Source organism: Saccostrea cucullata, unplaced genomic scaffold (genome assembly GCF_032062105.1).
Source record: "Saccostrea cucullata isolate Sc308-1 unplaced genomic scaffold, CSIRO_AGI_Scuc_v1 ctg2338, whole genome shotgun sequence".
NCBI lineage: Eukaryota > Metazoa > Mollusca > Bivalvia > Ostreida > Ostreidae > Saccostrea > Saccostrea cuccullata.
The window spans coordinates 164486-215630 of NW_026923342.1; the positions used below are offsets into that span (position 1 = coordinate 164486).

Here is a 51145-nt window from a genome sequence, read left to right on the forward strand (position 1 = left end):
TAATACAAAATACTGTAACAATCGATTAAGGAATACAAATACTTGACGAATATAAACATTACAAAATATACATAAACGAAAAGAAGGAATTATAAGTGAATATATATATTAGTATATTTAGCTCAGTTATGTAGTACGTACATTTACTAGTACTAAGTATTTGATTTGGTTAACCAGTACAATAGGCTGTCAGTTCACTCACAATATACCATCATCACCAGAAGTCTTTCATTAACAAGAGGCCAATGGGCCACATCGCTCACCTGAGCACAGTGGCTATGTAAAAGTAGAAATTGGTTTATTATTGAAAAGTTTAAATCCAAAAGTAGTCCCATGACCAATCATGGTTTTGCTATTCTTGAGAAGATGATTTTTAAAGAATACTTTACATATTTCTATGTGAAAATTTGATTGACCATTGTGGTTCAGCCCTACCCCCGGGGGCCATGATTTGAACAAATATGAATCTACACAACCTGAGGATGCTTCCATATAAATCTGATCAATTATGGTTTTGCAATTCTTGAGAAAAAAAATATTTTTAAAAAAAATTCCTATATAGTTCTATGTAAAAATTTGATCGGTAATTTTGGCCCCCGCCATACCCCGGGGGTCAACGATTTAAACAAATTTGAATTTACACAATATGAGGATGCTTCAATATAAATATGGTCAATTATGGCTTTGCTTTTCGTAAGAAGAACATTTTTAAAGAATTTTCCTATATTGTGACAACGCCCTACCCCCGGGTTCATGATTTGAACAATCTTGAATATACAATACCTGAGGATGCTTCCATATAAATATGATCAATGATGGCTTTGCATGCTATTCTTGAGAAGAAGATTTTTAAAGAATTTTCCTATATATTTCTATGTAAAAATTTGGCGGCCATTGTGGCAACGCCCTACCCCCGGGGGTCATGATTTGAACTAACTTTAATATACACTACCTGAGGGTGCTTCCATATGAATATGATCAATTATGGCTTTGCTATTCTTGAGAAGAAGATTTTTAAAGAATTTTTCTATATATATCTCTATGTAAAAAATCTACCGGGGGTCATGATTTGAACAAACTTTAATATACACTACCTGAGGGTGCTTCCATATAAATATGATCAATTATGGCTTTGCTATTCTTGAGAAGAAGATTTTTAAAGAAAACATGTATCTCTCTCAACAATTACAAACTTGAATGTACACTGCCTGAGGATGTTTCCCCATAAGTTTCATTTTTCCTGGCACAGTGGTTCTTGAGAAGAAGATTTTAAAGCATACCACTAAATTTTCATTAATTCCCAATTATCTCCCCTTGAATGAGGATGTGGCCCTTCATTTGAACAAACTTGAATCCCCTTCACCCAAGAATGCTTTGTGGAAATTTAGTTTAGTTGAAATTTGCCCAGCGGTACTTGAGAAGAAGTCGAAAATGTGAAAAGTTTACGACAACGACAACAACGACGACAACAACAACGACAGACGACGGACAAATTTTAATCAGAAAAGCTCACTTGAGCCTTCGGCTCAAGTGAGCTAAAAAGGTCCAATTAAAGATGTTGTTAAAAAAGTTAACACATTCAACAATTAAAAAATACATTATAACACATAATAAATATAATATTCATGAGCAGTCTACTACTTCATATAAGTCGTATAGTACCGTAAAGAGAACTTTAAGGTATCTTTTAAGTTTTGAACCATTTCTAAGATTTCATAAAATAACTTCATTAGTTGTATTCAAAAAGGGTTTATCTTCAAACTAGGTAAACAAAAATACTTTTAAAACTTGCTGTATTTACTAAATTCGTTCGAAATATCGTTATGGTCATGATCGACTGCCACAGACAGACGTCTGCTTTTCCACAATCCAGTACGCTTGTTTTCGACTTTTCCGATGCAGATGACAGCGATTACAAGCAGTATACAGAAGAGCAAGAGAACCAGAGTAAATATGGCCACCATTGACTGTTTTTCTTCAAAACTCTTCGTAGGTTCCAAGTTTGGATTTGGAGTTCCAGGCTGAGCATGCGTAGTTGGAACTTCTGACGAGCTTCGGGTACTTTCTGGTTTTTGTGTGGATTGTCCTGTCAAGGAATTGGATACCGAGACACTTGGAGATAATGAACTTGATTCTGGCACAACTACCGATAAATTGATAACCAGAAAAACTACTAAAATCATGATGAATGTGTTGCTATGATTAAATTCCATTTTGCAAAGAAAACACTTCAAGTTCGCTACAATTATTGTAAAATCATATCTGTATCACATAGACTTCACTCAAAAGAATATCACAGTGACTCTTTTAACCCGGGGAAATAAACATGTACAGTTAATATAAGGGACAAGACAGTTTATGATCTTATTTACTGAAGAGGTAAAGGTATCATATTTAACCAGGCGCAATAATTCATCATCTTAAGCGAGGCCATGTTAAAGGGTATAAATTGTAAAAAAAATAATCAGCATAATCTTTTATACCGAAACTTCAGATAACTGTCTTCTAGCTTTGCTCATTTTTAGGTTTTCAAGGTAAAATTTGTCCAAATCGAAAAAATGATTAAATTTTATATGGTAGTAAAGAAATGTTCTGTAATATTGGCCTTCCCTCAATACCAGTATACTTTAATCTGGGGGGTTTATGACCCTCTAAATCGTCTCGCCCTTTCACACTAGGGGTTCTGTTTAATAAAGATATGTCTACAAACCAAACATACGTTTTCGACCATCTCCCAATAAAGGATAATACTAAGTCGCAGAGGTTAGTAAATACATTCTTATCAGTATGTAGCTGACCATCAGCAAACACCAGACCGACTACGCAGGCCATAAACTTATTTGTCTCGTATGGCATGTATAGAGAGTTAACAATCTTCATAAAGGTTTTGTAGGAATCTATAAAAATATAAATAACCTAATAAAAAATTTAATCCAAAAAAAATAAAATTTCAACATTGAAACGAATGTAAAATGTTTTCATTAAATGGATATACAATCATGTATTGTTTAAGTGAGTCGAAAATGCTTTTACATCAAAGAATGCAAGAAACCATTCACTCCTGTAACTATGATTTGTTCAAAACAACAATTCTATCAGTTTGTGCAACAGATTACTCAGTTTCTACAAAACAACTCTCAGTTCCCACGACACAACTCTCAGGCCTACAGCATACATCATAATACCTAGAAAAATCCTATCAGATTGCAACCTATCACTCAGTTCCTACCACACAATACTCAGTTCCTACCATTTAACACTTAGTCTCTAAATCACAACATTCAGGCCTATAGCACATCTCAAAGTTCTATTAACAATCCTATCATTTTGTGCAAAACACTCAGTACCTGCAACACACCACTTACTTCCTACAACACACAATTACGTTTCTACGACACATCACTTAGTCCCTACAGCATACTTCATACAACAATTCTATCATTTTATGCAATGCAAACCTTAGTTCCTACCACACACAACTCAGTTCCTACCACACATCACTCAGTTCCTACAACACACATCTTGATTCCTACAATAATCCTTTAAGTTTGTAAAAAAAACCCACTCAGTTTCTACCAAACACCACTCAGTTTCAACCACACACCACTCAGATTCTACCACACACCACTCAGTTCCTACTAAACACCACTCAGTTTCTATCACACACCACTCAGATGCTTCCACACACCACTCATACCCTGCCACACACAACTCAGATCCTACCACACACCACTCAGGTTCTACCACACACCACTCAGGTTCTACCACACACCACTCAGGTTCTACCAAACACCACTCAGTTCCTACCACACACCACTGAATTCCTACCACACACAACTCAGATCCTACCACACATCACGCAGATCCTACAAACCACAGCTCAGTTCCTTCCACACACCACTAAGTTTCTACCACATACCACTCAGTTTCTACCACACACCACTCCGATCCTACCAAATACCACTTAGATCCTATACAAAACACCACTTAGATCATACCAAACACCACTCAATTCTTCTACACACCACTCAGTTTCTACCAAATACCACTCAGTTTCTATCCCACACTACTAAGAATTTACCACACATCACTCAGATCTTACCTCACACAACTCCGTTTCTACCACATGCCACTCAGATCCTACCACACACCACTCAGGTCCTAACACATACCACTCAGTTTCTACCACACTGTAATAACAAACTGAAATTCTTCATTACATTGTAAATCTATTTCTTGAGTTCACCCTTCCGGTAATTTGAATAATAATCCTGTTGGGAGCCCCTTGGTACCTGTGGTTCTCATAGTAACGTAGCAGCCCTGTGTTCCTATCACACACCACTCAGTTCCTACCACACGCCACTCAGAACCTACCACACACAACTCAGAACCTACCACACACAACTCAGAACCTACCACACACAACTCAGTTCTTACCACACACAACTCAGTTCCTACCACACACCACTCAGATCCTACCATATATCATGCACTCAGATCTTACCCCCACACCACTCAGTTCCTACCACACACCACTGAATTCCTACTACACACAACTCAGATCCTACTACACATCATGCAGATCCTACAACATACCACTCAGTTCCTACCACACACACTCAGTTTCTACCACACACGGTGACACACCACTCAGACCCTACCAAATACCACTTAGATCCTACAACACACCACTTAGATCCTACCAAATACCACTCAATTCTTCCACACACCACTCAGTTTCTACCAAATGCCACTCAGTTTCTATCCTACACTACTAAAAATTTACCACACATCACTCAGTTCCTACCACACACCACTCAATTCCTACCACACACACCACTCAGTTCCTACCACATTTATAAAATACCTCACATTTCTAAGTTCTAACATTAAATTTGAATCCTACCACACACCACTATATTCAATAACACACACCACTCAGTTTCTACCACACTGTAATAACAAACTGAAATTCTTCATTAGATTGTAAATCTATTTCCTTGGGTTCACCCTTCCAGTAATTTTAATAATAATCCTGTTAATTTTGGATTCCTTTTTTTATGCTGGTTGCACACAAAGCTGTTTTTGCAGTGAAATGCATCATGCTGGTTCTGAAATATCTATCAGATTTTTTTCATATAAATTCTATCAACAAAGTATGACAAATATAGTGAATATACCACTCATTCCTACCACACAAATTGAGCCAATTTACCACACACAACACACTTTTTTACCACACACAAATTTACATCACAACCACACACTTTTGATGTTCAGAGAATACCACAAATAACTTTCTATTTGCTTAAAACACAAAACTAAGACTTCCACACAGTAAGTTCCTTACCACACATTTTCAGATCCTAGAAAAATCACATTTTATTACCCCCACACCAGGTCAAATTATTGACCACACAGCAATTTGAAACACAACATCAAATTTTAAAGTGTCTTTTTTACAACACACCACTCAGTTACTACCACACATCACTCAGTTCCTACAACAATCCTTTCCACAACTCAATTTTTTTACTAAGACACAAATTTCAGTGCAAAAACATATTAAATGTACTATAGCGCCTACACTAGCATTTTTTGATTTGAATTTTAATTAAGCTATGTATGTAGAAACTAAAAATATACTTGGCAAAAAAAATTTAAGACTTTAAATATCAGGATCGAACGTCGTTAAAGGCCATATACTTTTAAAGTTTTACAATAAAAATACAGAATATTTTTTATCCTTACTTAATTTTACAGCAATGCTAACCTATTTTTTAATCTTACAATGTTGGTTAGCAAACATACATGTCTCAAAGAAAAACATACTATCTTCTATAAAATCTTTATTCTAAATTTTTAAACTTAGAACCTTTGACAAATTGTATGAAAGTTTTTAATGAATTTCCCTACAGTGAAATTGTTTTGCAAATACACAAGTATATCACTCAATTTTTCCACATTTACAAGTTGCACATGTACTAATACATGCTTGGCTATGATGACAGCCAGCAGTTCACTGACTTCCACACTTAGGTGCATATTCATGTACATACTATTTAGTAAAATGATAGGATTGGTGCACTGGACATGTTTAAAACATGGATACACATACACATTACATACAATCAGCAGAATTGATAACAAAGATTGGTTATAAAAATGTCTTTGATTATGCATTTTACAGAATATGATCAAGTCTTCTCATCTGTCAGTTTCTCTTAGAAAGAGCAAATTATTATACTTATCAAGTAAGATTCTTACAGAGAGAATAAAAATTGTTCTTTGCAATCTTGAAATTCTTTTTCATTACAGCACAATATAATTTATAGTAATAAATTCTTTGTTTCACAAAAAAAAAGCAATTTTTAATACTTAGTTAATTTTACACTTTCTATGTATGAAAAACTGTTCTGAATTCATTGCAAGATATTACAAGTTACATTTTTTCACATTTTTTTTTTTACATCACATGACTTTGATATTTACTCTTCTTTCAATATATCTGGAGAAAGAAGGTCAAAAGTTGCTTTGAATTCCTTAAATTCATGCAGTTCAGTAGCAATCACTTCCACTTCTGTGTCTTTTATGAAGATTTCCTCCTCAATATCGATGGAGGTGCCTTTGTCCACTTTGGGTAGTTTAATCTGCAGGGATCCAACCTGAGACACCCCTTTTTCATCAATGAATTTCGGATCTGGTTTATGTGACAGATAAATGCTGCATTGAAGGATATCCTCGTCAGGCTTGATGACCTCTAAGATGTAACATTTGCGATGCCCTGGTTTGATTTTGTCTCCTCTTGTGACGAACTTCATGAAAACATCACGACATCTGTCTTGGTTTCCAACTCTTATTTTTTTCTCCTCTGGATGCTTTGAAGGATCAAAGTCTGGCCAGTTTTGGACCCCATAGGAATAATTTGAAATATGAGTGGTTACTGCATCTGGTACATGACCCATGTAAACAGCACCTTTCAGTACTGCTAGACTGGGCTCTTCTGGTAAAATTAGATGTTTGTCTTTCATCTCTTTCTTGATCATTTCCTGAATGATGTAGCATTCGGAGAAGCCACCAACCAACAGAACTGTTTCAACGTCAGCCAACTCAGGTTTTTTCAACAATCCATCAAGATGACTTTTAATATTATCACAGGTTTCCTTGAACAGATTTTCAAACTCTGAATATGGAACCTTGCATTTCAAAGTTTTCTTGTCAAAAGAAATAATGTCTTTGTATTTTGATGATTCAATAGCTTTGGCCATTCCATCTTTCTCATCAAGAATTTCAGAGAGTGAAAGTGGAATTCTGATGTAAATACTGTCAGATGTTGCCGTAGGTCCAGATCTTTTCTGAACTTCAAATTTTCTGAATAAATCTAAGTAATCCTCCATGCATTCTTCTTTGAATGTGTCCATGCTTTCTTTTCCAAAGAGATCACAGAAGAATTGAAGGTATGCGTCATCCACCTTGGTTCCACCCCAGCTTATTCCACTCGGCACAATGACCTGCTTCAATCCTCCGTCTGGTGCTCTCTCATGAACAGAGATATCGGCAGTGCCACCTTAAAATTAAAAAAATAAAATTTAAAATAAATCAAAGAATATAATATTATGTAGTTATCCCATATTTATTTATTTTACTCAAATGCATGTGTAAAGCACATTTTATTTGTTAAAATGTATATTTGGGCTTGAAACCCTTTTTTCATTTCAAATGACTATAGTTTTAAAAATAGAAGTTTGGGGGAAATACTTGGCAACTGTGAATCATTTTTGAAGGTTAGGGATTTTCTTTTTCCTTGCATCTACATCTACTAGATTTCTATACACAAAATATTGGTTTTTTTTTTTTGCTATTCTAATGATTTATGAAATCAAATCTGTATACAGGCAGGGCTAGACAAATAGCACTGCCCGACGCCCGAGACAACCAGTTTTGGTTGGTGGGCAAGTAATTTGATAACAGGTGCCTGCCCGCGGACAAGTTGTTTTCCAATTAACAAAAAAAAAAATTATGTTCAATACTCAAATATCTTTTTTATGTTATCGCTTTTAAAGTATCATGAATCACAGCAAATTCTGAAAAACATCTGTTTTCACTGCTGTTGACGTAAAACATGGAGTTATTTATGTCGTCAAAAACGGGTATGGGAATTTAGACATTTATTGTCAAAATATTAAATTCATACTGTGTATACAGAGGTGAGGCTAGTGGTATTAAAATTGTTGATTGCTGTTCTCTGGCAATCACACAGTATGCAGTAGTGTTCTGTTCACCATGTTCCCAGACTCTTTTTGTTTTTAGGTGTTATGAGATTGATCAGTGTCCGATATCTTCACTTTTTTCTATTAAATAAATACAACATTGTTTTTTTTTTTAAAGTGTATTTTATTGCAGAATTTTGAGGAAGAATACTCCTTAAAATTAAACATTTTCCTCTACATGTAAATTTATCTGTGGAAGAATTTCATAATTTTAGATCTATGATGGTCTTCGTGTATTGTTTAGGTGTCTCACTCAAGAAATAATCATGATAATTTAATATCAATGCTTCAATTCTGTGTAATTTAAGAAAGAAAGTGGGACAAGAGAGAGGACAAGTAGTTTAACGACACACAAGGGCAAGTACTGAAAAATTCTATTTGTCTACCCCTGATACAGGCTTATAATGAGGAATGGTGAGACGGGGACATTCAACTGGGCTGAGGTACATACAGATCATATTATATAACAAATAAAATGAAAAAATAGAATGTTAAACATTTACCTCCAAGATCTATCAGCATGTACTTAAAGCCCGCTGTCAGTTTATCCTTAAACCCAGCCTTCTCTGGAGCTTTGTCCCCTTCCAGGTGCATGTACTGACAATAAATGGAGGCAGCCTCTGACTCCAGGGCAATTTTCAGCTGTTCCTTTTCTATACCTGTCTGTTATGAAATACACATAATACATTTCAAATATATTAATATTCCAATTGAGAACCAAGAAATTTATCAATTTGAAAACACAATATACATGTAGCAATTTTATATCAATAAACAGAATCTTCTGTGCATAAAAACTTCAGTATCAATATATCTATTAACTTATATCAAGGTATTTTATTTTATTTTTTTTTTTTGTTTTTTCCCACTTTCTGAGATCATACACAGAATTATGTATCTTAGCATGTTAGTGTAGTCTACTTGTGTGCCAAGTTATTTTGAAATCAGACTAACATTTTGAAAGTATTTCAAAGAAATTTCTATTTTTAGTAATACTGTAACCAGGGCAATAGATCAAAAAAAAAATTAATATCATAAAAACATGTATCTTTAGTCATTTTGAAAAATGTTTTGGGCAGCTGCTATCATGAACATCTTTGCAGTTGCCAACCTATAATTTTTGGCACAGTAGGATGACAAAAAAAATTGTTTTCATTTTTGATTTCACATATTAAAATTTTTTCATAGGTTTATACTCTCCAGAATAAGGTCTCTTGGTATAAACTACTAAATTGATAAAGACAAAAATTGACAATGAAACACTTTCAATACTGTATCCTGACAATATTGGAAAAAAAAATACAAAATGGCTAAAATAAAAAGTTTTTCATTTTCATGTACTCTCTGCAAACAAATAATATATATAGGCCTCACTAAAAGCTTTTCTGGTTTTTGACCAATAGAGCTAAAGACCTACCGTTTGGGCAGCGGCTATCATAAACATCTTGGCTGTGTCGTCCCATATTGCTGGCACGGTGATGACAAAATCAATGTCACTCACTTTAATTTGGCCAGTGATTTTTTTGTTTATATTTTCCAGCATGTGGTCTTTCAGATACTGGATGCAATAAGTGAAAATCTGCAGACACAAAATTTGTCTCAACACAAACTGTTGCATGTACTCTCTAGAAAAAGGTTTAACATTATATATATATACATTCAATGATATAGAAATGTCTTTGTATATGTCGCCTATAAGTCGGTTTTTTGGCAAGAGTTAATATTTCTCAAAATGCATGTGTTAACTTATAGGTCTAAGATTGAAGGGTATTATAAGGAATATTCATCTGAAATATAAGCTTATTACAGCAAAAGTTAACATGGTAACAGTTTTTTAGAAGTGGGCCAAACCCAAATGTCAAATATTTTTACGAGTATATACGGTATTTAAAAATTTTATTCGAAAATTATTCTTAAAAAATTACCACTGAATTAACAAGAAAAGGGCCAGGTCACAAGACCAAATTTCTGGTACAAAAGAAAGTTCATTGATACTCTGACAGAGAGATAACTGTGAAAATGACATAAATGTCTATTACTCAAAGGTTAATAATTGGTTAATTTTTTTTCCACAGTGTCTTTTTCAAATTCCAATTTTCCCCCAAAAAATATACCAAAATAATTGAAGAAAAATTTTACTTATAAAAAAATCTTGAAAAGGAACAAACAAATGAACATTTTATAGGAGTGATTCTGAATTTGTTTTGTTTTAAAGTTCAGTTTGAGAGAAACACATCTTGAATCTTCTCTTACCTCTGTTAACTTTGACTTTAAAATCAGCTTAAATCTACGGAAGAAATAATGGTCCTTATGGTTATCATCTTCAGACAGTCTAGCATATTCATTTTCTGCTTCAAACCCAAACTTAAAGAATGAACCGTCGGGCTTCAGAAGAAGTGAAGTTGGTGCCTTGTGTGTTAAATACTCCCCACCATGCCAGTGTTGTGTAATAATTTTAGTCCAATCATGCTTGAACGAATATGCGTAGCCTGAGTAAGCTGTGCCAAAATCGATGGCGGCCACAATCTGTCGTTTACATACTGACGTCTTCTTGTCGACTTCTTCTACCTCCTCAGCTTCACTATCTGTGTCAGAGAGGTCAAACGGGTCTCCCTGCTCCGCCATTGTTCAAAAAACTATCATTAAAAAAAGGATTGTTATTTAATTAACTTCAAACTACAGTCTTTTATCAACAAATGTCTCTCTCCACCATATCCTTAACATCAGATGGCTTTATACCATATCAAACAACAGTCTATGGGAGAGAACCAACCAAAATCCCATATATGTTGACGTAAAGAAGGGAAAATAGGGCTGGATAGGGGATACCTAGTGCAAATCCTCAATCAACATCACAAAACAACAAGGCCCTGGATTGGAATCCACAATGAAAGGTGGAAGGGGGGGGGCTGAAAGACCCCCTGGGTCATAAGAAACGGATGCAATAGAAACAGGTTTTACCTGGGTCAACCCAATTAAAAAGCATAGCCCAAAATAGAGTTTGCTTTGGCAGTGTGGTTGCGACCGTATGCTTCCCAAGGATTGTACAGGAGTAAGTAAAGAATATCAATTAAATCTTTAATTATTACATTTAACATGTTTAAATTGGTTTCAATAAGAAAAAAAGGTATGTTTTTTGTTGACTTTGAATTAAATTCAGTTTAAGATGCCAAAAATTTTATCAAAATAAAAATTTATCTTCTACAGTGTTCTTTATGTGTTTAATTCACAAACACTTTTGAAGTTTGTATACAGTACACTTGTTTTCTACGTGTAAACAAAATGTTAAAAATTGTTATTATATTACATTTTATTGAAAATTGATTACATACTGTAATCTGTATGAACTTTTTATTATTGAATTTTATGAAAGAAACAAGCACCAGTGGTACCAGGCCCTAAATCATGTAAATTGTTTTTTTTTTTTACCTTCAGTGATAATTTTTTTTTTTCAAAAACAAGTTGGTGTATTTGACAAAACCAGTGTACGTTTCGTGTTTTTACAGAGTCAACAATTTAAGAGAGTGTGTATATATACAAATGTATTTCTACTTATTACAAATACCATACTTCCCCCCCCCCGCATTACAAACGACATGACGTCTACACATCTGGTCAACCGTCAAACAATTTTTTCAAACTAAAAACTCTGATCTGATAACCAATATTTTTCTAAGAAGTTTTAAACTCTGATAATTTATAAAGTAATCGGTTTTAACATGTTTTAAAAAATCTACTTTCGGTTTGAAAATTGGAGGACTTTCTAATTTTAACGCCTCTGATGGCTGACTTTTACGTCTTTTAACAACTTGTAAAAAGATAATCATTGTTAGCATAAAAGGTCTCTCTAGAAATATGTTTTGACAAAAATTAATTTTATGGATAATGGAATTAACAATTTTGTCTTTTTTGAAAACAAACTTGTTCTGTCAGGTTTGTGTTATGCAATCAGCAGAACATTGGACTGGGATTTAATCACAGGGTGGGTGTAAAAGTAGTACGCTGCATGATATCTATGAATCCACTGCATTACTTTTATTATCTGTAAAACAAAACATTACACCCATGCTCAGAGAAATTCTTACAGAAACTGGTTAGTAAAAAATATATTCCATTTACAAGATATATGGGGTAAAAATTTCAATAATAAAATAACCTTGACAAGTGTATATCAAAAAGAAAGCATTTAAGCTGCATATAAGGAAATCACATTCATTTCGGCTGAGCAAGATTTTTTTTAAAGTCGATCTTTTTACAAATATAAAGCTGGAGTAGATGTACGTTGAGCACTGTCATTGGGTAAAAATACTAATATTTTTGTGTCTGGGGAGGGGGGTGCTTCGATTGACATGCAATTCTATGTAAAAGTTAAATTAATTTATGCTTAGATTTTTTTTAATAATTATATTCTTGCTGAAATATCACCTTATATCTATGCTTTATTTGATAATTATAAGAGATACCTCTTTTTATATAAATAAACACAATTAATTCAATGACTGTATGTACACCCAAAAATGCTGTCCTCTCCTCTTATTAAATCTGAAAAAGAAAAAGAAAATATTCATAACTTTAATAAAAATAAATGGCTACAAAAATCTAAAATATTTGTCCATTTTGTCATATCTTATAAAATATCTGTAGTAATTCCCTTTTTCCAAAAAAAAAAAGTTCAAAAAAAGACAGATCCCCCTCCACCTCCGCGTCTATTGTGAGTCTTTTGAGTCTCCTCAGATTCTATATTTCTTTCGGCTTTTTTTTTCTTTTTCTGTCTGAATAAAGTTTTTTTGGGTAAATCATAGGCGTATAGGGTGGGGGTCGGGTGTGTGTGATAGTGTGTGCACTACTTCACCCCTCCCCCCCCCCCCCCAAACATTTTTTTCCAAACACAGGCACGTAGCATCGTTTTTGAAAGTGGGGGGGCCAACCTGAGAAATTTTTTTTTTACTTACCTGAAAAAGTTGACAAGCTAAAAAAAAAAAAAAAAAAAAAAGGAAAAATTAAAAGTTGCCCAAAGTCGAAAATCCCATTTCGTGGGGGGGTGGGGGGTGGGGGGGTAGTGCCCAACTTTTTTCAAGACCAACTACCTTTCAATTCAAACTTTTTGGAGGTAAATTTTCTTTATAACACTACACTGTGCTGAAATGTGGGGGGGCCAACCTTCCTTTCAGTAAACATTTTCTATAGTAAAGGTAATGTCGGGAGAAAAAGTGGGGGGGCCAGGCCCCCCCCTGGCCCCCCCTGGCCCCCCCTGATACTACGTGCCTGAAACATAGATTTGGTATAGGCGTTAAACATTGCAGTGTATGTTTAGAAATAAATCTTTATTTACATATTTCCCTCCCCCCCCCACTTTCCACAGACAGGTTGCAGTATACAGGTAAAAAATAAGGGAGGTGGTGGTGTTTGGAAAAAAATTGGTACTGAAGGAAGTCCGAACACCCCCTCCCACCTCCATGAAATAGGATTTTCGTGTGTGGGCAATGGACATATTTTCATTTTTGCTTCTCATGTATTTTTGAAGGTCTAAAAAAATTCTTACATTTAATTATCCCCTCCCCTTTCAATTTGCTTCCTACGCTAATGTAAATTCGACGCACCATACATTGGCAAGTGGTACAACTCGCAATAATTACTCCCGATTTTTTTTTTATATATATTCTCAGCATCTTTAAACATATTTTATTCATATTTTTCAAACAATAAAAAATATATCTGACAATGAAGCGTGAAGCTCTTCTAGGTTCAGTTGTATAAGAAATGGGAGAATTAGGAATCCAGAGTACTAGATTTACCGCCGCCCGTCCCGTAGTATCGAGTACTTTATATTTACAGACGTTGATTGGCTAATTTTGAAAAGGCTCGAGATTCAAAGTCATGACATAAACACACCGATAAATACTAGGCGTAAGCTAAATATTTCGACGCAAGATGCTGCAAACATGACAGAAGATAGCTTTGGATGGACAAATTCTAAATATGAATGACAGTCTTGACTTTGATCCAGCGTCTTTGAGCTCGCTGGCCACATCGACACCGAAACCATCAAGTTTATCGAGTGACAGAAAATCGGGTCGACGATCATGGTTTGAAAAACCCTCGGGAATTACATACAGCATTGCTGTTGAAAGTAAGGAAAAACATGATTCCAGAAGAAAAAGTGATGTTGAAGTTGAAACACTGGTTCTGACTCATTTCACAACTTCTCCAAAAATTGGATTCGGAACATGCAAACTTGGAATTCCAAAACAGAGGACATTGATTGTTAAAAATCCTCATGATTATCCACAGAGCGTGAAAATAGAACGTGTTCCACACAAGAACATTTTTTCCTTTGATTCTACAGAATTTACTGTCGATGGAGAAAGCATACATCATCTCGAAATTTCATTCAATCCAGAAAATGAAGGCAACTTCAGGGAAATGATACAGTTCTCTATAGATAATGCTTACAGACTTCAAGCATTTGTTTTTGGAACCTGTCAAAAACCCCAAAAGAAAAAGATTGTGGTAATAATATATTCTTAATGTATAGTTAATTATAAGCTGCAGAATGTAGCTCTCTAGTGTTGGAATAATCTGTGTCTCGGGACAGGCCCTTACCACAGTTATTGTCAAACAGGGCTGTAGGACATTTATCATTTTAACGATAGAACTACATGTATCTACTAGCTTTCCGAAAAAAACATTGATAGACCAGAGAGCTACAGTGCCACTCATTAAAAAAAGTGTACATATTGCGCACAAAAAGTTAGAATGTTCTATCTACGGACCCGGTTTAATTAACGATGACTGGGGTGGGGGCTTGACCCGAGACAAAGTAAGATTATTCTTACTAACAAAAAAGTGTGCTGTTTCTTGATTTATTTTTCCAAGTTTTGAAAACTGCAATCTCAACATACTACTAACTATTTGTGTTCCTTACTTCCTTAAGAGATATTTTTTCACCATTTACACAACAAAACATTCCTTATAACTGTTGTTAATAGCCCTTCTTGTCCTGAAATTGAGTCCATCAAAAAAGTGCAAGCAGAACTTTTAGCAAGGAATTAATTTTGGCATTATTAGCGAGGGTGCTGAGATTGCTAAAGTTTAATATCGCTAAAAATTATTTATTTGTGGTTTATTTGTAATAACTTCTAAAAGTGTATATTTTAAGATAATTAAAAAATAAAATACTATTTTTTTAATTGCTAAATTTGCATCTGGCTAAAATTTCCATTTATACGGCATTAACACTGCCATTTTGGTTTGCAAAATAATTTGGCCAACGCACTTCTTGCAGATGTCAACCACAAGAGTACTAGTAGTTGATAGAGGAGTAATTTTTTTTTTATTTATCTTTTTTGCAATTGAGGTAAGAATTTGGAGAAATTAATCCAGATCCCAACACAATTTTTTGTGTGCAATAAATATACAGTATGACCTTTTGCTGTGGGTGGCACTGCAGCTCTCTGGTCATCCTTCCCAATTTTTTTCAGACCAGCCAGCTACAGAGCTGCAGCTAATAGTACAGGTAGTTGTGATAAAAGGCTTGAAATTTTTCCATCTCAATTTGGGCTAACGAATAAGTGTTCAATTTTTATTGCATTAAAGCCATTGATAATTAAGACATTTACGAACCAATATACCACTCCAGTAAGATCAAGTTTCTATCAAATATTCACTTGCCCATTACACTGTGGCTTGCCTGTGCAAGTTCACTGACAGTTTCACTTATATGAATTTATTTGCAGTGGGCAATCAGACAACCTGACTGCTTTGCCTCACTCATCATGCTCAAGTCCATGAACTTAATTTACTTTTTTTCCCTTTCAGACAAGAAAAGGTCTCCTGAATCAAAAGGTCAAAAGACCCCTGTCAGTGGTCTACACACAAAGTTTGGCAAACATTGCCAAATCCTACAGTCCAGATAAGTCTGAAAAGGATTCAGCCCGTGTGAAAAGTTTAAGAAAAGATGAAAACAGACTGCAAACATCAGGAAACGTCTCTATCAAGAGAGAAAAGTCTGGCAAGAGAAATCATCGGAGGTCAAACACCTACAACTCATCAGACCAAGGAGAAAAGCAGGACAAGTCACAGGAAAGGTCACAGGAAAGTATAGCATTAGGTGTAGACAAAGACACTGATGAAAACAAAGAGAACCAGGGTAAAACACCAGCGACTAATAGTGGAAACGGAGAACAGAGGAGTTATGTTGATGATCAGTCTTCTGACCATCAGCAAACCATTGTTGAAGAGACTTGTACCAATGTCATTTCCCCTGACACATTTCTGAAGAATTCAAGTGGGTTAGCAGTTGGTAATGGGGAGAGTGGATTGTTAGAGAATTGTACTGATACTCCCTCAACAATAACAGCATCTAAGGGGTATATTAGTCCGAACACATTTTTACAAGAGTCTTCTGGCCATCAGAAAACTGTAGCTGCAGAGACTTGTACCAATGTCATTTCTCCTGACACTTTTCTGAAGAAATCAAGTATGCAAGGAGTTGGTAATGGGGAAAGTGGATTTTCAGAGAACTGTACTGATACCCCCTCAACAATAACAGCAACTAAGGGGTATATTAGCCCGAACACATTTTTACAAGATTTGAATGAAACCAAAGAGAATTTGTCAGTAAACTTAGACCAGGACCATTCTAACAGTGTAGACGATGTACTAAATAAATCAGTACCTCATGAAGTAATGCTTAGCCAACTGGAATTTGTGAAGACAAATCTGAAATGGAAAATGTCAAACAGTTTATGTTTGAATGGATCAAAAGAGGTTTCTATGTCCAAAACAATCGAGGAAAGAGCATTAACATTTGTTACTTCTAACCAACCCAGTAATCCATTTAGTATCATTCCAGAGGGAAGCAGTCCTCGCAGAACCACTTATACAGTCAAGAGAAAACATTCCCCTCGTAAAACAATGACCAAAGTTATGCAGAGGAGGGTTGCTCATGACAAAACCACTGTCAATCACTCAAAAGATGGACATGAGAGGAATGTTGAGCAACCATTGCAGGGTAGAGGAAAGGCCCCCAAAAGGAGAAGAAGTGGAGGTTTTACCCCAAGAGGAGTTTGGAAAAATAAAAGCTCATTGCACCTCACTGAAAATGTTGGAAAAAGCCCTCTTATTGAACCAACACCAGAGAGAATGGTAAAGGAAAGACATGCTTTTGACATACCAGACAGTATTTGTTTAACACCAGAAATACTGGAAAAGTCCAAAAATCCTAACAGGTTGCCAGGAAATGAACCATCAAATTTAGTGCTTCCCACTCCTGAGAGAATCCTTATGGATGGAAGGAAAGAAAGTAATGCAAAAACCCCACTGTCTCATCATTACAGAAGTCTGACTTTGTTAACACCAGAACAGAGTCTTCAGAAAATGGGTCCAAAGGAGACAGGTGTTGACACACCATGTTCTAAACAGACTTTCTTCCTAGACAGTTACACCTCAGACAAAGGATCTCTCACATATTTACCAGACACTCCTCTGCAACAAGCACATGCAGGATCAGAAACAAACTTAAAAGAAGAGTCAGTATTGACACAACTGGAGGTACAACCATCTGGCTTATTCACTCCATCAGGAGAGAACGGTCAGAGGAATTCAGACTCTCCTTGTATCAGTGAGATTTCAGAGGGAAGCTTCAATTGCACGCCTCTACCAACTAGTCCCAACCCTGACCTGTCTAGACGATCCACCCATATCATTCACAATCCCAGGGTACTTAACTCTAGTCATATGGAGAAAAAGCGACTTTTCCCTCCACTTGACGGGCTTGACAATGAAGATGATGAAGAGTTGGAGGATAAAGAAAATATTCCACCAAGACAGATGAGCCCTGATACAGATAATGTTTGTGGTAAATCACCATTAAAAGAACAAGTATTTTCTGTTGAAGATAAAGAAGAAGATGATAGGAGTTCAGAAGTTGATCAATGCTCTAGACTTGAAACAATTTCAACTTTATCTGACTGTATTAATGATCCATCTAAATCTATGGACAGTAATGAGCAGTCATGTGAAGAAAATGTTCTGAAAGTGTCTGAAGTAAAAGAGATTGCTGAAAAAGATGACAATGACAAGACATGCTTAAAACCAGACAACTGTACAGGACAAAGTGAAAAACTGTCACCGAAAGTTGTGTTAGCAGGGATGCCAATCTTGTACCTTTGAAACAGGGATTGTTGAAGGAAAGCAAGTTAAAGAAAGCCAAGGGTGTAGGTGTCTTTGAAAACCAGAGTGAAAAATCCAAAGTAATAAAGCAGCAAGAGATATCTAAGAGGGGACAGGTTTCTCAGAAGCGTAAGACTGATGAAGCTGGTATGAAACAGCCAAAAGTAACAGGTTAGTAGGTTCATCTAGTTAAATTTTGTAAATACTGTTACCATTTTGCCTTACAAGTACAGTATAATTTGTCCAAACCGGCTACCGCCGGTTCCATAAAATTTGGCCGGTTTAGACAGAATCCGGAGTACAGGAAAAATGCAGGAAAATATTAATTTTGAAAATTTTCGTTGTTTATTTACAAGAACATCATATACATAATATAAATACAGTTAAATGATGAAATCAATCAATATTTTGGAGTCTAGAAATTATAAAATATTCTCGCATGACTTACTGTATATTTTTTGTTTGTTCACGAAGTTTGAAAGTCGGTTGAAATGCTATCTTATAAAATCAAAACCTACAGGCACGCATAATATAGGCTTACTATATATCAAGCACAGTACAGTAATGCACAATTATTTACGAAACATTGAACTTTTAATTTTTATGTGAAAAATGGTTGTCTTCCCACACAGTGTTATGGCGCCATTTTGAAATGCGTTCGATTTTCGATCCCGATTTATATTTTGATTTGTAAATCGCATACATCTATATTTTGTGTTTATATAATTAGGTGGTAAAAGGAATTATACCAAATTGTAATTTAATAATATAGGCCTAATATTTTTTTCAAGTGGGCGTGTCACCACCACATTTCACCACATTTCAATGAGTTCGTCTCATGGCACTAATCATTTTAATGTAAACACAGATTATCATATCCACCACGAAAGGTGTTAATTGCTTGAAGTTACTCAGGTTATTATGTGGGGCCGGATTAGAGGAAATAATTACCGTTATTTATGAGCAGTTGGGACCAGTATGGCCGTTCGGAATACAGAATAGACAGTATCCGGACTACACAGAATTTTTTCTAATGAATTTGTTAAAGAAGTGTATGGGACTAAAATTATTAGACGGAATGGACAAAAATCCGGAGTACTCAGAGTCCGGATTAGACAAATTTTACTGTACTAAGTTTTCTGATAAAACATGTAAAATGAACAACATGTGATATGAAAATTGAAAGATAATCGCTAATTATGCATTGCCAATTAAAGAGAAATATTTTATCCTCTTCAGCTCCAGTTCAAAGACAAACTGCTAAACCTAAAACAGCTAGGACTGCAAAGTCAAAGCTCATACTAATGAAAAGGACAAAAACAGGTACACATCATAACATGTAATAAATACCTGACCTAGTTACCTTGACCTTAATGTTTAACCTGCAGTCCTCTTCAAAATGTTAATCTGTAATCATTGGAAATTACTTGTGAATGAGAAAAGATCAACAAATTACCAATGTAATACAATTACCTTTGACACCACATTTCAGAAAGAAAAATTATAATTATTCAACTTCATGATCTTAGATGTTTGATCTACTTATCTAAAATAGAAAATTTTTCTCTTTAGGAGACAGGGCTTTCATATTTTTGTGATGAAACCTTTTAGATTTTCCTAATAATTTTAACTTCATGACCTTGATCTTGAAGTTTGATGCAGTTTTGAGGAACTTGAACATGTTTAAACAGACACTTTTATCATTTTTGAATGATGGACAAATATTTAGACAGGACACACAGACAAGACAGGTATAATGTGCCATAAATAATTTACGTCCCACCCAATGGCTGCCACTCACTAAGATGCAGAAAGTTGGGACCATAATTGATAATTCTCTGCGTTACTCAATCAATTGATAAATGATTTTTTCAGCCTTGCCAAAACATCCATTACCATTTGCATCCAAAAATATTTACTATGATGAGAGATGGATGGAAAAGCAAGAACGTGGATTTTCTCATTGGCTGAATTTTATTTTAACACCGTCCACTGAAATGGGAAACAACACTAAATGTAAAGGTAAATATAGAACAATTACTTAAAATTTCTTCAACATGTTTAATGGCTTAGGCTTGATAAATACTGATCTGACAACACGGAACATCAAAACTATCTACACAATAAAGAAAATTTAAAATGAAGTCCACCTGCCTCCTAAAATTTTTTAAAAGCTTTGGATAGGATCAAAGAGTTTTTTCTAACATGTTCAATTGCTTGCATATATCACAGATATTATTATAGTAAGATATAAATACTATAGCATATTTATATAATAGTGTTGCATTAATGCCTAAATAGTAGGCAGGGTTTGACAAATGGTGCACGAGCCGGAGGCGAGTGCACTATGTGTCAAACCCTGCCTACTATTTATATAATAGTGTTGCATTATGCATGTACTATGCCTAAATAGTAGGCAGGGTTTGACACTTGGTGCACGAGCCGGAGGCGAGTGCACTATGTGTCAAACCCTGCCTACTATTTAGGCATAGTACATGCATAATGCAACACTATTGTTATTATTATGCTGACTGTTGTAATTATTTATGCGGCAATCTATTTGACTTTTTCCTGAAAATATCGGTGCTTAAACAGCGCACCTGCAAGAACTAATTCAAAATATTCATGCTAAAATTGTTTGCATGCTTAGTTATTTTTAAAATTAAAAACACATCTTTATTTTCTGTTTTGTTCGTAAGCCTTATTTGTTTGCAGAGTATCATTGATAATTTTCTTTTACATCCTTCAATCAAGCGTCATATAAAAAAGCGTTTTAATGACCCTATAAAATCAGTTCATCTAACGATCTGTATGTAATTAGTTTGAAAGTTTGTTGTACACATTAATCTAAAGTTCCTTAGAATAATATAACTGTTTTCAAATAATATTTGTCTATTTTCTCCTTCTTGTGTCAATTGTATAAATTAAGTTTATATATTTAATAAAATAATATCAATCAGTGATCGTCTCTATGGCGTAATCGATAAGGCATCGGATGACAATAATTATGTGCATGGAAGAATTTTATCCTTTCGGCATAGTTTACGCTATATAAATCCTTAGACCACTATATATGGGTTATATAGAGACAAACTGACAGGAAGCATAATAATCTTTGATAGTTTAATAAGGTACAATTTTATTATAAGGCAAGCTTCATCATTCACATATTTTCTTTTATTTTACTCTCTCCTTAGTTGATGCTTCCAAGCTAGATTTTTACAAAACTGGACCCCAGAAACTGGCACCAACCAAAGAAGCGCTGTCCTTCAAAGAGTATTCCGCCAGTCGTAAATTAAACGGCCTGCGACGATCTGCCTGTAAGCTATTCCAGTCTGAGGCGGTGACAACGGTGGTCAGAAAACTGGAGATGGAGGTAGAGAGTCACCGCTTGATGATCAGAAAAGACCGCAAGATTCAGGCGGATCTAGGTATACACTTCTGCTTCTCATTCTGTCTTTTTTTTTATTACATCCAGTAACAGAGTATATTAGTGCAAATGCAGGATTTACTCTCTTAAACCTGTATAGGTATCACCATATACCACTATGCAAAGATTTAAAATTATATATTCTGAAGTGTACTTTAACATATTTTAACATGTTTAAGAAATGTTTTATTTAAAGTATTTGAGTAAAAGCAGAAATTATAAAAAGAAGATTTCAGTGGAAAATGAAATGGATAACACTATATTTTATCACGAAAACATTTTAAAGTTATGAAATTTTTTTAATGTATTTGATTTCAGGCCTGAGACAGTCTATTTTAGATCTACTGTTGTCTTTCAATCCTTTATGGCTGAGAATTGGATTAGAGGTATGTCCATTTCTTGGTTCTGAGTTGAAATAGCTAAAGTTTTGTAATGATTAGTATGTATTTTCATAAAGTACATGATGACTATACATTTGAACATTTAAAAGTATTTACGATCAAAAAATTCCAGACTGTATTTGGAGAGATAATCAGCGTCAAAGATAATGGTGATGTGGTTGGTCTTTCTCACTTCATCATCACAAGAGTTCTAGGAAATCCTGACATAGCCTGTCAGTTTGCCCATCCATCAGTCCCACACCTCTACAAAGAAGGTAACATTCCCCCCCCCATATCTCAATATCAATATATTTGTATGTAATTTATCAATTTAAAAGAAAGCATGATAAGTAAATGCTTTGTCCGGTGATTTAACAGCACTCATACATGTTAAAACCTGTAAAAATTTTTGACTTTTGTGTAGATTGTTCTGAATTTATGTTTATAATTTTTGAAGCTTCAAGTTGTACAAAATGTGGACACCATTGCATATGTGTGCAATAGTAGTGATTTAAAGTTTTTAAAAAATCATTCATTCCTATCCTTAATGTTGAATTTCTTTTAGGCTACTCGGGGGCTATAGCTCAGCACTTTCTGAAGAAGTTCCTGTTGTTGGTGTATTTCCTGGATCAGGCTAAGTGTCAGCTGTTAATCAAGCATGACCCCTGTCTGTTCTGTATGGACTCTGAATTCAAAGTAAGGATATGTAAAGCTAGATTCAGTAAAGGGAAAAAAATAGAAGTGACAATTTTCTTTTACAGTAGAACTTGTTTAGTACTAACACGCATATTGCAAATACAAGGATATAGCGAAGTCATTTTGAATCCCCAGCTATACAAAGAACTATATGTGGTATATTGCATATATTTGCCCCCACAAAAGTCAAATTTTGAAAACTTCCTGAAATGTGCTGAATTCAATAAATTGTATGAGAAATATAAATTAACAAAAAATATTATAGTGTGAAAGCAGTGTATTCACAATTTTTTTTTTTGTGACATCAAAAACTAGTCTGATTTTATATCCTTTTTCAGAAAGAGGACAAAATGTACAAAATTTCAATAATTTTAGCTTCAAAATTTATAGAGCACCAGGAACAATATTGACATATTTCATTGATATTATCATTCTACACATTATATCAAAATATTGATCCTGAACACACATGCGCTCGGTGACTTTCACTCAAAATATCAACGAAATATGTACATTTTTCTGTAAAATTCATAAAAAACTGAAATTTACGTCATGTTTGTGACATCAAAAACTAGTCTGATTTTATATCCTTTTTCAGAAAGAGGACAAAATGTACAAAATTTCAATAATTTTAGCTTCAAAATTTATAGAGCACAAGTTTGTTCAGGAACAATATTGACATATTTCATTGATATTATCATTCTACACATTATATCAAAATATTGATCCTGAACACACATGCGCTCGGTGACTTTTACTCAAAATATCAACGAAATATGTACATTTTTCTGTAAAATTCATAAAAAACTGAAATTTACGTCATGTTTGTGACGTCATTACTTATGAAAATATTCAGTGCTTTTAAGAACTTGATTGTTCAAAGTTTGATTTGCAAATATTGGTTATTTTTTTGATGAATTTCTTATACGGTTATAACAAATTAAGGATATAACAAAGTAAGTTCATAGGTCCCAGTAACAAGTTTTACTGTACAGTGTTATGATTGATTTCTTTTGTTGGCACACCTGAGCCATAGACTCAAGTCAGCTCCTGTATCAAAACATTTTAACAGATTTAATTTTATTTCCAGTCGTGTAAAGCCCTACTGGTGGAGTTTTCTAGCCACTTCTTGGCGGGGGAGGGAGACATCAATCGACATCTTGGATACCTAGGATGCCTCACTAGTCACACCCAGACTGCCTTAGATGAGTTTGATTATGCCATTCAGAACCTGAGTACGGATCTCAGGGATGGACTGAGACTGATGTAAGGACATTTATTGTGTAGCACATTGGGTGATTTTCAGCAAAACAGATGATCAGAGATATATCTGTTAGAGGAATTGGGAAATTAAGCAAGCTTTGTTCGAACACCCCTAACAATATTGAAAAAGTTCATATTAATACTATCTAATATGCATGATAAACAATGATAAAATGGTGTTAATTTCATAATTCTCTTATTACAAACACTGGCAGATCTTAAAAATGGCTAATTTTGAGATCTCTGGATTGATATTGGCTGTTTTTACCTGTTTTTGAAAGTGTTTATTGTGTGCCTTGAATTATTTTTTTAGATAATAAATAAATATTAGACAAATATGACAATAATATCCTTGAATGCCTACTTGTAGACGAATTCTGGACTTGCTGGAAGAGAAAGCACCTTTTAAGAGAAAGCTCAGGGTACCAGCCATCAGTCGTCTCCAGAAAATTCACAACATGGACGTGGCTTTCTCTATTCTTAAAGACATTGGTATTGACATGGAGAAAGATGGTATATTTGTTGTTTATTCGTAGTTACTATAAGTATAGTGATCCTGGCGATCAGACTTGTATAGATGATGCATCCAATATTAGTACATGTTTATATTCCAGATAGGGTTCGAATGCTGAATTTTACATTTTCTGGATAAATGAGCAGAAAAAGATCCATTGAAACTTTTTATTTCTTAATCCCTAATGTTTAAATGTGGCAATTTTGGATACTGGCTATTAAAATATTTTGTTTAATTTTAAAAGAATCAATTTTGTAAAATTTATATTTTTTTCTATGGTATGTGGTCAATTTTTAATGAATTCCAAACAGTTTGTCTATTTTAAAATGAATTTTAATCACCCTTCATAAATATTATCATGTGTTGAAGTATACATTTATTTTATGCATGATCAAGCAATAGACTGGAATATATTTCCTGATGTTCTTCAGTTGGAGTGGTGCTGATTGGTCATTTTTTTTTTTCTATAAATTACAGTAAAAATGGTCAGCTCCAGAGACATTGTGGATGGTCACAAGGAAAAGACTCTTCATTTGCTGTGGATGATCATTTTGAAATACCAAGTAAGTTTTATTATACCCCCCGCAAACGAAGTTTGGGGGGGTATATAGGAATCACCTTGTCCGTCTGTCTGTCTGTCCGTCTGTCCGTCTGTCTGTGCAATCGTGTCCGGTCCATATCTTTTAACAGAGGGACATTAGAATCTACTACTCCACATTAAGATTGCTCATAACCTAAGGGTGTGTCATGACCTTGACCCAAGGTCATTTGGGGAAGTTCAAGGTCACTGGAAGAAAAATTTCATAATTCGTGTCCGGTATATCTTTCTTATGGATAAACTTGGTAGGTTCTCATTTCACACAAAGATTGCCCATGACCCAAGGGTGTGTCATGACCTTGACCCAAGGTATGTGGGGAAGTTCAAGGTCACTGGGAGAAAAATTTCAAAATTCATGTTTGACACATATCTTTTATGGATAAGCTTGGTAGGTTCTCATTTCACACAAAGATTGCCCATGACCCAAGGGTGTGTCATGACCTTGACCCAAGGTCATTTGGGGAAGTTCAAGGTCACTGGAAGAAAAATTTCATAATTCGTGTACGGTCTATATCTTTCTTATGGATAAACTTGGTAGGTTTTCATTTCACATAAAGATTGCCCATGACCCAAGGGTGTGTCATGACCTTGACCCAAGGTCATTTGGGGAAGTTCAAGGTCACTGGTAGAAAATTTAATAATTCGTGTCCGGTCCATATCTTCTTAAGGATAAACTTGGTAGGTTTTCATTTCATACAAAGATTACCCATGACCCAAGGGTGTGTCATGACCTTGACCCAAGGTCATGTGGGGAAGTTCAAGGTCACTGGTAGAAAAATTTAATAATTTGTGTCCGGTCCATATCTTTCTTATGGATAAACTTGGTAGGTTCTTATCTACACAAGGATTGCCCATGGCCCAAGGGTTTGTCATGACCTTGACCCAAGGTCATTTGGGGAAGTTCAAGGTCACTGGAAGAAAAAGTTTTTAATTCGTGTTTGATACATATCTTTATTATACAAAAACTTACTTCTGAAAAACCCAGCGGGGGGTATTTTGTCCCGATTGGACAGTTCTAGTTTCAATTAGAAGTCCATCCCAACTGGTAAGTCAGGTAAATTAAATTTTATTAGAATCATGACCCCCCAGTTGAGGCGTTGGTTTGCAACCAAAGTTTTAACATTGGAATAAGTAGGACAAAAATCTGATGATGAGGAACAGGGCCATAATTTTGGTGGCAAGCTGTATAAATATGAGAATAATTACAATCTTCATCAAACTGTGACATTATTGTCACCTGATGAGTAAGTTCCAATTGTGCTAAAGTATACATTTAATAATTTTATTGCTTTGATGCAACTATATCTTTATTGTCTTATTTAGATTGGTCTGATGTTGAATGCAAATCAACTGAAGGATGAAATATCTGCCTTGGAGAGATCTCTACAGCTCCGCAAGCACCTGCAGGCTCTAAAGAATTACGAAATGGGTAAGGGTTTATAATCAGATTGTCAGGAAAATTATACTAACGGAGTCCATGTCCAAGCATGCTCATGTAGTGCAGATTCAAAATTGTTCATATCATGGGACAGAGGTTGCATGATTTGATATTGGGGGAAAAAAATTCCTAAATCTCCTCCAATAAAGTTCAGGATTAGTCATAAAGTGATATGCAAGCATCCTGAGGTAGTGTAAATTAAAGTTTGTTTTAATCATGGCCCCAGAGCTCTTGCACTGTCAGAATGAAGCTATTTAAATTTGACTCCAGGTTTGCAGCAGAAAAGAAGGGAATCCACATGTGATGATCTGTACTCAAACAATGAACTTCTAGCCTTGCTTCTGAAATGGTGCAGAACTGTTTGTCTTTTCTATGGACTCAAGGTATTAAATTCTTTGAATTAAAAATACTGTAAACCAACTTTTATTCGCGTGCAAGAATTTTGCGAAGTTTGCGAGAACCTCTTTATTGCGAATTATACTTGCCGTGAACCGGTCCTTATAGTATATTTGTCTATTAAAAACAGCTTGAAAAAGGCTTGATCGCGAAAATTAATCACCGCGAACCAGTTTATCCCTGTTAAATCGCGAAGTAAAGTTGTAGCGAATAAAAGTTGGTTTACAGTAATAGAAAGAAGACAGAATTTATATATAATTAAAAAAAAAATCTTGTTTTTCTTTTTCACAAAAAGTGAAAAATTAGATTTCACTGTATTACGTAGTACAGTTTTTATTGTAATCGTGCTGGTTATGTCCCTTGCTTTCACATAATTAAGAGATAATAGCTTAGGTCTATTCAGCCATTTTCCATCTGTTCATCCATCTCTTAAACTGTCTGTGTTTAACACTTTTGTTTCAAGACCAATAAGGATATCTACTGGTAAATTTAATTCTCTGGTTCTCAAGCCAATTTTCTTCCAAACAGATGCAGGAGGACGGCATTTTATTTATCATTTTATTGACAATAAAGTAGATGAGGGAGGCATTTTTTTAATTTAAATTTTTCAAATTTTCTTTAAAATAAAGACAATTTTGTAAATTACAGATATACTTTCCATGTCTGATTAAAAGTTATGCTTTATCCATTGCTTATCAGCATATGAACATCGTAGGCAATGTCCTTGAATGTATTTCCAAACGAAATAGTCAAAATCTCTTTGAAAATGGCTACCGAAAGTGATAGTTGAATACTAAACTATGGAAAGAATGAGGACGAAAATTTTTTGGGGGGGGACTGGTCTCTGCAATACCAACCTTTTATTTGATCAAAAATACAATAAAATCAGCAATGCGGCTACCTCAAAACAAATGTGCACGGGCCCCAGAAACAGAATTTCAATTTTATATAGCCTAAGGTCTCAAAAAGCCCTGTAGCTTTTGCATTGAAATTTTTCATCAAAGCTCTTTGTAACCTAAGAAAAAACCCTATTTTTTTAAGGTCCAAGGTCAAGGTCAGAAATTCATACATTCTGTTTGATTGTTTTTCACTTGTTTTTTACAGGTAGAGAATTTCACTGTCTCGTTCAGTGATGGCCAGGCCTTATGCTTCCTTGTACACCACTATCACCCAGACCTCCTTCCTCAGACTCTGATCAGCACCAGGACCAGTATGACTTACCAGGAGGAGGCGGAGCATCAGACACTGGACTGTAGTCTATCAGACAGCCCCGCCCCCATGTCAGGTAAACATCAGACAGCCCCGCCCCCATGTCAGGTAAACATCAGACACTAGACTGTAGTTTATCAGACAGCCTTGCCCCCATGTCAGGTAAACATCAGACACAGGGCTGTAGTTTATCAGACAGTCCTGCCCCCATGTCAGGTAAACATCAGACAGCCCCACCCCCATGTCAGGTAAACATCAGACAGCCCTGCCCCCATGTCAGTAAACATCAGACAGCCCTGCCCCCATGTCAGGTAAACATCAGACAGCCCCGCCCCCATGTCAGGTAAACATCAGACACTTGACTGTAGTTTATCAGACAGCTTCACCCCCATGTCGACACTGAACTTTAGTAGCCCCGCCCCCATGTCAGGTAAACATCAGACACTGGACTGTAGCTTATCAGACAGCCCCGCCCCCATGTCAGGTAAACATCAGACAGCCCCGCCCCCATGTCAGGTAAACATCAGACAGCCCCACCCCCATGTCAGGTAAACATCAGACAGCCCCGCCCCCATGTCAGGTAAACATCAGACAGCCCCGCCCCCATGTCAGGTAAACATCAGACAGCCCCGCCCCCATGTCAGTTAAACATCAGACAGCCCCACCCCCATGTCAGGTAAACATCAGACAGCCCCACCCCCATGTCAGGTAAACATCAGACAGCCCCGCCCCAAGTCAGGTAAACATCAGTCAGCCACGCCCCAAGTCAGGTAAACATCAGACAGCCACGCCCCAAGTCAGGTAAACATCAGACAGCCACGCCCCCATGTCAGGTAAACATCAGACAGCCCCGCCCCAAGTCAGGTAAACATCAGACAGCCACGCCCCAAGTCAGGTAAACATCAGACAGCCACGCCCCAAGTCAGGTAAACATCAGACAGCCACGCCCCAAGTCAGGTAAACATCAGACAGCCACGCCCCAAGTCAGGTAAACATCAGACAGCCACGCCCCAAGTCAGGTAAACATCAGACAGCCACGCCCCAAGTCAGGTAAACATCAGACAGCCACGCCCCAAGTCAGGTAAACATCAGACAGCCACGCCCCAAGTCAGGTAAACATCAGACAGCCACGCCCCAAGTCAGGTAAACATCAGACAGCCACGCCCCAAGTCAGGTAAACATCAGACAGCCCCGCCCCAAGTCAGGTAAACATCAGACAGCCACGCCCTAAGTCAGGTAAACACCAGACAGCCCGGCCCCCATGTCAGTTAAACATCAGACACTGGACTGTAGTCTATCAGACAGCCCTACCCTCATGTCAGGTAAACATCAGATTAACAATTGAACATACCTCTAGTTTATAGTATTAAAAACAAAATTTCATTGCATTTTTCAGCAGTTTCAGCTGACCAAGATGTATTCAAAGATCTTCTGAAGAATGAAAGAGAAAATTTCAAAGTTCTGCACCAGAAGGTATGTGAAATAATTGATTGATCTTGTCATACATGTAAAGTCTGCTCGAAAACATGATAATTCTTTCCTTGATTCAGATTACAGAGTGATTGCGCTCTTGAATTTTAAAATTCTCCATAGTATTTTTTGGGAGTGTACTGATCAAGGAACAAATATTCTCCAAGAGAGATAACTCAGGTTTTTTGAACAGTGCCAGGAGAAGCTAAAGGAATCAAAGATGAAATAGCAATGACGTTAGGAATTTTGGCTTTATTTTGCCATTTTTGAATAATATCTTCCCTTTGTCACTACAGGTATCGGAGTTAGGTGGTGTTCCTATGATGATTAAAGCCGCTGACATGTCTAACACAATCCCTGATGAGAAGATCGTGGTGACGTACGTCAGTTACCTGTGTGCTCGCCTCCTGGACATCAGGGAGGAATGCCGTGCCGCCCGCACTATACAGCTAGCCTGGCGGCGACACTACCTAAACAGGGCCAGGGCCAAATTACAGGTCAGTCATAATACAGTATGTTATCTATATACCTACACAAGGCCAGGGCCAAATTAAAGGTCAGTCAGGATACAGTGCATTTTCACATACATTTACGTGTGTATGATGTGAATGCATTCCAATGTTATGCAGAATTGACGTTTTATAGTAATGATAAAGGACTTTAAAAAATTGCATCAAGCTATAGGGACTGGTAGATTTATTGCAGTGATGACCCATTGTATAGGTTTACCCTTTCTTTGTATATGCTTTAGGACATTACAATGAAGTGTAATATTTTTGCTTTAGAGACATTTGCAACTTGTTGTAGTTATATTTTTGGGTTTTTTAGGTCAAGGAGAAAGCAGCTATCAAAATCCAAAGATTTTTCAAATTTCACCAACAAAAGATGCTTCAAAGAAAACAACATACCTCTGCCATTATTATTCAGCGATGTGTAAGAAGATATCTTGCAAGAAGAAAACTATGCCAAATGTTAGTAGAAAAACGATTGAGGGCTGCTAGAGTACTGAAGGTGATTAACTGTGTTTCTACCTCTATCTCTATCTTTGTTTTGTTATGAGTAGATATGCAGATGACTAATGAGCATTATCATTCAATACCTCAATATACAAATTATACAAGTATACTTTGAGTGCTATTGTGCATGTATTTCAATATTAAAATCTGTTTAATAAGTATGTTATTTCTGTTGCATTGTAGAATTTCTTGCTGACTCGTGTAGAAAGACAGCGCTTTGTAAGGATGAAGGCAAGTGCTATTAAGATCCAATGTGTTGTCAGAGGATTTCTAGTAAGGCAGCAGTTAGCCAAGGAGAAGTCTGCTGTAAGACTGATAGAAAACTGGTACTTATTATCCAAGCAAAGCAAACAACTGAGAGATAATTTTTTACATAAGAAACAGAGCATAATTACTCTTCAAAGAGCAGTCAGAAAATTAAGGGAGAGGAGGAAGCTGAAAAAAGAAAAGGCAGCAATAGTGCTACAGAAAACTTGGAGAGCTCACTGTGTGAAGTGTTGGTACAAAGGGATAAAGTCAAGCATAGCTGTTATTCAGAGAGCAGTCCAGGCATGGAAATTGAGGAAAGAGTTCTTGAGGAAACGAAAAGCAGTATTATTCCTACAACAAAAATACAGAGCCCATCAACTGGCAAAAAGACAAAGAGCCACATTCCTTCAGATTAGGTTGTCCTCCATTGTAATACAGCAGGCCTGGAAGAGACATATGGAAAAACGATCTCAGACAGTGACCAAACTTCAGTCATATTGGAGAGGTTTTGTGGTTCTGAGGAAATACAGAATACTTAGGAGAGGAGTGGTGGCTACACAGGCAGCATTTAGAGCATATTCTGCTAGAAAACTGTACCTGAGTCAACGTAAGGCAGTTGTTGCAATTCAGCAAAGGTGGAAAGAGATTCTGGTGGGAAGGCAAATCAGACAAAGATTTCTAGCTTTTAAAGCAGCAGCTATTACAATACAGGAAAACTTTAAAGGCCATCAAGTTAGAAAGCAGTTCCTTCAGACTCGTTGTGCTGTGATTGTACTCCAGAAAAATTTCCGTAGACTTGTTGCTCACAAGAAGTTCCAGCTTATGAAAGAGAGCATTGTCAAGATTCAAAGAAAGTGGCGTGCAACACTGCACATGAAACAGGAATTTACACAATATCAAGTTGTAAAGGGATCAGTTTTAGCAGTTCAGTCCTATTTCAGAGGATATAGAGTCAGGAAAGCCATTGCTGTCATACGACAAAGAGAAGCATCAGCCCAGCTTATTCAGAAGTATTGGAGAGGCTACTGCATAAGAAAGAAATATTTAACACAGAAAGAATGTGCCAAAACTATTCAGACTGCTTACAGGGCATGGAAGCAAAAAAGAGAAAAGGAGCAGAAATGCAAAGCTGTCATCATTTTGCAAAGAAGATATAGAGCCCTTCTTTGTTCAAGATTACACAGGAAATCTTTCCTACAGGTGAAATCAGCCTGCTTTACAATTCAGAAACATTGGAGGATGAAAGTTATGAAGAGAAATCATGCAGCAATTACCATACAATCACAGTGGAAAGCACATGCTGCCAGAAAAAGATTCAGAGTCATTAAAAAAGCTGTAATTTGTATACAGTCTGCTTACAGGATGTGGAAGTCAAGAAAGAATTACATGCTAAAAAAGAAAGCAGCTGTTATCATTCAGCAGAGGTATAGAGAATATAGAAGAGGGAGGGCTCAGAGGGAAAACTTCTTGATCAGTAAAGGAGCAGCACTGACTATTCAGGCATATTATAGAGGTTACCAAGCAAGAAAAAGGTTCAAAACATTGAAGGGTTCCGCCATCAAAATTCAGGCTCATGTCAGAGGCTATGGGGAAAGAAAGAAGTTCCAGCTTTTGAAAGAGAGCATCGTCAAGATTCAAAGAAAGTGGCGTGCAACACAACTTATGAAACAAGAATTAACACAATATCAAACAATTAAGCAATCAGTTTTAACAGTTCAGTCCTATTTCAGAGGATATAGAGTCAGGAAAGCCATTGGTGTGGTACGGCAACGAGAAGCAGCTGCCCAACTTATTCAGAAGAACTGGAGAGGCTACTGTTTAAGAAAGAATTATCTAACACTCAGAAAATGTACAAAGATTATTCAGACTGCCTATAGAGCATGGACGCTTAGGAAAGAAAAGGAGAAGAAATGCCAGGCTGCAGTCATCTTGCAAAGAAGATACAGAGCCCTTCTTTGTAAAAGGTTACACAGGAAATCTTTCCTACAGGTCAAATCAGCCTGCAGCACAATTCAGAAACACTGGAGGATGAAAGTTATGAAGAGAAATCATGCAGCAATTGCCATACAATCACAGTGGAAAGCACATGCTGCCAGAAAAAGATTCAGAGTCATAAAAAAATCTGTCATTTGTATACAGTCAGCTTACAGGATGTGGAAGTCAAGAAAGAATCACATGCTTAACAGGAGAGCAGCTGTTATCATTCAGCAGAGGTATAGAGAATATAGAAGAGGGATGGCTCAGAGGGAAAGCTTCCTGATCAGTAAAGGAGCAGCACTGACTATACAGGCATATTACAGAGGTTACCAAGCAAGAAAAAGGTTCAGAACGTTGATAGGTTCCGTCATCAAAATTCAGGCTCATTTCAGAGGCTCACAGGAAAGAAAGAAGTACATGTCCCAAAAGACAGCAGCTCTGACAATTCAGAGAAGATTCAGAGAAACTTTAAGAGCAAGGAGAGAAAGAAGATGTTTCCTTCTCCAGAAAGGAGCTGCTATATGCATACAAGCAAGATACAAGGCATATGTGGCTAGAAAGCAGTTTATTAATGTGCGCTCTGCTGTTGTCAGACTTCAATCAGCAGTCCATACTTACTTACAAAAGAAAAGGTATAAAGATATTAGAGATAGAGTTTGTACAATACAGAGAAAATGGAGGGCAACTCTGATGATGAAAGATGCAAGACTGCAATTCATGATAGTCAAGGGAGCAGCTGTCACCATCCAGGCATTTTACAGAATGTGTCACGCTCAACAGGAATTCAGGAAAACCAAAACATCTGTCATTAAACTTCAGTCCCTCATACGTCGTCATCTAGTCCAAAAGGAGTACAGGAGAATCAAGCAGGCAGCGTGTGTTATACAAAGACGATTCAGAGCTTACATGGACATGAAACAGACACAGAAGGAATACCTTATCCTGAAAGGAGCTGTCATTACCATTCAAGCTTGTTTTAGAGGGTACTCGGAGCGTCAACAATACCTAAAGAAGAGGGCAGCAGTTGTCATGTTACAATCAGGAGTAAGAAAGTTTCTGTGTCAAAGAAATTATGCTAAACTGAGAAGTGCTGTTCTTCAAATTCAGAGACAATTCCGTCAAAAAATGTGTGTAGCAAGAGCAAGAGAGAATTTCTTGATTACTAAGGGTGCAGCTATCAGCATTCAGGCCCAATACAGAAGGCATCTTCAGCAGAGAGACTACAGACATAAAAGGCAGGCGATTATAAAACTGCAGGCATTCCGTCGCATGAAAATCCACCGAGATCTATTTCTGATTCAAAAAAGGGCTGCCTGTGCAATTCAAAGGTGGTTCAAAAATAAATTGCAAGGAGATAGAGTTCAAGCAGAATACCAGAGGAAGAGACAAGCTGTCATAATTCTTCAAAGTGCTACCAGAGGATGCATAGCTAGAAAACAAGCAAAGCAAAGAAAAATGTCCATTATCCACATACAGGCCCTTGTCAGAAAATTCATGGCTGTACAGAAGTTTCAAACTTTAAAGAAATATACCAAATTTTGTCAACGGCACTATAGAGCCAAATTAAATGGAAGAGCTGCCAGAAATCAGTATTTGGCCCTGTGCCAAGCAGCTATCACAATACAATCATGCTACAGAGGCTTACAGACTAGAAGACTGATGGTGTTGAAGCAAGAAAGTGCCGGAAGGATTCAGTCATGGTACAGGGGAAGAAAACAGTGCATATTGTATCAGAAACTCAGACAATCTGCCTTAGTGTGTCAAGAAACTTACAGAACCGGTAGGCAAGCACAATCAGATAGAAGGAAGTTCTTGGTCCTCAAAGGAGCAGCTCTGACTATTCAGGCGTCTTATAAAGGCTACAGGACTAGACGTGTGTACCAGAGGATGAGGCAGGAGGTAATATTACTCCAAGCTGGTGTTAGAGGTTTTCTCGTCAGAAAGAGGCAGAGGAAACTTAACCAAGCTGCATCAATCATACAGAGGGGTTTCAGAAAACACTTGCACAGGGAACTTGTCAAGGTAAGATCATGTAATTTATGTTTTGTTTAGCGTTATTTATTATGTTATAGTAATTAACTTGTAAGCAATTCTGCAATAATTCCCATTTCTAATAAAAAACATGAATTTCTCTTTAAGCTTCAGGAGAAAGAGAGACAAGATTACTTGCTACAATTTGCCCAAAGAATGAAGATTCACATGGCAGCTACCATCATACAGAGATGCTACAGAAAGCATGTGTCATTATGTCATGCCAAGAAACAACTTCAAAGTGTCCTCATGATACAAGTACAATTTATACCTAAAGCAGCTAAAAGAATTTTTTTTCTTCTCAGAATCAAATAATAAGAATATTAAAGATATAGTTTTCTTTCTTGTCTGATTGATGGTTCCTAAAAAGATAAAGAACATGCTTTAACATTGCTTTATTTCAGAACTGGATGAGAGGAAGAATAAGCCGCTTGAGGTTTCTGAAGCTGAAGAGGTCTGTCTTTGTGATCGAATCAGCAGCATTAAAGTGGATACAAATACAGCATGATAAAGAAAGACAACACGCAGCTACAACAATACAGGTAACAAATACAGTGTAACCTTAGTATCTCATACACGATATACACTGATATCTCATACACTATGTACACTGATATCTCAGATACAATGGATATGTCAAAGTAATTTGGAAGTTTATGATATTACTGAAAAATTAAAGATATATAGCAAATAGTATAATTTAGCACCAGACTCATTATTTATGATACAATTTAAGGACACCTATCCATTTTGAGGCCACTTGCTCAAAGGTCGAGATAAAAAATACAACTAGAGTAGATTAGTATGCCTTAATTATCTATTTTTCTAGTTACTCTACCTTTTTTTAGCATGATTCTTTCTGTATCTTGTTAGATATTTTGCTTTTTCTCAATTGTGAGTTGTCATTACAGGCTGTTTGGAGAGGAAGACAAGTGAGAATGAGAAACAAGTGTAAGAAGGTGGCCAGGGTGAGACAGCGAGTGGTGGAGGCTCAGAGGAGCGCCACCGAGGACAAGAAGCTGGGAAACCGCACCGAGTCAGCACTGGATTATCTCCTACAGTACAAACAACTGTCACATTTACTGGAGGCCTTATTCCATCTAGGTATAACTGTACAATTCATTTATTACTGTTAAGTAATTATCATTATGTGTCTTCTTTTATTCGTGCTTTGTCAGATTGAAATCAATCTGGAGTGATAAAATTTTGTAACTGAGAAAACTTGCTCTAAAATACAAAGCAAAATAATGGTTTTGACAGAGAAATATTTGTAAGTTAAAGTACTGGTAGGTCCTGAAACTGGCAGAAATTTTTGGCATTGGGATAAAAGTTGGTTTACAGTATTTAAGAAACCATATCTCAACATTTCATGGAAGGAATATATACTGTAAAAATCTGTTTTTGAAACAAATTGCCTTAAACACTGATGGTACCTAATGTCATTATACATGTGCTATGCACCATATTACAAGAGCCTTCAAAATTAGCATGACAAGTATATTTGTAATGTCTCATACATTTACTCCTATTTTTTGCTAGATGTGGCGACACGTCTGTCCCCAGCCTGCTGTGAGAGACTGGTAGAGGTGAATGCTGTGTCTGTGATTTATACACTGATCAGTAGCTGTAACAGGAGTCAACCTCACATGGAGGTCATTAAAATGGCTGTCAGCATTCTGCTCAATCTGGCCAAGGTACCCTGTTTGTGTACAATTTAAAATAATTCAAAAAATTCTTGCTAAATGCAAAATTTGATTGGAGGTAAAAAATTGTATTATAAACTCTTTATAAACCACTTTGTTATTTATAAAGCGCAGACTGTCCAAATATTGGTATTACAGGTAGCCATTTAATTAATTCCATAAAATAATCAGATTTTGACACTACTGTGAATATATTTAATATATATAAATATTTACATAGTATATTGATGACATTTCAGTATGACAGAACCTTGCCCTTTGTCTTTGTGGAGGGAGCAATGAATATTTTGCTGGAACTGATGCAGATTTACAGAGAGAAAGGCCTCATATTTAATAGAACTTGTACCCTGGTGGGAATTTTAGGCAGAGATGAATGTCGAAGAAAGGTAATTAAAAAATCTAATGCTGCATAAACATGATAAACCTTACAAAATCAGGACATTATTTATTTCATTTCATGTTTACTCCAGTATCCAGTGGATGTATCTCATATGATGTCATTTTCAAATTAACAGTTGTCATGTTACAATGTTTTTGTTTTTTTGTAAAAGTGAAGAAATGAAATGTAGTGGAATTAAAGAATCTGACACTGTCTATATTGTTGGGTTGCAGGGCATCAATGATTAGTTGGAAATGTGGGATAATTTGCGTAAAGGGGGATCATTAGTGTACTGTAATTATGTCTCAGACTGATTGAAAAATTAAATAACCTGCAAAACTTTGTACCAATTACATATTTTATTTTCCAGATCATACTCTCTCAGCTTAGAGTGACAGAGCGACTGCAGAGTCTATATAAATTGACGGCAAGAAAATACAAACTGCACGAGAACCAGCAAATGCGACAAGCAAAACTGAACGCATCAAAAGCAATGAATTACACCCTTCCTATCCGAGCTACCCCTCATAAACTGCCAAAGATCCGCCCAGACTGGGTATTACACAGGGGATCTTTACATAACATAGATAATCCTATGCAGGCCATTAGTTTTGTTATTGACAGCCTACACATTGTACAGAGATGATTTACTGTGTACTATTTTCTTTATTTATACCCTTTTTACTCCATCTCTCAACTTCTTCTTTCTGTTATAAGGAAATTATTTTTATCTTTTCATCTGAGTGTGAAGTCTGACATTTTTTGTGTTGAAAAACTATCAGAACAATTTCCTGCAAAACATGCTTCAAAGTTCGGGGATTAAAATGAAGGGCCACTGTTACATAAATAGATTGTTATATCTTTAATACAACCATTGAACCAAAGTATAAAAACAGCTCTATTCAGTGAAAATTCGAATTAATTCAAGTCATTGTACAAGGTTAGAATGCATTTATAGTTTGAAGTTTTATGTAGAAATGCATGAAGACTTCTTTTGTGAACATTGAAATTTAAGCAAATGGATGGATGATTGATTTTACTCAGTAAATTTTTAGAGGGGAAGTCTGACAGTTTTATGATAAAAGTACAACTTTCTGATGTTTCTATGATATGATTTTTTTAAAGGTTTTAAGTGTTTTAAAACCATATCCTTAAGTGTTTTAAGTGTTTTTTTTTTTTTACTCAATGAATATGCTTTGGTATCAAATACCATACACCATCCAATTTTTCTGCTGTAAATGTTATTTGTAGCATGATTTGAAATGAAATAGTCATACAAAATGAAATGAACTCCAAAATCATAGTGTTTGTTATTTCTGTGATCTTAATCCAAGTTGTTTTGAAACAAGAGCTGCTGCAATGAAAAACCAGAAGTCTGACAAGACTGTAGCTCTACTGGTCTCTACTTTATACAAAGGTAGATAAAAGTAATACTTGGACTTGAAACAGTTTTGTCTCTTTGTTGCAATCAAACTCAAACAGATGGAAGAGTAGCTTTTTAAAAGAATTTTACAGAAATTTTAATTTGAGTACTCAGTAACAATGACAATAATATTAAAAAAAAAACAATAAAGACAATTATGTATCTCTGTGTAGTCTACTTGTGTACCAAGTTATATTGAAATCGGACCAAAACTGTAGGAGGAGTAGCGGTTAAGTAACCATGGCAACACCAAAAAAGGATATTGGGAATTACAATTATGTATCTTAGTGTAGTTTACTTGTGTTCCAAGTTATACTGAAATCAGACCAGAACTGTAGGAGGAGTAGCATTTTGGAACAATTTCAAGGAAATTACCATGGCAACATCATTCACCGAAATCAAAAATCGATATTCACTTATTCAGAGTTATATAGCTTTGTGTAGTCTAATTTGTGCCAAGTTTTAATAAAAATAGATGAAGATAAAAATTTAAGATGATCCGTGACTCCGTCTGTCTGTAAACTATATTTCAAAACCCTACTCCTTCTGTAGTTTAATCTAATTTCAATTTAACTTGCACACAAGTAGACTACACTAAGTGCATGTAGACTCACCTTTAAAAGAATCTTTGCTTGCCCTCTCCTGACTCTGACTGTAAATTTAAATAAATTTATCTTCAAGATATTTGATAACGTGCCTGTCCCTTTACAAGAATGAAGATATCTTTGTTTCATCAACGTTTTTGTCAATAGTTTGCCTTGCTTTCAGATATTGTTCGTAGTTGGAACATGCTCTTGCGTATCGAGTTAAGAGGGAAACTAAACTCTATTAGCAGGGAATAAAGGTGTACTGCTTCATAAAATGAGAAGTTGACGACATTAAGTTGAGTCATTTAAGGTTAGCGTAAACACTAATCTTTCTTGTAAAATATTAATCCAACTTCTTTAGTTCTTTTTCTTCCTTGATTGATAAGCTAAGACGAAATTAGAACGCACAGGAAAAACCTTTGTCACTGCAATATGCAGATAAATACACAACGAAATTTTATTTCATGAAGTATATAAACGATATTAACAACAGTTTAACCGGCAGAATTCCGAAATCTTTGTTTCAGGATGGACATTGTTTACACAACTGTTGTTTTCTTGATAACTTTGGCTACAACTGCTTGTAAGTAAATATTGTGTAAAAAAATATCACCATTATATATTTACTTTTATATATATAAAACGACTTTTTATCTCCTAATAACGACTTTCTTAAGTCGTAATAACGACTTTTTATCTCGTTATTACGACTTTTTATCACGTAATAACGACTTTATTAAGTCGTAATAACGACTTTTATCTTGTTATTACGACTTTCGTAAGTCGTAATAACGACTTTCTTAAGTAATACGTAATAACAACTTTATCGTTAGCGCGTTATGAAAATTTGTTTGCACACACCATTGCAGTTATGAGACTGCATCTTTCAAAAAATGATTATTCAATGCTTATATTTACATTTTTTAACCCCTGTATTTTCCGCTATCATAAATGTTTAAAATAAAATTCCCGCCTTATCCTTCATGTAAATTACAATTGATAGAACAGCTTTTGGAACAGCTTTATCAAAGTTTCCCGCCAGAGTTTGTTTGCACACAAACCAAAATCCGCAAACAAAAATAGTGCACAGTAAAACAGATAACAATAATCACGCTTTCATAATTTTTCAATCTAAAATGATAAACTATATTTTGCAACAAAGAAATACAAATGAATAGTATAAAAAAATGAAGTTTTCGCTTTGTACCTGTATTCATACGCCAGGCAGACTTCGGTGATTTGGTCTTGTGTGTTATGTGTAATTTATCACTTATAATTTTACAATGCTTTTTATTAGGGTCAAACAAAGTAAATGTAAATATATTATTATAACAGTAACTTGATCCGAAGGGTCGTATCACGGCGAGTTGACAGGCGCGGATCATCAGATCTAACGAGACGCGAAGCGTCGAGTTTGATCTGATGAACTGCGCCTGTCAACGAGACGTGATACGGCTCTTCGGATCAAGTTACTGTTATAATGATAAATTTATTATATACCCCCTCCTAATTTGCAAAAAAAATTTAGAGATCAATAGCATAACAGTTAACCATAAAACAAAGCATAATCACAAGGGACTTTTTAACGCGCATGAAAAAAACGTAATATTTCTGCGTACTACGTCATCAGTTTCAGAGAGTGGTGATATGGATTCAGAAAACAACATGTTCGTGATCCGGAAAATCGGATCACGACGTCACGTGATATCGTAAATTCAACAGTAAAATTGGGTGATACAAATTAGGTATACAATAAAGCTTTGGATTATTAGGTTACCTTTATTAGGTCAATGCAAGGGTTAGTTGCAGGATAAATATATATTATTATAACAGTAACTTCATCCGAAGGGTCGTATCACGTCTCGTTGACAGGCGCGGATCATCAGATCTAACGAGACGCGAAGCGTCGAGTTTGATCTGATGATCCGCGCCTGTCAACGAGACGTGATACGGCTCTTCGGATCAAGTTACTGTTATAATGATAAATTTATTATATACCCCCTTATAACTAGCTAAATATAGCAGAATAAAACTTTAGAGATCAATTGTATAATATTTATCCATAAAACAAAGCATAATAACAAGGGACTTTTTAACGCGCAAGAAAAATAACGTCATGTTTTTGCGTATTACGTCATCAGTTTCAGAGAGTGGTGATATGGATTCAGAAAACCACAGTGCGGTGATCCGGAAAATCGGATCAAACTCGGTAAAATTAACAGTAACAAAAACAAGGAAATTGATGGGTATATAATAAATATATATTATTATAACAGTAACTTGATCCGAAGAGTCGTATCACGTCGAGTTGACAGGCGCGGATCATCAGATCTCACGAGACGCGAAGCGTCGAGTGTGATCTGATGATCCGCGCCTGTCAACGAGACGTGATACTGCTCTTCGGATCAAGTTACTGTTATAATGATAAATTTATTAAATACTCCCTTATAACTAGCCAAATATAGAAAATAACACTTGAGGGATCAATTGTATAATATTTATCTATTAAACGATGCATAATATATAACAAGGGACTTTTTGACGCGCAAAAAATTGTTTTTGCGTACTACGTTATCAGTTTCAGAGAGTGGTGATATGGATTCAGAAAACCACAGTGTGTTGATCTGGAAAATCGGATCAAAGTCTGTAAAATTAACAGTAACAAAAACAAGGAAATTGATGGGTATATAATAAAACTGGTTATATGCCCTGTATTCTTTAACAGTTGATGTTTTCTTACGATACACAGATTTATTTGAATTCACTACATAAAGAAAAAAAATGCATTCATATTTCCTCAATTTTCATGTTTTTGTTTAATCAAAAACGGCCAAATTTAATGAATCCGTCTCCATGGCCACTGGGTGCACGCGGGAAACTTTTAACACCATGTTTGCTGGTTTTGTACCAAGGTGCACCTGTGGTGCAAATTTCATCAAAATCGGAGATATGTCGTTTCCAAGATTTTTGGTGCTTACAGAGAGTGCTTGTTAAGTCGTAATAACGGCTTTTTATCTCGTTATTACATCTTTATATCTCGTTATTACGACTTTTTATATCGTAATAACGACTTTCTTAAGTCGTGATAACGACTTTTTATCTCGTAATAACGACTTTCTTAAGTCGTAATAACGACTTTTTATCTAGTTAAATATCATGTAATTACGACTTTTATAAAGTCATCATAACGAATTTTTATCTCGTTGTTACGACTTTCTTAAGTCGTAATAACGACTTTTTATCTCGTTATTACGACTTTTTATCACGCAATAACGACTTTATTAAGTCGTAATAACGACTTTTTATCTCGTTGTAACAACTTTCTTATGTCGTAATAATGACTTTTTATCTCGTTAGTAACGACTTTCTTAAGTTGTAATAACGATTTTTTATCTCCTAATAACGACTTTTTATCTCGTTATAACGACTTTTTTAAGTCGTAATAACAACTTTTTATCTCGTAATAGCAATTGTATTCAGTCGAAATAACGACTTTTTATCTCGTTATTACGACTTTTTATCTCGTAAAAACAACTTTTTTAAGTCGTTATAACGACTTTTTATCTCGTAATAACGACTTTCTTAAGTCGTATTAACGACTTTTTATCTCGTAATAATGTCTGTATTTAGTCGAAATAACGACTTTTTATCTCGTTATTACGACTTTTTATCTCATAATAACGACTTTTTAAGTCGTAATAACGACTTTTTTTCTCGTAATAACAATTTTTTATCTCGTAAAAACGACTTTATTCAGTCGTATTAACGACTATTTATCTCGTTATTACGACTTTTGTAAGTCGCAATAACACATTTTTATCTCGTTATTACGACTTTTTTTTTCTCGTAATAACAATTTTTTTATCCTGAAATAATGACTTTCTTAAGTCGTAATAACGACTTTCTTAAGTCGTAATAACGACTTTTTATCTGGTAATAATGACTTTCTTAAGTCGTAATAACGACTTTTTATCTCGTAATAATGACTTTATTAAGTCGTATTAGCGACTCTTTAGCTCGTTATTACGACTCTTTAGCTCGTTATAACGACTTTTTATCTCGTAATAACAACTTTTTAAAGTCGTTATAACGACTTTTTATCTCGTAATAACGACTTTCTTAAGTCGTATTAACGACTTTTTATCTCGTAATAATGTCTGTATTTAGTCGAAATAACGACTTTGTATCTCGTTATTACGACTTTTTATCTCATAATTACGACTTTTTTAAGTCGTAATAACGACTTTTTTCTCGTAATAACGATTTTTTATCTCGTAAAAACGACTTTATTAAGTCGTATTAGCGACTCTTTATCTCAAGGTTTTGAATGTTCAGAAAAAAATAAAACAATTGAGTCGGGATCGAGATTTCACGTTTACGAAATAGCACTTCCGGTTTTAAGATGAAACGGCCGGTAAATGCGAGATCTGAAAGATAGCTTGGTTTAGTGTAAATTTCATCGATACGAGTGCCATTCAAAAAGTTTCACCTGTTCAAAGGACAAATAAAATGCTGACGACTTTTTTGCAAAATGACATGCTGGTGAGATAATTATGTATTCGTTTCAAAAGTATCTTTCTGTTAATTATTTTCCTCCCCCAAGTTTTAAACTGCCTGTGGTAGGCTGGTAGCTATTGCATATTGCCAGCGACATTGTTTAGGTCTCTGTTATAGCTTACAGTCTAAGCATCATTCTTCAGAAAAGGGTGGCTTATGCATCAGATGTAATGAATAAACTATGGAAGAAGTTCAGTCCATTTGAGGAAGAAATTGTTAAGGCAAGAATATACATGTACAAATATATACAGGCATGTAGTAACATTTGTATCAGCCAGAAAAATTATTTTAAACTTAATTGAAAAATGTTCACCCAACTCCGCAATTCTCTCTGTCTGTTTTGTGATAGGAATTATAATTTTAGGCATCAAGTAAATTTTAGAACAATGTCTGCACATTCATCTAACACATATTAAAAAAAAATGAAGATATATTGAAAGACTTTTAAAGAATTGATTTTTTAAAATATATTTTGACCAACATCACAAAATTCATATTACTTGCCCAAACTGGCAGATGATGAAATAAGCAATTAAAAATGTTTTACTTTCCTTTTTGTAAGCATTATGTGTTCAGTATAAGGAGCCTATTATAAATGCATAAAAAAAGAATGTACAAATGTTAATAATTGATTTATCAAAAAAAAAAAAATTTGATTTCCTTCTCCTTTGGGACTTTTTTTATTCTCATGTTCAAAACTAAACCTAAACAAAAAAAAAATGCTGGCCTTATAAAGAAGAAAGGGGCCTCTTTCAAATAAATACTTTCAGGGACGCTGGATCATGGGTACTAGGAGGGAACTTTGACTCCAAATAAATTAATGATTTGAAATCTGTCCTTTCATAAGCAATGGTGCCTTCTTCAAAATTTGTGAATTTCATGGCTTTTGGGTTAAAACACAAACCAAATACAATCGCTGGAAAGTTGTTACATGATACTCAGGTGACCTATAAGGCCCGTGGGCCTCTTGTATTTAGATCTTCTTTCTGTCCATGCATCCAACCAAAAACCTTTGAACTCAAGTCAAGGTCAAGTTCCATAAATGGTAGCTAATTTACAGTTTCACTGTCACTAATCTTGACTCATCCAAATGACTGGATATGTTCAGCCATGAGTTTTTTTCTGACTATAATCGAGGCAAAATGATTCATTGGGTTCAACACAATGTCGAGACTATAGCTCTACTTGTTTGTGCTTATAACAAAGGAAGAGAAGACTAGCCATTGCCATCAGACCAAAACTGTAAAAGGAGTAGCGTTTTAAAGGAATTTCACCTAAATTTCTATTATTTGTAATCATGACAACATCGTTCATCAAAATGAAAAACGATGACCTAATTATGTATCACATTGAAGTCTACTTGTGTGTCCAGTTATATTGAAATCAAACTAAAACTGTAGGAGGAGTAGCATTTTTAAGGAATTATATACAGGAATTTTTATTTTTAGTAACCATGGCAACACCGTTCATCGAAATCAAAAACGGATGCACGATATTTGGTATCTTAGTGAAGGCTACTTATGTGCCAAACAATATTGAATTCAGACAAAAACTGTTGAAGAAGTCGCATTTTAAAGCATTCAAAAACCGATGCACTATTATACTATGTATCTTAGAGATGTGTACTTGTGTGCCAAGCTATATTGAAATCAGACCAAAACGGTAGGAAGAGTAGTATTTTTGAAAAATTGTTTACAGACAGACAGATAGCTAGACAGACGAACGGACGGCAGACACTTTACTATCGCATCCCACAGACAGGTGGGACAGATATTTATGTATCGAAAATAACTAAATTAAATAAAGAAATCATTTTTAAAGCATTAAATCGTAGCAAAAAAGAAAACATCAATGGAATGCGACACTTTTCAGACGAGGGAAGAGATATGAACCTCTCATAAATACGGTACACATGTATCAGATCATTGCACGTTGGCAATCTAAAATGACACATATTATTTGTTTTCTTTGTATAACTTACCCCCCCCCCCCCCCTATTTTCTTAGAAAATGTTTGTACAATCAAGAAAATCGGTTACTTTTCATAAAGAATACGACGTTTCTTTCATTTTCAAGAACCGTATAATAGCGAGCGCATCGAGCTCAATAGAATAACGTGTAAGAAAAGAAGTTCGGAATTGTAAACACGTCAAGCAAATTTTGTTGTGCAACATTCCCAGAGCTCCTTTACTACCCAATGTCCTTTTCGCGAATAAATAAACAAATAATAACACAAGTAACAGCTTTTTAAAAAGCTTGGCTGACTAATGTCATCAATATCTATAGAATCTATGAGCATGATACATGTAAACTATAAACGTTAACATTGGGGGGGGGGGGGTATTTCACTGGAGTAAATTATGGAGATGTTGCACAAAACATAAACCATATATACTGTTTGTATCTCAAATAAAAAAATGAAATCATGATCATGTCCCGCTGTAGATTCGAACCCGGGACATAAAGATGAACACCTCTGTCTGCAAGTCTAAAATGGTTTTAAAGGATGACGTAAATAAGGAAAAACATTTGATTTATGCTTGAAAGCATTGCTACATATAAAGGTGGCAGCTGAAAATATGATAACTACAAGAAATTGGGAATCTAACAATTTCGATTATTACCTAACCTACTATATAAATTATAATTAGGCATTTTAAACTGTTTCCCGGTTTACTTTATGTTTTGTGTGATCATGACACAGTGAACTGTTGACCGGTCCACAGAATGAATTATTACCTAACCTACTATATAAATTGTAATTAGGCATTTTGAACTGTTTCACGGTTTACTTTATGTTTTTGCGTGATCATGAAACAGTGAACTGTTGACCGGTCCACAGAATGAACTGTTGACTGTTTAAAGCATCATCGTGATATTCAAGCGTTTTGATGATCACAGCATCACTATTTACCTGCTCTATAATTAATCAAATTTAAATAAATACAGAAACAATCCATTTATTAAGTATTGCTTTAAATTAAAAATATTAATTTAATCTTTATTAAGTGTTCAGTTAATCAATATACAAGTATGTGAATAAACAGTTGTGAAAAAAAGTTTTATTGATTGTTTGTGTTTTTTTTAATTCCAATTTAATTAATTATATAGTAGGTTAGGTTTAATGAATACTCGGCGAAACAGTCAAATTGTTGTCCCTCGGTAGTGGGGGAGACCTGGGAAACTGTTGCCCGAGGCCGAAGGCCTCGGGCAACAGTTTCCCAGGTCTCCCCCACTACCTCGGGACAACATTTTGACTGTTTACCTCGTAGTCATTAAATAAGTGTATACTGTTGACTGTTTAAAGCGTCATCGTGATATTCAAGCGTTTTGATGATCACGACATCACTATTTACCTGCTCTATAATTAATCAAATTTAAATAAAACACACAAACAATCCATTTATTAAGTATTACTTTAAAATAAAAAATATTAATTTAATCTTTAATAAAGAGTTTATAAAAAGTTTAACGCATAATATAAAGATTCTTTATATTATGCGTTCTCCTATGTGAATAAACAGTTGTGAAAACCTTTTATTTATTGTTTGTGTTTTTTAACTCCAATTTAATTAATTATATAGTAGGTTAGGTAATAAAACACTTATTCAATGACTACTCGGTGAAACAGTCAAATGTTGTCCCTCGGTAGTGGGGGAGACCTGGGAAACTGTTGCCCTCGGCCTTCGGCCTCGGGCAACAGTTTCCCAGGTCTCCCCCACTACCTCGGGACAACATTTTGACTGTTTACCTCGTAGTCATTAAATAAATGTATACTGACGTGTAGAATTGTAGAATATGATTGATAGTTTCTTGGGTATGCCAAAGTATCAAAGATTGTTGGAAACATGGGAAAAATAATTAAAGCTTTAAAGTAGTTCTATACTCGCACTACGTCATTTACAAATAGTAAAACCGGAACCGCGCGTCCTTTTTCCGAGATGAGAGTTTTTAACTATATTGGTTTGACTTTTACTTAGCGTTTTAAATATCCGGTAACGATTTTGCTCGCGTCAACAAACACATATTTGTACAGTTTAAGGATAAATTAATTAAAAAGAAAAGGCTGAGAACAACTCTCAGTTGACAGAAAGAATTAGGTAATAAAACGATATTTCTGTGAATGATGCATGTTTGATATGCCGCGTCGAAAAAACGGACCATATACATGCTACATCAGAACATGACTTACATGACTGTATCAAACTATCGAGGCGACTATTGTAGGCGGCCAAGCTGATAGTGATAATTCGGAAGAAAATTTGACTTAGATTTGACTTAGAAAATTCAAGGATTTTACTAATCAAACATTACAAAATTTACTTTAAATAATAATAATTGCATAAAACACATACCCCCCCCCCCCCCTTCCCCAACCTGCTTACCCACGAACCCCAATGCAAAATTATCTTTTGAATAAGTTTAATAAGTATTTGACAAAAGTTGATTCACTTGCAGCATACTTAATTGTTACTTTCTGTAACAAAATCATCCAGTTTCTGAGAATTAGTGAATTACTTGCATTTTCATCGTCTCAAATTTAAAGACAAGTGTGTTTTATTTTATTTTTTTTCGAGTAAAATAAGATAAATTTTAGGGACAATAGGTTTTGGGTGTGTATAATTATTGTTTTAAATAATGTTCAAGCTTGTTAATACAAGTATACACTTAAACATTAACAGTATTATAGAAATATGTGGCAATACATTACTTCTGGAAGAAAGAAAATAGGGGGGTACCTTTAGTGTAGAGCTCATACCACGAAAAGTAATGCGTCAACATATAATTTTTTTAAGCTTATTATTTTTCTTAAATATAATTTAGTAAAAATAATGCAAATTTACGAAGTTTGAGTCCATAATTTTTTTTTAATGACCGAGATTGTCCTGGGAAGCATATTTTCTCACATTAAATTTTGATACAATATCCTAACAAAGTGCGTCTATTTATAATAATTCATGCAAAACAATGATATTTTATTGTTTAATAACATGTTTCTACTCTATTTTGGGTATTAAAGTTGAATATTTAGACTTAAATTAATTTATATACAACAAAATGTAGGATAGGTGAAATTTCAGTATTTACATTTCGGGGTATATACTCCGATGGGCTATAGCGGAAAAGTGAACATGTTGACATATAATTTTTCTTGTGTCTATCCATTGCTGGGACGTATGTCTATCTTTTAAAAGCAGATTTTTAAAGATTGAGCCCATTTAGTGCCGAGTATAGAACTACCTTAAATGACCCAACAAATTTGACGGCGATATATGAATGCCATGGTGCGGATTCAGGAAGATTTTCCCAGAAATGAGGGGTCAACATCAAATGTTTTATTACTTTAAATGATGTAACTTCTAACTCATTTCACAATGTCACCGAGTTGTTTGTTTGTTTTTTCCCATAGCTTGACCATGATTCTGACAAAACAGAACAGACTTTACATAATTCATGCAGTTTTCATTTTCATTCAATAGAATAGTCCAGAAAAAGGGTGCTAAGACCTACATGTGACATTTTGGCGTGAAATAATAGTGTCACCCCTTACCTAGAAGACAAATGGGCTAATCCAGTAGGATAGAAACGCAGAAAAAAGGTCAAACGGACATATATCCGTATGAGAACTGTCATGAAATGAATATATGCTAGCAAAAGGCTAGAGAAAATAAATACTTCAATGTATTGTACGGTATTAGCAATATGTTTATTTTTCTGCTAACAGAATAGATAACTGTTGTTGCTGAAATACATGTAACAAATCCGATGATAATCAGCATGCACAAAATTTTGCTGGCTAACTGTGACCTCTTCGAACCCAGGAAATATTGATCCTTAACGTGACGTCAGGCAATAAAAGGCTTTCAGTTTGTAGAAATATTTCAAAAACTTTTTCGCAATAAATATACAGCTATTACTAGCTTACTCTAAAATCTTCTATCGTACATATGTACTTAGTCTAGCGAACTCTGTTTTGTAGGACCGGTTTTTTCAATGGCAGGCTCAGTACAACTCTCCTGTCTGAAAATTATTTTTTTTCTGCAGCTATACTGTGTATGAAATTTAATTATTTTTAAAAATATCTTGGTTAGTTTGTTTGAAACTGAGCTTTGAACTTAGCTAAAGGCAAAGAGCGGCGGAAGGAGATAAGGCAGGATGGAAGACGTCCGACATGACAAACATTATATCCCAAGCCATATTCATGGCGGGGCATAGAATGATTATTGGTTTACATAAAAAAAAAAAAATAGGTTGTGACTTTCTTCGGGAATTCAACACCAGCCTTAATCTACATGTATATACGCATGTAAAAAAACAAATCAACCAATTAACATTCTCGGCTTAGAAGGAAGACATTGTATATTCATTTTAAACATGTTAAAGGGGGGGGGGGTGCTTATAGTGATGAGAGAAAATTTAACCACGTGTCGGTCCATGAAACATGAAAGATTATTTTTGGAATGTTTGTATACAACAGTGTGGCTTTCTTTGAAGTAAATAAAAATTTATTGAAATACATGTATTTAAAAACTAGATGCTGTCATGAGACAGTACTTAATACCCGCACTAAGGTGTTTGCCTCTAAATACACGCTCCTACATATTGGGCGGCTTTCCAAGGAAATAGTCAAAATAATTCTATAATTTACATGTATTAATCAAATTGATTATGAAATTCTCAGACCCTGTGACCTATATAACTCAGAACCTCTTATATTTATTTTATACATGCTTAATTCATTATATACCAGTCTGAATTTTATTAATGATGTAAATTCATGCACGGATCTGTCGGGGGGGGGGGGGGGGTCAGGACCACCCCAACCCCCATCCCCTGGAATTTACAAGGTTAAAAAATGTTAACACTAAAACAAGGAAAAAGTTACAATATGGACCCCCCTTGGAAAATGCAGACCCCCCCCCCTGGTAAGCACGAATATGTATAAAATGGGTATGAAAGTAGTAGAGAGTGATTGTTTTTATGCTACTTTGAGGTGCAAACTGATTTGAGGTGGAGAGGTGAGCTTTAAAGGCGGAAGTATAAAGTAAATCCGGATGCTTATAATGACTATATGTAATTATAGGGAAGCAAACCCGGATGATTTTTTTTTTACTGATGATTACCTAATACGCATACGTTTAGTCCAATGAATATTTTTCTTTTAATATAATGACAGGTTAAAACTAACATGTCAATAATGTATAAAGATCCTACACTGTGTCCATTATTGAAATAAGACGTATATTTATTGATTTGATTCACCAAAGTAGTTTTGATAAGAACGGCGAATGTCCAGTACATACAAATTAGACGAAAATTTTTAAACATGTGGCCTTAGTCAAAACACACGTTTTATAACCAAACCTTGAAAGATGATAAACAAGGT

At 35.2% G+C, this 51145-nt stretch overlaps 2 protein-coding genes across 2 annotated transcripts; one reads left to right on the top strand and one right to left on the bottom strand.

Annotated features, from left to right (window-relative positions):
* Window positions 1–6354: 6354 nt before the first annotated feature.
* Window positions 6355–10915, bottom strand: LOC134263778 (heat shock 70 kDa protein 12A-like). The gene is made up of 4 exons (XM_062746158.1): window positions 10524–10915; window positions 9688–9879; window positions 8774–8933; window positions 6355–7567 (listed from the first exon to the last, which is right to left on the bottom strand). The coding sequence occupies exons 1-4, from the start codon at window positions 10893–10895 to the stop codon at window positions 6489–6491; spliced, it is 1803 nt and encodes a 600-aa protein (XP_062602142.1). The 5' UTR covers window positions 10896–10915; the 3' UTR covers window positions 6355–6488.
* Window positions 10916–14110: 3195 nt separating this feature from the next.
* LOC134263779 (abnormal spindle-like microcephaly-associated protein homolog) lies at window positions 14111–38482 on the top strand. Its single transcript, XM_062746159.1, is given in 26 exon segments — window positions 14111–14248; window positions 14250–14780; window positions 16089–18394; window positions 18397–18614; window positions 19683–19766; window positions 20319–20465; window positions 21641–21874; window positions 22192–22259; window positions 22387–22528; window positions 22819–22949; window positions 24040–24215; window positions 24583–24725; window positions 25204–25289; window positions 26648–26753; window positions 27033–27145; window positions 28263–28443; window positions 29764–29840; window positions 30134–30334; window positions 30666–30848; window positions 31037–35101; window positions 35219–35368; window positions 35515–35652; window positions 36022–36214; window positions 36650–36804; window positions 37053–37199; window positions 37563–38482. Coding segments are annotated over 26 exon segments (10287 nt in total). The 5' UTR covers window positions 14111–14212; the 3' UTR covers window positions 37839–38482.
* The last annotated feature ends 12663 nt before the right edge of the window (window positions 38483–51145 follow it).

What these genes read in the sequence shown, in the direction of transcription:
- LOC134263778 (XM_062746158.1), bottom strand. Translation starts at nt 10,895, where the DNA reads ATGGCGGAGCAGGGAGACCCGTTTGACCTCTCTGACACAGATAGTGAA. An exon ending in TGATAGCCGCTGCCCAAACG is followed by an intron (nt 8,934 to 9,687) that starts GTAGGTCTTTAG and finishes ATTTCATAACAG; the next exon opens with ACAGGTATAGAAAAGGAACA. An exon ending in CATGCTGATAGATCTTGGAG is followed by an intron (nt 7,568 to 8,773) that starts GTAAATGTTTAA and finishes TTTAATTTTAAG; the next exon opens with GTGGCACTGCCGATATCTCT.